The sequence below is a fragment of the Brassica napus genome, unplaced genomic scaffold, assembly GCF_020379485.1.
Source record: "Brassica napus cultivar Da-Ae unplaced genomic scaffold, Da-Ae ScsIHWf_363;HRSCAF=573, whole genome shotgun sequence".
NCBI classification, from domain to species: domain Eukaryota; kingdom Viridiplantae; phylum Streptophyta; class Magnoliopsida; order Brassicales; family Brassicaceae; genus Brassica; species Brassica napus.
The window spans coordinates 1-67,497 of record NW_026016444.1 but is presented as its reverse complement, the minus strand read 5'-3'; the positions used below and the strand labels follow the sequence as shown (position 1 = coordinate 67,497).

At 31.4% G+C, this 67,497-nt stretch overlaps 10 protein-coding genes and 2 non-coding genes across 13 annotated transcripts; 8 read left to right on the top strand and 4 right to left on the bottom strand.

The window, feature by feature from the left end:
- Positions 1-8,679: 8,679 nt before the first annotated feature.
- LOC125603624 (transcription repressor OFP15-like) lies at positions 8,680-9,779 on the bottom strand. The gene has a single exon (XM_048774516.1). The coding sequence runs from the start codon at positions 9,619-9,621 to the stop codon at positions 8,809-8,811; it is 813 nt and encodes a 270-aa protein (XP_048630473.1). The 5' UTR covers positions 9,622-9,779; the 3' UTR covers positions 8,680-8,808.
- A 16,891-nt stretch (positions 9,780-26,670) lies between these two features.
- Positions 26,671-29,819, bottom strand: LOC106454742 (B3 domain-containing protein At2g36080). The gene is made up of 3 exons (XM_048774526.1): positions 29,210-29,819; positions 27,984-28,171; positions 26,671-26,850 (listed from the first exon to the last, which is right to left on the bottom strand). Exons 1-3 carry the CDS (start codon positions 29,715-29,717, stop codon positions 26,800-26,802), a joined length of 747 nt encoding a protein of 248 aa, XP_048630483.1. The 5' UTR covers positions 29,718-29,819; the 3' UTR covers positions 26,671-26,799.
- A 5,709-nt stretch (positions 29,820-35,528) lies between these two features.
- Positions 35,529-37,973, top strand: LOC106453462. The gene has a single exon (XM_013895709.2). It carries the CDS (start codon positions 35,529-35,531, stop codon positions 37,971-37,973), a length of 2,445 nt encoding a protein of 814 aa, XP_013751163.2.
- An 11,137-nt stretch (positions 37,974-49,110) lies between these two features.
- Positions 49,111-50,222, top strand: LOC111215563 (probable F-box protein At2g36090). Its single transcript, XM_022719214.2, has one exon. It carries the CDS (start codon positions 49,223-49,225, stop codon positions 50,165-50,167), a length of 945 nt encoding a protein of 314 aa, XP_022574935.1. The 5' UTR covers positions 49,111-49,222; the 3' UTR covers positions 50,168-50,222.
- Positions 50,214-52,009, bottom strand: LOC106454709 (casparian strip membrane protein 1-like). Of its 2 annotated transcripts, XM_048774531.1 has the most exons (3): positions 50,944-52,009; positions 50,652-50,775; positions 50,214-50,564 (listed from the first exon to the last, which is right to left on the bottom strand). In XM_048774531.1, exons 1-3 carry the CDS (start codon positions 51,225-51,227, stop codon positions 50,349-50,351), a joined length of 624 nt encoding a protein of 207 aa, XP_048630488.1. In that variant the 5' UTR covers positions 51,228-52,009; the 3' UTR covers positions 50,214-50,348. The 2 variants fall into 2 exon arrangements, with proteins under 2 accessions (XP_048630488.1, XP_048630487.1); XM_048774530.1 differs by having other exon boundaries at positions 50,214-50,775.
- A 697-nt stretch (positions 52,010-52,706) lies between these two features.
- Positions 52,707-53,897, bottom strand: LOC106454708 (casparian strip membrane protein 1). Its single transcript, XM_048774514.1, has 3 exons — positions 53,509-53,897; positions 53,181-53,304; positions 52,707-53,089 (listed from the first exon to the last, which is right to left on the bottom strand). The coding sequence occupies exons 1-3, from the start codon at positions 53,790-53,792 to the stop codon at positions 52,874-52,876; spliced, it is 624 nt and encodes a 207-aa protein (XP_048630471.1). The 5' UTR covers positions 53,793-53,897; the 3' UTR covers positions 52,707-52,873.
- A 3,953-nt stretch (positions 53,898-57,850) lies between these two features.
- On the top strand, positions 57,851-58,998 carry LOC111205636 (glycine-rich protein DOT1-like). The gene has a single exon (XM_022701764.2). The coding sequence runs from the start codon at positions 57,890-57,892 to the stop codon at positions 58,763-58,765; it is 876 nt and encodes a 291-aa protein (XP_022557485.2). The 5' UTR covers positions 57,851-57,889; the 3' UTR covers positions 58,766-58,998.
- A 1,950-nt stretch (positions 58,999-60,948) lies between these two features.
- Positions 60,949-62,515, top strand: LOC106451137 (peptidyl-prolyl cis-trans isomerase CYP18-2). The gene is made up of 5 exons (XM_048774515.1): positions 60,949-61,168; positions 61,311-61,406; positions 61,500-61,561; positions 61,979-62,112; positions 62,210-62,515. Exons 1-5 carry the CDS (start codon positions 61,097-61,099, stop codon positions 62,338-62,340), a joined length of 495 nt encoding a protein of 164 aa, XP_048630472.1. The 5' UTR covers positions 60,949-61,096; the 3' UTR covers positions 62,341-62,515.
- A 220-nt stretch (positions 62,516-62,735) lies between these two features.
- TRNAN-GUU lies at positions 62,736-62,809 on the top strand. The gene has a single exon. It is a non-coding gene; the product is annotated as a tRNA-Asn (tRNA).
- Positions 62,810-63,077: 268 nt separating this feature from the next.
- TRNAL-UAG lies at positions 63,078-63,157 on the top strand. The gene has a single exon. It is a non-coding gene; the product is annotated as a tRNA-Leu (tRNA).
- A 100-nt stretch (positions 63,158-63,257) lies between these two features.
- On the top strand, positions 63,258-64,522 carry LOC106451136 (40S ribosomal protein S14-2). The gene is made up of 5 exons (XM_048774507.1): positions 63,258-63,412; positions 63,594-63,713; positions 63,810-63,855; positions 63,974-64,189; positions 64,275-64,522. The coding sequence occupies exons 1-5, from the start codon at positions 63,410-63,412 to the stop codon at positions 64,340-64,342; spliced, it is 453 nt and encodes a 150-aa protein (XP_048630464.1). The 5' UTR covers positions 63,258-63,409; the 3' UTR covers positions 64,343-64,522.
- A 1,030-nt stretch (positions 64,523-65,552) lies between these two features.
- Positions 65,553-66,694, top strand: LOC111215561 (ubiquitin-60S ribosomal protein L40). The gene is made up of 5 exons (XM_022719213.2): positions 65,553-65,729; positions 65,841-65,927; positions 66,008-66,110; positions 66,395-66,461; positions 66,558-66,694. Exons 1-5 carry the CDS (start codon positions 65,627-65,629, stop codon positions 66,582-66,584), a joined length of 387 nt encoding a protein of 128 aa, XP_022574934.1. The 5' UTR covers positions 65,553-65,626; the 3' UTR covers positions 66,585-66,694.
- The last annotated feature ends 803 nt before the right edge of the window (positions 66,695-67,497 follow it).

Here is a 67,497-nt window from a genome sequence, read left to right as displayed (position 1 = left end):
CTTATATTCCAAAATGTTTCCTTGCTGCCCCACAAGAGTATTTTTCAATACGTCCATGTATTTCTACAATGGATACACTATTCACAGAAAAGGAGAGAACATATTGGCCTTGGACGGTAAAAGAAATGCGAGCGCATTGGGATTTGATATTCGCAATAATTAGAAACAGAGTAATAAATGGTGAGGCAGAAACTTCAATGTACCATTTTACTACAGCATTTCACTTCTTCATCTGTATTACTTATTCATGATGACTTTCTTTTTTTTTCTTTTTCCTCTGTATATTCTTATTCATCATGATTCATGAATTTGTTTTTTCTATTGATACTGTGGGCAAACGCTTCTTACGCCTTCGGATAGGATCCATCCTTTTAAATATTTGTAATTATTAGTTCTATCTAGTGACCTACTCAGCTCTACAGACATGTCAAGAAAATTTCATTTTTTCTGTCTTGAGATTTGACATTGGTTCCCAAAGTAATTTAATTCTTCACTGTCCCACTAAATTTCTGGTTCGTTATACGCTTCAACTAAACAATGTTAAGAACTTTAACGGCCGGAAACATTTAACTAGCTGGGATACTCGGCCAAAGACAAGGCAATCAATATATGTAAAATCCAACCAGACACTTAAAGAATAAACTGTGCGAATCACGAATAAGTATTGTTTGACCAAAAAGGCCGAATTGATATAAAAAAAATTACAAATTAATGTTATAGTTAAAATATAAATATTCTAATTTTCTGATGTTTTTATCAAAATATAATATCTTTATATATATATTAAACATCATTTTGAGTTCTATATCTTAAATATAACTTACAAAGAAAAATCTCAAATATAATTTTTGTGAAATTTTATTTTTTTATCATGATATATAGTTTAACAAAATTGTTTTTTATCTTTTAAAAGTTAAAATTGTGTCGTTAGTAAGACAATTTTCAATGTATTTTGCTATTTTCATTTTTAAAATAGATGAACTCTATAATAAAAATAAAATATGTTTTAATATATATTTTAAAAATAATAATTTTTAAATATAGAGTAAAAAATAAAGGAATACAAGAAAAAATATAAATCTCTATTATAGAAGTAGATTAGAGTAATTTCACGTATAAATGTTATTATAAAGGTAAAAATGGTAATGGGTTAGAGATGCTCCAAACCACAGACGACTAAGCCAAAAGTAGACGAGACACTTGTTTATTATAATAGTTTAAGCACTCCCTCGAATACCATTTGTTGTAAGTTCATACAAAACTTCGAAAACGTTATTTAACTATTAAATTATTCATGTATGACACGAAGCTCTTTAAAAAAATTCAAACTTCGAAAATAAAAATCAAATTTTAACGATCAAACCGTCTTCCACCGCACCGCAGTTAACAGTAACAAAAATCTCTGCATATACCATATATCTATACATTTTTATAACTGTTAGAACCGCACCGCAGTCAAACCGCTTGTTCCGCACCGCTCAATCCGCTGTTACCATTCAGAACCTTAATTGGGTACACTCAACTGAAAAAAAGAAATGAGAAGTTTGAATAAAATTATTTTTATCTCATCATCCAAACGAAAGATTTGTAATTACAGTTGCAAAAAAAATTGTAACTAAATATATCACCTGTTCTTTTTTTTTTTCTATCAGAAGCCACTTTGTTCGTTTCAAACACCTGGTGGGTGGTACCAATTGGTGCTTGGTACTACTACAAAATCCAAAGTAATGATCATTCAAAAACAAAAGTTATGATCATTAGTCGGATGAGAAAGGGTTTTTGCTTAATCACATAACAATTCTGTTTTAGGCCACAGACATGCATGTTTGAGCATAATGAAGTCATATATACGTGTGTTTGTAAAATGGATTGGCCTATGTTTGCTGGTCATGGGTCATATATGTATATGATGGTTTGTGGAACCAAACCAACCCATATGCTCCTTAAAATATGAATTTGACCGATCTGACAAGGTGGTTCGATTCAGTTTGGTTTGATTAATTTAGAAACACTGATTCATCCACAAAAGTTCGCAACCAAAAATCCAATAACTAAAATATGCAACTCCATCTGCACACTACACTTGATCCAACTAGGCTTGTAAGCTGTAACTTGTAAGGCACACACAACATTCTACGAGTATTACTAACACGCTCTTTTTTTTGGACAACACTAACATGTTCATGTTTTAAGCTGAACAAAACAATCAATGGCCAATGGGTGATATAAATATATGACCCAACTACCAAAAGTAAATATTACTAATAATGAAGTACATTTCAGATTAGACTAACAAGCAACTAGTACTAATGATGACCTCAAAAATCTGTGAATATGAACACGAAAACAGTAAAAGAGCAATAACGCGAGATTCTCGTGCTCCTCCATTAATGCCTCTCAAAACTTCTGAAATCTTTATTGTATCTAAGTTAAAGGTTTTATTTATTACTGATGAATTAATACTATAGGTTAGGTCCGAGAAGGACTAAAGGCAATGTGCATAGTTTCTCACAATCTATATACTATAGCAATTTGGGTTTAGGTGTTTGGAGATAAATATGTTACTGATGGAAAGTTTGAACAAAAATAGAAGTTATTTTTATAGAAAAATATTTCTACATTCCTCGACACAAATTGTTTTTTTTTTTGGTTTATATCCACTATACTTTAATATATATTTTAAATAATTCAAAGTAATTCTGGTGTAAATTTTATATGTTTTCAATCATAAATTAATATGAAAACAGCCGAGACTACAAACTGGAATTGCTCACACTTGTTTTTTTTTATGCACCAAAGTCTTTATTACTATGATTAAACGATTACAAGAGTAGAAGCAACATCATACATAACATGATGTGTAAAACGATGGGCTAAATCTCATATACATAATTGAGCATAAAACAAAGATAGAAACACAAACTGATAAAAATTTGATAAGACGTTACGCAAGATATCGGAATCTATACTATTAAAGCAGAATACTTCTTATGAATATGCCCTTGAATTTTCCTATTAATTACAAAACATTCAATTTCCTTTTTCAATTGTTTTAAATATTTTTCGAAAATGAAAAGCCCAACCAATTTGCTACTTACATTTTCGTTTTTAAGCCCATTAAGTCGTTTTAAATCTCATTTCGTACTTAGAGATTTACGGAATCAAATCAAATAAAAAGAACATTCTCCAACTTGATGAACACACAAAAAAATATTTTAATTGTTTGACCTGGTAACTGAATTTTCCAAAAACTAATCTTAAAATATAGAAAGATTCGATTTTAAAGAGAAGATCCTCCAACTTTCTCCCCAAATTTCTCCTAAAACCTAACATCTTGCTTTGAATCCGATCAATATTATAAATAGGTAACACCGGTTTACTATTCAAACCCACACCTTCGAACAAACCAACATGATCTACGTAGGATAATATAGGACAAACATTTTAATTTTAATAATGATTAAAAAAATAAAGAAGACAATATTATAAAAATTGACTATAAACAAATAAAAAAATCTATTAAAATATTGATTAGACAAATATTTATTAATTTAAATGAAATTTTAAAAAGAAACGATACCGCGCTTTGAAAGCGCGGGTCAAAATCTAGTTGTCTCTTATGATCCAATCTATGAAAAATTTACACCGCGTTTCAAAATCTTCAAATAACAAACTATTAGTCACAATAGCATGTGACGTCGCAACACCATCCAAAACCTCCACCCTCATCTGAATGAGAGTCATTGCATTTACCGGCCCCAAACGAGCATTTACACAAGGTAGCAAACGGCTAAAAATTTTATAATTATTCTCAGTTTTACATACCGAGAGAAAATCACCTCTTACAAAGAGGGATGTTGGTGGAATGAGTCTCTCCTTCGAGAATGAAGAGGTGGAAGAATATCTCTCTCGGTCCTGTCGAGAGGAAAGTTGATTAAGCTTATCCACAAAGGGTATTCTTAACGAGCTGATTGTGACAAGCTTTAGTAATCTCAAATTTGTAGATGAAACTGAGCAATGCCTTGAGGTTGAAGTAGCTAACTTTGGTCCACATATAAATATTGAAAGATCAGGCCAAAAGCTGTTATCATATATGCTTCCACTGTCGTGTGAGGATTCTGAATTTCCCATAAAACATATACCAAAGATAGCCAACCATGTTTGAAGTGGGCGCTGCAATTTAACAACTTGCGCCTTCACCACCTGGAGAATTTGAGCAATATGTGCAGAGCAACTAGAGCATTCAAGTTTTGCAAAATCTGAAACGTAGTTTCTGGATATAATGTCGTTCTCACCCCATGGTAGAGCTGAAAGGGTCATCCCTTGAAATAAATCAGACATTAAAAGACTTGACTCCTCCACACCGGCGAACAATAAGATGCGCTTGATTCTAATTTCCGAAGGAACAAGCATTAATTCCAAGCATAACCTAAGGACTTCACCATTACCGTGATGAAACCATGGAGACTTGCCGGAACCAAAGCTGAGCCGTTGGTCGTTGTGGTCGTTAGGATGTACAGATGCGAATGGTGTTTGCGGTGAACAGAGAATGGTCAGTGGGTCGTCAAATGGGAGGCTTATCGTCAGAATAGTTTGGTAGTCGTGTTCAGAGCTTTTGACGCGCATAGATCTGACGAACAGTGGCCAAAAAAGACTAGAACATGAGTCATACTCACACCAGAAACATACATAGTCAATCTTTCCCGAAGGGAGAACGGTCATCGTCGAAGGAAATGAGGAAGGTCGTACACGTCGTAACATTTTCAGATCGGAAATCTGAGAAGACCCATCTAGAGAAGATGAAGTGCAAGTCATAAGAATCAGATATGTAACTACTGGACCCATAAGAGATGGGCAAGAGATACACAAGAGCCAGAGTATAAAGAGATTCCACGACACCATCTCTCACAATTATCAACAGTAAAAGAGCTTAAGAAACCCAGCCACACAAGAAACACATAGATAAAACAAGTGAAACAAAGAGAAAGAGAGACAACGAGATGAAAAAGGGAGAAGAGACAGCGACGCCGGTGAGATAAGGAGCTGCCGACGTCGGAATCCATGGATGAACGAGTTGTTTTGATAACTGTGCATGGGACAGGTTCTAAATTTACTATTTTCTCTTTGCCCACACTTGTTTATGGGTTTGAACAATATGAACTATTATTTAAGTCCACACTTGTTTATGGGTTTGAAATGTTGTAAAATTGTAACCCTGCTCTTCTTGTTCCCTTTATATCATTTGGTCAGTAAGTTCAAATTTCTGTTTCAGTAAAGAGATTAATGAGTTGAAACAGATTTTACTGACTATAAATAAAAAAAGTCAACAAAAACTGGACGGCGATGTGTAAATTAACCTGGACGAGTCCACGATTGCAAACGTGGGTCGACCTGTATTTGATTATTTAGAACTCGGACAAAGTAACAGACACACTGCAGGGTTTTACTAGTCCAAAAGTTTTAGAGAAACCCAATACATATTTTCTCACAAAGAACTGATTTGAGACTACAAACCCATTAATTGTATCTCCATTTTCCTAGAAATTTAACTTATGTTAATGAAGCCATTTACTTTCCAAATAATATCGAAAGTTTACTGGTTCAATAAATCGTTTACATATTGGTTCAATTCCTAACCCTTTTGTTAGTAAGGAACTTAAACGTTTAATTTTATACTATTGAATCTACATACTGCTATAATTATTTATTTGGAAATAGAGTTGTTTCCATGCATATATATATATTATTTTTTGAAAAAATCATGTGGGATAAAAAGCAGAACCATGATATAAAAATCATGAAAATATAAGATTTTCCGGCTAAAAAAGAAATAAAAATTATCCAGTAATTATAACCAAAACAAAAAATAAACCATTTAAAAGAGATCTGTCGTTGTATTTCTTTTTTTTTTCATAAAGACATCTCTAATGGTTGTAATTAAATTTTCTCTCAAAATAAATTTGAATTTCGTTCTAATTGTTGCTCTCATTTTGTTCCTCGAAATAAAATTTTCTAAGTATATTTTTTATTAATATTTACTATTAATTCTAATAAGATTATATTTTTAAAAACTTACAAATTTTACTCAATTCTAATTTTTATTTTAACTAAATCTTTAATTATACATAAATTTAGTTTCTAAAATAATGGACAATGATTTATGTGAACTTATAGTTGTATTAATGAAAATATTATTAATTTCAGCAAAGTAACTAATACAAATATTTAACATTTTAGATATAAAATAAAACTATATACTATTCATATCTTCATTTTTTCCTTTCAAAATGATGATCTATTGGAAAAAAAAATTCTTTCATTTTTTTATGTTTTCCCTCAAAATAATGCACTATTAGAAAAGCTTATTTGCCAAATAACAAAAAAAAAGAGTGATTAGATTTTTAGTAAGAGTGAAGAGACATAAGGAGAGAGAGAAGGTGTTTTTGGTTAGATAGTGAATTTGTGTTTTTTTATAGTTATAGAGGCAAATTTCTCCTATTAGAAATGGTCTAATAAGTTTGGCCTAAACTACATTGCATTACCAAAAGAGTGAAAATGAAGAAGAAACAACACCGAGGAGGCAAAGGGTGTTTGCTTGATAATATGAGCTAAGTTGAAATTTTTTTTTTTGAACACGAGCTAAGTTGAAATCTATTCGCTTGAGATTTGGTCTTTCCAATAAATGTCAACTTTGAATTTCGAGAGAGCAAAACACGGCCTGAAATTTTGGACCCCAACCATTTACTGTATTATGCTCATATATATTTTATTACTTCCATTATTCCTTTTTAATGATTTTTATACTATTCGCGGTGGTGATTGTGATGGTTACTTGTATTTTTTTTTGGTCATCTGAGATTTGTATTTTTGGTAATCTGAGATATGTATTTTTGGTAACTTGTATATATTCCCCTAAACTTCGAGGATAAGCTAAACACTTATTGCATCTAGAAAAATGAATTTGTTTTCTCTGTTAACAGATTCTAACAAAAATCCAAGGAAATTGAAATATTAAATGGAGAGGGTGATTAGAAATATTTTAAAAATTGCTTATACAAAAGTTCGAAGCTTCGCTGAGATTTTAATAATCGTTACTGCGAACACTAATCTCGAAGGCAGAGAGTTGACAATCATTTTATTTTCACATCACTTATACAGTTATACCCCATTGTCATCAACCGTTGTGCAACTAATTAACATATTTAGGTGTTTGTCACGTGATAAAACTATGTTCATGTGATCGCTCCGTAACACCTAACTTTTTGGATCAAGATTCATAATGAAATATGGTAAAACATCCCCTACACGTAACTATGGTGCATGTCTTCCATTTATGCAATACCAAAATGGAAAGTAATAAAGATATATTTTCTTGTTTCTAAATATTAACTTTATAAAAATATTTTTTTATCAACTGGTTAATAACATATAAATATATATTTTAAATTTTTTAAATTTTTTAAAATTTTTTTTAATTATTCAAATATTATTGATTGCTGGTAATTGAAGAGTATATAATAAATGTAAATAATTGATTGAACTATAAACATTTATTGTATTTTTATATTCATAAGAATTATTAATATCCATCTTTTAAGAACGGAGAATAATTATTTTTCTAATATATTAGTCATTAAAAGTATGTAATTTTGTTATTAGATGGAACTAAAAAAAAGCTGTAAACTATTTTAGGTGACTTTTAATTCATCACCACCTGACCGGTGATTTTTGTTTGGGTTCCTGATAGTTTCTGTTACTTTATAGAAGTTAGATTCTGGATCACAGTCAAATTAAATGTCTTAGATGGTTTTCTTTAACATTTGAAATATGTGCAGAAGATTTTAAATTAAAAAGAATCTGAGATGCAGGACCTGTATGCAGGTATATCTTACAGCATCTAGTATTTTGTATTATTCTACATTTCTGGGTGTTTTTTGCAGTCACCATTATTTTTGGATTTACTACGAACCAAATCACTTATCAAAACAAAAACTGCTCTGCCATATAAATAAACGACAGTAGAATTCAAATCCAAGGAATTTGATATTTGTTAAAGATTTGATAAAATTATCAAAAAGCCGATGCCATAGACTAAATAAATACATAAATTCATCCCCTCCCATGTTAATGAGCGATGGTATTATTATTATTGAACTAAATATTATAAATATTGTGTGTGTAAAATTAGATTACGTTGATAATCTCGTTCGTAGGAGGGGGTGTTAAAGACTCACAGTCCCACATGTCTCGTCTTAAAGCCCAGCATGCCGTTCAAGCGAAGATCTTCGCTGTTTTCCCGTTCTCGCTTATCCAAAACAAAGATAATTTTATATTTTTATAATAAACTTTGTCTCATCCCATTCAAAAAAATGCCAAAACTTTTACAGGAGAAAACGGTCTTAATAAATTAGTTCATCACAATATCCAGAATTACGTTATCACTGAAAACGTTATGTTATATGCAACTACTAGTTAGTCTCTGTAATTATGACATATGATTATTTGTTTTAAACAATTATAAACAAAAAAGTAGCAATGTCATAAACATGTTTTTATGTACGTTGTGTCAAAAAAATATATCAACTAACCGGTTGTTTTCATCAAATAAGATTTGGTCGATCGAACTACATTAATCATCCTACATAAAGGGCAAAAAAAAAAAGAAGAAATTCCGCATAATTGAGAAAATTAATAAGTAAACACAATAAATACCAATATAGCAAATATTCAGGGTAGCCAATGTTACGATTCTGCACAAATTTTCATTAAACTAAAATTACAAATTAAGAAGAAATAAAGAAAATCATTCTAAACCAAAATGTCTTTAGTTTTCTCATCCATCTCTAACAACGAAGACAACGGTAAGAATCGTACGGACGTGGATGAAGTCTCGTCGGAGGAAGAAGACGAAGAACACGACGTGTAGAACGACAGAGGAGATAACGGAGATTCTCCAAGACCTATACTGGTACAATAAGAAGTGCTTGCCTCTCCGGCGGCGGCGCATGATGCAGAAATGCCGTCCACGTCGTCGTTGGCAATGTTGTTTCTGATGGGTTCATTCGCGTTTGGTGGTAAGTTCAAGAGTAGATCGACAAAAGCGGCGAAGATGTATCGATGGCTGGTCTTGGCGTTGACTTTCAAGAACTGGACAAGAAGCTGCTCGAGGCTTCTCCAGTCGTGGTGAAGCGAGTGTGCCTCAACCATCTCCTCCATGGATCTCTTGAAGTCTGAGTAAGGGTCGTTTGATTCCAAGGACAAGAGCATGAAGCCTTCTTCCTCCTCCTCTGCTTCTTCTTCTATTTCTTCTTGTACTCGCTTAGTTGTAGCTTCTTCGAGTATAGAGTTGGATTCTCCTTTGATTTCGAAGATAAGTCTCTCTGAAGATCTAAGACCTTTTATCACACTCTCTATCGACTCTTTGATCTCAGGTGGGTCAACCTCATCGTCTTCTTGCTCGTGGATAGGGTTGGTGAAAGTGATGGTGGCTCTGAAAGATATAGTTTTAGGGTTTTGATGACAAGAAGGCCATGCCCATGAAGTGGAATTTGTTGATGATGAAACTGAATTTGAAGAACACGAAAACGAAGAGTGGTTCTTGTTTACAAATGGGATTTTCATATTTTTTTTCTCTTTTTATTTTGTTAAGAAATAGGACAATAAAATATTTTGTTTGTTTGCTTGGGGATTAGATTCAAAGTAAGAAACTGAGAGAGTTAATGGAGTCAGGGAGGGAGGGAGGGAAGATTTTAAGGGTTTGAAGAGGGGGAGAACAGGGAGGCTTAGTGGGGTCTATTTCTTTACTTATTTTAACGTCTATATATTTATTTACATCTATTTTTCTTTTATTTGGTTGTTGTATTAAATTAATGGCTTGATAATTTAATGTTGTTTGGTTGGGATTCATTCAATATAATTCAGTACTACCTTTTTCCTGTTACGCTGTTCTCGTATTTATTATAATAAATGATCTATTTTCCTCTTCTCGTCGCCTTTCCTCGTAGCTTTCTTCCAATATATTCTTAGGAGTATTTTAAACTTTTTTAAACGATGCTATAACTTACAAGGTTGGTTCATTTTATCATTTCAACAGTCTATCACAAATTATTGGGTTTAAATCCATCAGAGTTTTGATATTTGTTTAGAAACATCGTTTACCGTGATATGTACAGACGAATGGCAATGATATTTTATTACAACTATTTTGAAAGTTAGCTATGTGTCAATGATCGCAGTTTTTAAAAGTTAATTGAAACTTTCCGTACTAGGGGACTACACATATATATTGCACGTGGCATAAAAAGTAATTGTGATTCCTAAAGAAAGCAGAATATTAGGTCACATTAAATGTTAGTCCATATTGAATTCAAATTTTTTAATTAATGTCTCTAGAAGTGAGCATCTGTATGAAGCCAATCTCCCGATTGAATTTCACTAGACACCAAACTTGATTATGTTATACTCCCTCCGTTTTTTTATATAAGTCGTTTTAGAGAAATTTTTATGTTCCAAATTATATGACGTTTTCAGTTTTCTATGTAAAATTTATTAACACTTATTAATGTTATATGACCAATGATAATATACCTTCTATTTTGTTATTGGTTGATTTGTGGTTAGGTAAATAATTAATGATGTTTTTGTTTAGAAAATAGAAAAAAATTAATGATTTCTTAATCTATGTGCACAATTCTAAAACGACTTATATTAAAAAACGGAGGGAGTATAAGAGGTAAAGAGTTTGTGCTTGTTTTAATGTCTAAGACTTTGTTCTTTCGATGTTCGATGTTACCTACGATTCCAGAGTTTCTCACAAAAAGTTCTTGTAGATCAATATAACTTCATATTGATGTATCAACGTCTATCATTTGTTCTTTGGAATATTAGTTTTCGGATCCGAAGTGAAGCGCCTCTTTGAGTTCTTTCATCCCTTAAAAACATATATCTCTATTTTCGTTGTATTAGTTTTTTTGTATTCAACTTGCCATTGAATTTACTTTCAGTTGTACTTTTTCGAGTCATTTGAGCGTTCAGATTAATATAACAGTTTTCATAAAAAAAAAAAAAAGATAAAGAATTCAACCCTACCTTTTTCTTTTCTTTTAAAATTAAAATAATTTGAACTCGACATTCCTTTTATTTGTCATATTCTTAATTAACTCATATATGTTCTGAATAATAAAAGTTGGTTAAATGTATTTATATTTATTGCTAACTTTTAAAACATTATTTTGACATATATAATCTAGAATTAAAACATATATATATATATATATATATATATATTAATGATTTGTACGGATATGTGAAAGAAAAATTTATTATGCTGAAAGTACAAAATATCACTTACGTTGTAGTTGTAAATAATGCTATACTAACATCTAAGTTAGAAAACTAACTCGAGTTTGGTTCTCTAACTTTTATTTTCAGGTGGTTCTCTACCTTCATTTGTGTTATTTACTTTTCCTCAATAAACAGAAGTGGATGGAATAATCTTTATACTGTTCAAAAATATACTTGTATAGAAATTTAAATCAAACCAAAAGTTAAATATTTTTAAACTTATAAATTAAATAATAAAAATTTGAGTTACTATTTCTAATACCAAAAATTCGAAAACACGAAAGAGATATGAATAAATCCATAGCATTAAGTCATACTTTAGACTTAAACATTAGTCCATGGATTAAATGAAAAAGAAGAGCAATAAACTAAAAGAAGAAAAACTCAACAACCAGTTAAACCAACAAATCGACCAACTAACTGACCAACAAACAAAAGATATGACGTCAATTTTAAGAAATTTTGTAAAACCAGACAGTATCCAATTATTATGTATTTAAAACTAATTGTTATTACACGTCTCCTCCCCGAATCGGAAACATATTTGGTGTGTTCTCTTTCATGGAAACTGCTCGCACCTGAAACCTATTTACATATACTCTCTGTTTCACAATACATGAAATTTTAGGATTATGCACAACTATTAAAAAACTTATTTTTATCATAAAATATTATTAAAATATAAATTAAAAATTATTCAACTAATCATACAACATACTACAAAATATCACTAGTTACACAGTTTTTAATAAAGTTAAAAAATACATTAGTATATAAAAACATCATCTATTTTGAAACATCAAAAACTTTCTAAAACATCATCTATTTAAAAACAGAGAGAATATGCGTATAAAGTTTTGTATCATTATAATACGCATGCATGTATTTTATGTCCATCGTTATCTTAACCGACGGGTTAAGAAATATTAAGTACATCTACTCCCTCCGTTTCAAAATAGATGATGTTTTAATTAGTTTTTGATGTTTTAAAATAGATGATGTTTTCATATATCAATGCACTTTTTCACTTTATCAAAAACTGTGTAACCAATGATATTTTGTAGTATGTTTTGTGATTGGTTGAATAACTTTTAATTTATATTTTAATGATATTTTTAAAATAAATAACAATTTTCTTAATAGTTGTGTACAATCTTAAAACTTCATGTATTTTGAAACAGAGGGAGTATGATTTATTGTTCAGAAGCTCTGAATCTCGAATGTATTTTTTTTTCTGTAAAATGCAGTAGATCACATGAATAAAAGACATGATTAAAAAGAGTAATAATTATAGATCGTATCAGTGAATTTATTTTATAGAAGGCAAGGGCCATGTGAGTCTCTTCCAATTCCATTTCGCACGTACCTTTCACACACGTGCCTCTCACGCATCGCCAGTTAAGAGATTGCGACACGGGAGGAGAGATATATCTATCATGATCATATCTTAAACCATCTAAATAGACAATTAATATTGTAGAGGAAGAAGCTTCGAAATAATTATACAATTATAAGTGGAGATATCAGACAAATCATGTGGATTTATTAAAACGGAGATAATGATTGATAGCTGTATGTCTTATAAATTGTAATTATGCCAAGGCTTCATGGATGCTTCGCATGGCGTTTCGTTTGACTCATGACACTTTCTTTATACAACATTGCTCTTAGATAATTAATCATTGTAATATTTTAAACCATACAAAATAATATCTAACGGATCCTGTATTGAAAATATGTCAACATATATTTAGTTAGTTATTTATAATTATCAACCATGAGAGATATCAGAATCTTATTTTATGTTTTTATTTTCCTTTTCACAATGTATCTTTCTTTTCTATTTGAATAAATTGCATCTTACAGAAAAATAGGTAACTCTTATACACAAATAGATGAAACCATCATAAGCAGCAAACATATATAACATAATGATAATAAACAATCACACATCTTCCTGAATTGGTATTTGGTTGGCAATATTCACCTGAGCCTGGGGAGGGTTGAACATGTTCGAACCATAGGTAGAAAAAAGTTTGAGCTTCCTATTATTGTGATGAGCTTGCAGTGTTAGAATATTTTTGGATGTTTCTTTTTCTCCTTACGCTTTTATTCATAACTATCAAAGGTCAAAGTCGCGAAAATCGTAGTTGCAAGTTCATAAAGTAAAAAATGATAAAGCGATTCGCATTTCTATTTTTACCATCAAAGATTAAGTCGTGATATATCATATTCTAGGTTCATAAGGTTCAGGTAAACAAAACATGATGGAAATGCGAGATTCTCATAAAAAGATGTTAACAATATCTATTTTTTTTTACTAACTCATAACCCCTTCCAGTATATATTTTACCAAGACTAAACAATTAAAATGATTTTATGTAGAATATATTCGTTATGGAAGTTTGAGGGTGGTGGAAGAGCAAAAGAAGGGACCATTTCGTGGCATGCACCAGCTGAGACAATGTGGTCCACTTGCTACGAAATCTATCCTCCTCTCTTCATCGCTATATCAAAATATGATTCCTTTCTACTAATTTACAAACTCTGTATAGTAATATTATATAGTAATACTATTCTCAGCTTAGCTCATCAATTTGGATATATTTGAAAAATATTCCAAATGAAAAGTACTACATCGTTCCACCTTATAGTTTAAATTTATATCGAAGAATATGTAAAAGTCAACTAACTAGTTTTTTTGCTAAATATTAATTAATTAACTAGTTATCTTTTGCAAATAATTTGAACTTTTCTTTTGAACTATAAGATTATGATTAGGGCATCTCCAACAATGACACAAAAAAAAAAAAAAAAACAATGACACCAAATTTGGTGTTGAAATTACACCAAATTTGGTGTTTTGGTGTCAATTTTTTTTTGTCATCTCCAATAATAACACCAAATCTTACACCATAAGCAATATTATATATTATTTGATGTTTTCAGTTTTAAAACTTTTATATTTCTATTATTTGTAATTGATAAATAATAATTTTGTTATATCTAGATTATATCTATATTTTATTATTTGTAAGTGATAAATAATAATAGTTATTTACTAATTTATTTTGAATATAATAATAAAATAAAAATAGAACTAAATTTTTTAATTATATGAAAATAAATTAAAAATAAAAATAATATATTATAATTAATGTTTAATTACAAATTTAATAGTAATTGATCTATATTATTAAATAAAACATATTAAAATGTATTTTAGAAATGTTGCGTGATGAATATTATCACACCAAATGTGAAAATAAATTTAAAACAAAAATAATACAATATTTTATGTTTAATTACAAATTTGATAGTAATTAAAGTATATTTTTAAATGAAACATATTAAAATATGTATTTTTAAAATTTGGTGTGATGAATAAAATGTTACACTAAATTTGGTGTAACACTATTCACATTACACCAAATTTGGTGGGATGATGTCAAATTTGATGTTTTGTTGGAGATGAAATCACACCAAATTTGATGTTTTCGTGTCTTGTTGACGATGACTTACAAATATCAATGTCTATCAAGGGATTGATTCCATTAAAAAAAATAGAGTAAGCCTGATGGTTTATCCATCATAATATGCATATATAGACATTCTTACTGGAATTTGGAACGAGGTTTAAACATAAACTGTTATGCTGAAACAAATTCATGACACAGAAATACACATGTTGTAACAATAATTGAGATATCTTTAAGGCTTTATATATAATTTAATTGTTCTTGGGTCCATGAAATTGTAGCGACGTGACTAAAGTGGTGAGGGGACAGTGTGGTGGTGTCACGAATACGAAAGATTAATATTTGAAGCTCAGAACTTGGAGAATGTCATGTTACTGTTTTTGATCTTTGAATATAAAAGAATGATTAAAAATGTTAAGATTATAGCTTTCAAAGAATGTAGGCCCAATCTTATCTGTGTATCCTTATTTATTTGGGACCATTTGTTATCTTCTCTCTAGTGGCCCTAATGGACAAATATTTTACTCAGTACAGTGTTGCATCCATGGAAAATATCAAAATCTTGAATGTTTTTGGCAGTTAAAGATTAATATTTGAAACCAATCTCAAATGTTTTTGCCAAATTGAAGTTAGCTGATGATGATGCGTTAAGTTATAACCATTGTGTTATGGACCTTCTATTCGTAGTATCATAGAAACGTAATCAAATCACTCACGTTATGTTCTATATATACCGGAACTTGTATATATGATTTGGAGTGAAACCATTACAATTAGAAAATGAGCTAAGACTGTATGAGGAAGAGAATGTACAAACACGATCGATGTAACGAGTTCGTATATCAACTTAAGAATCCTGCGTCCTGGTAAAGCGTCTCCTAATAGTAGAAACCTAGTATCATCAATTGGGCCTTATAGTCATATATGCTGGATCCTTTTAAGATGCTTTTATAAAAACATTCATTAAGTTTTTTTAGGAGCTTATTTGTTAATAACCATATCTCAAAGACAAATTAAGCGAGTGACAACGATTTTGACATAATGCAATGTCAGACATTTAGACCACAAACTATCCAGTTTTGCTTCTCCAGAAAAGTCTTAGCTGGGTTGTTGGAGATGGTGAAAGTATCAGGGTCTGGAGTGATCCATGGTTGTCATGCTCCACTCCAGAAACCCCTATAGGTCTTGCAAACGAACAAGAATCCGACCTACGTGTGAGGAACCTTCTCGGCCCCCTCACTAAAAAGTGGGACGCAAGGAGGATTCACCTACACCTTTCTCAGTATGAGGATACCATTCGAAAGATCATCACCAGCTCAGCCTAAGTAAATGATGCTCTTTTCTGGCTGCCTGAAGTGTCGGGTTCTTACACAACAAAATCAGGATACGACATTGCTAGTGCTATGGAAACCAACCCAAACCATCAATGTCCAAATTTTGATTGGATAAAATGCATATGGAAGGTGAAGACTTCCCTAAAATTGAAAGATTTTCTTTGGAAGGTGATCAACAAAGCTATTCCAGTCAGCACAAATCTTGCTCGCCGTGGAATTCATACTTTCTGCTGCAAGCTGTGTGGCGGTGTGGAGGACGATCTTCCCACCTTTATCTCTTGTCCTCTTGCGGTGTCTGTTTGGGAGATTGCTCCGGTGGCGTGGACATCAGATACTTCTCTGCCATCTCTTGCTACCCTCCTTACGGTTGGGGATAGGATGGCGATTTTGCCCCCTGTGGGCCTCTATATACCACTGTGGCCATAGATCCTTTGGAATCTATGGAAATCTCGTAACAAACTTTTATTTGATGGCAAATCATTCACAGAGAAGGAAATCATTCTAAAGGCTATCAAAGATGCAAAAGAGTGAAAAAATGCCCAACTCGAAGCCCAAGTCTCTGGCACTCCAGTCCAACGACTCCCTCAACACAACAGAGCCAATCCCCCTCTCGATCCCCTCACCGGGGCTATCTGTCATGTCGACGCTGCCTGGTGTGCTGCGACGGGACGATGTGGAATAGGCGGGATCTTCAAAGGGACATGACTCTCTTCTCTGACTTTTATTTGCATCTCTCAATCAGGTATCTCCTCCGCTCTGATGGCTGAAGCCATTGCGCGGTCATGAAGGCTGCTGCGTCCAACATTCAATCACTTACGGTCATGTCTGATTCCCAAATTCTCATCTCTCTACTGAAGAACAAGGAGTCTAGACCAGCACTTTGGGATATGTTCGACATCTATCATTTTAGCAAGTTATTTGATACTATCTCCTTTCGCTATGTTCTTTGATTGCAAAACTTAGAGGCTGATGGTGTGGCAAAATAAGCACTCTCGTTACCTGTTGTGTCCCCCTTTCATGGGGAATGAAACCTTTTAAATTTGAATGAATCAGTAGTTTGACCCAAAAAAAAACATATCTAAAAGACAAATTAGGTGAGTGACAATGATTTTGACATAATGCAATGTGAGACATTTAGACCACAAACCATCCGGTTTTGTCCTTGTGCGTAAAAGGTTTCCAATTGCAAGTGAGATAGTAACTGACGTCATTCTTTTGGTAACGTATTAACAAGCACATATCGATACACATCATAATATGAAGCATTATTTTTTTTTTTGAATGAATGCTAAAGTTTATTCATTAAGAAACCTTTTTACATCTAGTGAACCTTTATATGAAAGAAAATCTACTCTTATCTCTTTTCCTATACACCATCTTCAAAAAAGGATCAAAACTTCTTGTTCAAGCAACCTCCTATTTACACTCTAGTACCAAACTAATACTGCAAAATGTTCTCAAATCCTTTGACCCCCTTCGTCTGAATTAGGCTGAGCTTGTTATAAACTAGAATAGTAATTACATATTGCTTAAACTTTGAAATGTATATGATTATAGGAAAAGAGGTAATGCTTACCCCAACGTCAACCCAAACCTTTCATAAACTCAATCCAAAACACTAATCACTAAAACCTAAAAAAAAATAAAAACACTAACTCAAATTTTAGAATATGCAAATAGTACATGATATGAAGCATTCTTAAAATATAAAACTTAAATATAAATAGAATAAAATAAAATTAATAAAATAAATAGACTAATACATATTAGTAAAATTATGAAATGACTTTAATCGCATGAAAGAATTTAATATTTACCCCAATTTCAATCCCCACCTTCCAAATATTAACCATAAACCTTAATAACTAAACTCTAAATCCAAATATAATAGAACAAAACAAATTGAATGATACATATTGATGAAACTATAAATTGTCTATGATTACATGTAAGGAGTTAATGCTAATCCTAAATTCAAATTTACTATAGCGAAAAAGATGAAAATTGACGGGATTAGGAAAAAAATGGAAGAGTCAACATCATATGAGATCATGGCCATCGTAGAAAATTAACAAGAGAAGTACAAAGGAGGCAGTTATGAATATTGAAGAGCCACATATTATTTTCGATAGATAAAACTTATTGTTTTTTTTCTCTATACGCAGGTTTCACCGGTTGTGTGAAAAGAATAATAATATTATTATATAAAAGTCACGCCTTTTATAAATGTACTAAAGGAAATGGGACATCTAGCTAATTTTACCGTGTCTTTCACCATTATACAGTACAATCTCTCCTTTTTTAATCTATGACTAGATTTTGATCCGCGCAACCGCGCGGATATTTGTTTTTACTTTTTTTATATATAAATTATTATTTTTAAATATTAGTGATATATTTTTTTAACAATAATCATATACTGAAATGTTTATATAACTATTTCAAATATAATAATTTGATAATTTACATGTTATAACTAATCATTTGGTTAAAACCGTATGTATTTTCACTTCTTATTATATATTTATCTTATTATATTTGCATTTAGTCATTAAGAAAATTAATATATTCATGAGAAAACATATTTGAAAATTATTTTGTATTTACTTTATGCTAAATTCTGACCCGTGTTTCAAAGCTCTATTTCTTTTCACTAATATTTTTTATGCTTATTCATTTTAGATAATATATTATTGTATATACAAAAGTCTAAGATATGTTATTTTTTAGACATGTATTATAAGGTTTGTTAATTTTAAGCCGTTCTATCATCATATTATATTTTTAAAATAAATAATTTATATTTATGAAAATAAAATTTATAAATTTTTCAATTGAATATATTTTTATCTTATTTATTTAAGTATAATAATTGTACTTTAGCATGATCATGACTATAAAGTGGATAAAATAGGATATAATTTATTTATTTTTCATTTTATAAACGATAACTTAAAATACATTAAATTATTGTTAAAATACTCTTACACAGATTTATTAGAATTTTTAAATATAATATATAAATATATATTATATTTGAAATCAAAATATATTATGATTAAAGTAGTTACAAAGATTTTATATTATAAGCTTTAAAGAAATACATGTTAATTTTTATACATGTATTATGTATTTTGCTTAACCCATCTTACCAACGTATTAAATTTTATTTTTGAACATAAATATTTTATACTTATAAAAATAAAATTTATAAAATTTATAAATTTAATACAATTTTATTATACTTAGCTCAATATAATATTTTTAATATGATTGATTATGATTATATAATATATAAAATATTACAGAATTTTTTATTTTATAAACGATTACTGAATTTATTAATGTATAATAATATTTCAAACTAATTTGGAAATTAGTGAAAAATATTTTAATATAATTTCGAAAATAAAGATCTTGTAAAAATCTTTTAAAACAGATTTGTTAGATTTTTAAAATAAATAAATTTATACTTAAAATAAAAAGATATCAAAAGATATTATGATTAAAATATTTTAAAGATTCTATGTATTATTAGTTTTAATAAAATATATTTAATAAGATTTTTAAGTGATGGTCCAATTTAGAAAAAATCATACATGAAAAAAGTCATGACTTCTCTTTTAATATATAAGATTTTATACAAAACAAAATTTGATATGAGCCTCGGCGTTGACACCTCTCTCTTGCTCACACGAGCTCAAAAACAACTCGATCTTCTTAGAGAATATGATGAAGCAAGATTGTACGAATTGTTTAACAACCTCGGTTTCTTTTTAAAGACAAAGCCAAAACTAAAACATCAGTAGGTATCTTTTAAAGAGAACGATTAAAATAAACTGAAAGTCGAAACTAATTAATGAGTACAAACCAGCTATAATTTCAACTGAATTACAGTTCCGTCCTGGTTTTGAACTCCAATCCATTATTTTGACTTTTTTTTTCTTTTACCCAAAATATCATTTTTAAATTCTAATGCGATTTACACTTAATTTAAATTTAATACTAATTATAAAATATACTAATTTTATAAATAATTTTATTTATTTTAAATTACATTAGTTGTATATGTGTAATTAATAAAAACATAAACCTAATTCAATTATTCTCTTAATGTGTGTGAAAAGTATTAAAATGATAAATTTTACAAAATAGAAGGAGTATATGTTATGTATAAACCCAAAGGTTGGCCATAATGCTCCCAAAAGTAGAACAAGATTGATCTTCATTACCAACTAATATTTTTAAATAACAACAAAAATATAACATACCAATTTATGGCATATGATGATACATATAAAAATAATTAATATAACTAGATCTTGACATGCACAACCGTGCGGGCTATTATTTTATTATAAATAAGTATAAAAACTTAAATATTTAAATTTGTATTTTATCATTTTTTTATTGTTAATAAAAAGATATGAAAAGATTTTATTCATATATAATTTCAAAGCAAATATAGGAATATCTATTTGATTTGTTTGATTTAGAATAGTTCAAATAATTTAAATATTAATACAAAAATTAATTGAAACAATTTTATAAGTGGTGGTCCAAATTAAAAAGAAAAATCATACACAAATTAAATTATGACTTTTGTTTTAATAGAATAGATGATTTAACTGATAATGCTATCAAATTACACTAATTGATGGTCTTCTTAAAAAAATTAAAATATTTCAAATAATTTAAATATTAATACAAAAATTAATTGAAACAATATTATAAGTGGTGGTCCAAATTAAAAAGAAAAATCATACACAAATTAAATTATGACTTTTTTTAATAGAATAGATGATTTAGCTGATAATGCTATCAAATTACACTAATTGATGGTCTCCTTAAAAAAACGTATTTTCGCTACCTAAATAAAACATATTGAAAAATAAAACATAGAAAATACAAGATGATTACATAGACAACAAATAAGTTTTTTGAATATCCCAAAAATTAAAGCAGACAATGGAGGGAGACGTTAAGAAACCTGTGAGTTACGTTGTTCGGTTAAAACCTTCGAGCTAATCTATAGTGGCATGGCATGCTAAGTCTTGCATGGAAAGACATATAACACTACATATCTTTGAGTTAACACAATTTGAGTTAGGCTGGATGATATTCTTATATTCAATAATTATTCCAAAAATGTTCCAAAAACTAAAAAGGCTACGGTAATTAGTAGTATATATTTAAGGTAGCCATTCGTAATTACTCCCTCTGCATATAAATGTTTGATGTTTTAGTTTTTCTACTTGTATATTAAAAATGATGTTTTAACTTTAATTAATGCATTTTATTTTAAAACTATAATATAAATTAAAACCTAAAAATATGAAGGGTAGAAATTTATTGGGAAGCAAATAAAAATAGCAAAAACTAATAAATTAAAATATAGATTTTTTTTAATTAATATATGTGCAAATCTTAAACATCAATCTTTTAAATCGAGAGAGAAGAAGGAGTACTAGTTAGTCTGTATTAACTAACCACACATATAGATGAACGCACCAGCATTTTCATTTTACATAAAAAATTTAAATATATACCAAAACAAGAATCAAAGTATCAAACGAAAATTCTTCCGTACGTTCCGTTGAATGATAAGCACATGGGTGCATGGCTTGTAGATGAACCCATCGGCGTTATGGATGTATGCATTCCTAACACTGTATCACACCTCTATTATAATTACTAGGGGACGAAGCCCTCTCGCAAGCGCGGAGTTATTGACTTTTATATTTTTTTTACCGGAGAAAGATCCACAAGTACCGTGTGGTAGTCTTGTTGCATCATCTTTCGAAGTGAATGCAAGCTCTTTACTCCAACTGCAACATTAACCACAAACATAATATGCCAAACACATTTAAACACTTTTACATTTTGAAATTTATTTATTTTGTTTGAATACCAAAATTTCTTAAATCATTCATGGACAATATAACTTGTTTATATGTCATAGTATAGCAATTGGACATTAACTGTTTTATTTTTTTTAATGTTGTTTGTTGTTAAGAGTTTTATTTAGTGTTAAGTACTAAGTTGAATGATGCTTTCATGTCTGGAGATTAGTTTGTTCATCCTTATGAAACTTTGTATGATGTTAATGGTATTGTCAAAAAAAAAAACTACTCTTTTAGTTGTCAATTCATATAACTTTTGTTGAACCAATCAATTTTATGTGTATATGCATTTTTTATTCTACATTTTATTTTAATTAATTTAAATTTAGAATATTTGTTGTTTGGATAATTTTTACTGAATATTTTTATTATTTTTGTACTTCATTTATTAGCATATATGAATATTCGCCTTTTTTTACTATGACATGGAATTTACGTAAATATAAAATAGGTTTTCATTATATAAAACTAAAATATATAAGGAAGGTAGTTTGTGCTTATTTTCCTTCGTTTCTGTTTGTAAGCTTAATAGCATGACTTGCATATATGGTTTGACTTATCTTATTTGAAAATGATCAAATTTTGATTAAAAAATAATGAATGCGAGAGAAAATTATGTAAATTTTTTTTTATTATTTAAATTATTATCCTAAGTTTATGTTGATATTTTGAAATCGATTGTTCATAACAGTCTTATGACTGAGACCATTTCCTTAATATGTATGATGTTCCACTATTAAACTTAATATAACAACTTTAGAATTTTATTACATAAAAATGAAATAGAAGTGTATAAATGTTTTATATAATAGTGTCCATATTTTAAACATATAAGATAAATTATTTCCTTATATTTTGGTTTTCTTTGTGTTTTTAGATATATGTTTTGTTTTAATATAATTTTGATGATAGTAGAATAAGTTTGTTTTATTTTTTAGGTGTTGGACTGAAGTACGACTTGGATCAAATAATAAGTCTTCAAAATTAAAGTACATATGAAGGTAAATAAAGCTTATCATAAGAAAAACGCACAGCACTTACGTTTTCGTGTAAATTACTAAAATCATTATTCTTTCTCTCGTATGCGAACTTCTATTTTTTCCTTGTTTAAATTGTGATTTTCAATGAGTTTCAAAAAAAAATAGTGGTATTTATTTACAAATTTTGGGTTGAATGTTTTCTTGGTAGTGTTATTTTATATATTAATGTGTGTTATAGATAATCTACGTGTATAAACATTCTTTGTTGAAATGAACTTGAGATTCGTTTAGCCATTGCATCGGTGGTGTACACTCTGAACACCATTAAGTTGGGTGGCAAGTTTGTTTATACGTGATGCCCAAAAAAAAGTTATTATTGGGTTCACCCCATAGGTTTACCAACCAATAGAATTTCAATATTTCAAATTCGATGTCTTTTAGAAAAAGAAACAAAATATTATCAAAATATAATTATGTTCTTAATTAAAATAAAAAGGTTTAAAAAATTAGAATTTTTTTATTAGCGTCAGTAAACACTAAACCCTAAATCCTAATCTCTAAACTCTAAATCATAAACCCTAAATCCTTGGGTAAACTCTAAATCCTTGGATAAATCCTAAACTCTAAATCAAAAACACTAAACACTAAAACCTTAAACCCTAAATTCTAAACCATAAATCCTTGAGTGTTTAGTGTTTTTGATTTGGAGTTTAGGATTTATCCAAGGGTATAGGGTTTACCCAAGGGTTTATGATTTAGGATTTAGGGTTTAGGAATTAGGATTTAGGGTTTAGTATTTTGCTGAGGACGTTAAAAATATATTTTTTAATTACTATATTTTTTAAATTTATTTCTTTTTATCTTTTTATTTTAAATATATAATATAACTTATAGCTTGAAAAAATATTTTGTTTCTTTTTTTAAAAGATTTCAAGTATGAAATAACACAATCTTATTGGTTGGTGAACCTAAAAGTCATCATAGAGAGTGAACCTAAGAATAAGTCCCGAAAAAAAAAAAGTTCTTTTATCTATACTTAGTGTAAATGATGTAATCATGTAACATGGTATAGAAAAAACATGGTTTAACCGACTTCTTAACGGTTAAGTTACATGGGTTTCTTATAAGAATATGATTTGAAGAGACTAAAAGAGGTCGGTAGGCTTGGGCATTTCTAGGCCCATAACGAAGTTGTTAACAGGAACTGTTGAAGAGGAAAGGTTTCCGAGCTTAATCTTCCTTTAATATATTACTATTCTGTTATACCACAGAACTTTGAGATAGACTCTTTGATATTATAGTGGATGTTGCGAGCTAGAAATTTGCTGAGATATACCCTTGGACGATAAAGGTACTCGTAAATCTGTATTGGATAATTATGCTATTACCAAAAAAAAATGGCAAGAGTTCAGTTATAAAAAAAAATCTGTATTGTGTGATCGTGTTTGATTCGATTAGTAACTTAGCTCAGGGTAGAATCAAAGATAATTGCTCTTTTAATGATTTTTTGTACAGATAAATTTCTCTTTCTGAAAATCATGAAAAACCCTACTTAGTTACGAAATTTTCTTTTAGTAATTGTTAAAGACAATTCATTAATTAATTTAAGATAAAGGTAGTTTTCAAAATTTAATATCTATTATATATTAAAAGAGAAGCATTATAATAAATACATCACACTATAATAGATACGTGTCAGCTTCACAATGATTTAATAATGAGTATACAAACGCGTTCGCACTATATTCATAAATGTGTTTACACTATGTACTTTGCATTTTTTTTAATATAAAACTCACATACATGGTTCTAATAAAACTCTAAATTTTTCAATTCGAATAAAAGTAGATAACGAATCAAAAGCCAAACTATATATATATTATTTTTAATGTTTACATATAAAGTTGAGCAAAATATTCATAAATTTTGATCGATTCGTTATCCGTTTTGATTTGAACCAAAAAATCTGGATATCCGTAACTATACAAAACAAATCAAATACTCAAATACCAATATTTGTAGGAACAGATATCTAATTCGATATGTTATATGCATATATATACATATATGTAAATATTTATATATATATATATTATACTTTATATCAGTTTTAAAATATTATTATGAATTAAATTTATTATATTAGGTACTTGAATTAAAAAAAATTAAATAATGTTTTATTTTTGTAATAAAATGTTATCATTAAAATTTTCAATTATTTTTAAAATTTTCTTTTATTTACGGATCAAATCGGATATTCTTTAAAATTCTAAAACATTTCGGATATCTAAATCACCCAATATCTAGGTGGCTAAAGATCGAATCGACACAAATGCTTCCAAATACCCAAATATTCGATCTGTGCGCACCCCTATTTACATATACAATTTTATTTTCTTTATATGAAAAAATGACTAATGTCAAGGCCTTTTTATTTTAAATTAATTTTAATTTTATCTTTCATGTATTATTTTGAACAAAAATATCATTTAATATTAATTAACAATATCTTTATATATTTTTCAACTATTTTATATATTTTTTACATACACATACATGTGCACCTTGATGTGAGCACCTTATAACTAAGTATTCACCACAACTGAAGTATCTAATTTTTTTGAAAGTTGAAATATTTTTTCTTAATGCTTCTTTCACTACAGACCAAATTGTAGTAAAATAATTTGTCTTAATAATTTTCTTTTCTTTTTCTTAAATTATTATCTGTTTAGAGACTATGATATGAAACTATTGGTTCGACACGACGATTATCTAAAATTCATATCATGAAAATAAAAAATAATATTAATTTTTGATTTTTACCGCAGTAAAAATAAAATTTTTTAACCGAATAAACTAAAAATAATATTAATTTAAAATAATAGTTATATTTTAGAAGATTAAAAAATAAAAAAAAATTAAAACCGAACCAATATCTAGATTAAACAGATTTAATAATAATCACATTCCTCGCAAAGCGCGGGTTATATTACCTAGTATATTGTATTTGAAACATCATTGATATAATGTATAAGCTAATTGGTCGATATTTTCCGCTATGCAATTGAAAATTTATATATGGAAAATAATTGTCAGTTATACTAAGTATATGTATATTATCACATGACCACATATTTATACAATACTAACATATCATAATAGTTAACATAAAATTATGTATCAATTAATAAAGGTTATATTATTGACACCAGAACCATATATTTGTGGTTGCAAAGATAGATTATAAATGTAGAATCATTTCGGTATTTCTTGTAAAAGGTTGATTTTTAATATTGATATGTCGGATTCTGACGTTTGGTCCACTTTTAATTACATCAATGAAAAGGTACGAATTATGGTATTAATGATCTGGTACGTATTTGTTGATAAGTGTGTCATATTAACTATAAAGGTCGTGTAGTTAGAAATACATTAATATTGTTTACAAGGGTTTTTTTTAGAAAGGACTTAATTTATTGTTTACAAGTTGTGACATATATCTGATTTAGGTGAATCATTTTTCCTTAATATGTATATAAATGTAATTCTAGAATAGAGAGAGCTTTGAACTCTATACAATTGTTAACTAATGTATAGAAAAGAATCAAATACATATATAGGAATAAAAAGAAGAGAGTGAAAACTGAGCAAGGTTAACGAAGAATCAATACGATTTTGCTTTAGATAATACAAAATGAACCTTGTAAAAGTAAGGGATCAACAACTAAAACATGACAGGGACCAGATCTGAACTATTTTTTTATCCTTGTGGGCTTCTCGTCTGGTGCACATCTCCTGTGAAACTTATGTCCTGCAAAACAAAAAATATATTATTTTATATACAAACTTACTTCCTTGCAAGAGTATCAAATAAATCTAGACTTTCTATTTTCTTGGACTATAGTCACTATACATGTGCTGAGTCAACATAAAGATATATTAGGTGTTAGATGCAAATAATCTCCCGAAATATGATAGTCTTTTATTATTTGGGCAGCATCTCATGATATGGGTCCAAACACCAAATAGTTTCGTTGTCAAAGAGTAGATATATTGTCACGGTGCTAAAAACCAATAAAAGATGTGTCTATATACATCAACTCAAACACGTAAAATAGACACATCATGTATAAAGATTAGGTATAGAAGAAAAGTTTGACGGAATTGTCAAAATTAATGTCTGTGAAGACTAAAAAGCATATGATATAAATGGAAAACGTGCATGCACAACTGTAACAAATACTAGTTAATATTACAATAATAGTAGCAATAATAATGGCTTCGAATATTTACAACCGTTCCGCACCGCAGTTAACAGTAACAAAAATTTTGGTTCCGAATGGTGACTGCGGTTTGAGCGGTGCGGGACAAACGGTTTGACTGCGGTGCGGTTCTGACAGTTATAAAAATATATAGATATATGGTATATGCAGAGATTTTTGTTACTGTTAACTGCGGTGCGGTACGGGATGGATGTTAACAATAATGGACCGCACTTTTTCTAGGATAAGATTACAAAGACTGGTCGGCGTGATAGGTTTACGGTACAGTACTTCATGATTTTCTTCTGTACTTCCTCCTCCCCCCCCCCCCCCCCCCCCCCCCCCCCCCCAAAAAAAGGCTATTTATTTAAGTTGTTCATTTTCTTACTTTCAGTATTAAGAAAAATAATCTACACCATTAATTCGAGAAAACTTTATGTGCACAGAATTAAAGGACACTGAGATAGAGTAACGTCATGGCAATTATAAATGGAGAAAAGGTCAAACCAACTCGAATAACGATCTGACATTCTGACTATGCAAACGCGTGAACGAGAAACATAAAATGTCGGTTTGAATGATACTGACATTTGCTTTGATGTTTAAGTTTAACTACTCTACTTAGACTTTAACAAAACGAAAATATTTATTACTTAAAATAATATACTATATTGAAACGTACCATGTAGTACGGAGGAGGATAGTCTTGTTGAGGGTAGAGATGAAACTGGTCGTGACTGGTCGGACATATGGTGGAACCGTCTGGTGTAGATGGATCGGGCAAGTCGGAGTCTAGCTGACACTCCATGTTCACTCCGAACAGTCTTAATGTCTTCGAATTCCCTCTCTGGCTCTCCACCGCTTGAACTCCTGGCGTAACAAAAAATTGAGGAATCTCTCTTTTTACAACAACAAACTTGAGGAATCTTTTATGGATAACAACATACACTTTGACATGAAATTTTCCAAAAGGAACTGGAAACACGGCTTTTTTGGGAAAGTTTTCCCCATTTTGGTACGCAGATGACAAGCTTTACCACAACGACACGTCACGTTTAGATATATGGGCATATTATATCCGAATTACATTTGTAGTGCAAAACGTTATGTCCTCATTCACATCACATGAAACAATTATATATACACTAGGTTATGTTGAATGATGGGTTTTGGACTCAACTGATTTTTTAGATCGAATTTTAGTAAATGCATACATCCGGAACATATAGCGAGTGAGTGCATGCCATTTTGGTTACGGTCCAGGATACCGATTAAATATGTTGCGCAGATACACGGATGTATAAGATATAAATATGTGTAGTGGAAATGAAAATGGATAAAGAGCAGCTGTAAGGATACGAAACAAATGTCACGCAATGTTGATAAATACGAATCCGATTCTGTTTCTATGGGCTTCCATCGGGTTCTTTATTTTTACTTCTTTAAAGATAGAGCGTCTATCCCTCTCACGCGCTCATTACAAACCCCAAACACTATAAAGCGTTTTTCAGTTGTTGTTCACGTAACTTCAAACATTACATGAAAATATATTTTCACTTTAAATTTTGCTTTGTTACTTTTAACTCAAAATGACTCGTTAAGTTTTAATTTGTTATATACCCAATATGCATGGAAAATGAATTTATTCGTTGACAAAAACTAGAAGCGACAAAATGGACTTTTCTTCCTAATTTAATAAATGTTACAAATATTACTATATGGTTTGAGTTTCACTGAGATTATAATTGTAGTTAGTATTGATATTTTTTATGTTAAATAATCCGATTTTCCCAGATTCTGGAGTAAGTTTGGATTTCAGGACTTCTGTCCGAAAAAATCTCCTTGTTATAATTATAAAGAACTAAAATATTAAATTTAATGTCAATAATTAATTGATTAAAAGGGTACCTGCATGAGGATAATATTGGAGCGAGGCATTGGACTGAAGATGGCGATAAGAGTCGGAAGAGGAGGAAGAGTTGCCGCGTCTTCTCCAGCCAATGAAGAATCTTCCTCCGTCAACACGGTGGCGGTGGAAGAGAATGACGTCACCGGCGTCGAGCTGCTTCTCCTTGACGTATCTGCTCCATCCTTTGGTCAAGACATAACTCTGGCTACTGTTCCAATACGAGTATCTGAATCTCCATGGCTTACCTTCCTCGTCCTCGAAGCAGAGAAGTAATCCCTTCTCCATCGCGTCTGCGGTGGCTGCTGCGAGAGGGAAGTATCTCTCGGCGTGCTGTTTTGGGATGACGAGGCGGTTGAGTTTTCCGACGTCACTTGGGGTTAAGGGTTTCTCGAAAAGAGCTTCTTTTTCCTCCGCGACGTCGTTTTGATGGTGGTGGTGGCGGTGGTGCTGTTGTTGCCACATGAGAGAGTGGTAGTTGAAATCGCTTGAGTATTGGTTTATTGACATTTGAATGAGAGAGAAACAGACGACGAATTGTGATGAGAGAGAGAGAGAGAGAGATGGCAAATATTTTTTGAGATACCAATGCTGAGGTTACATGTATCTGCCTCTATTTATATATGTATAAATATATGTTTCAAAGAAAGAGAAAATCATCTATAATTCTATGATCAAGTGTATGTAAGATATGCGTATGCGTTTCTAGAGTGATTATATGTAAAATATAAATTAGTGCATAAAGTTGGACATATAAATTTCATATATGACATCCATGAATATGGAATAATACTCCTGATCTAAATGTACAAAGTCCACCGTATTCAAGGACACAGAAAATATGCTAAGGTGGGTGTTTTTTGGCCATATAAATATCATATACAAACATTAGGGATCGTTATCTCCTGGTATTTTAGGGTGTCTAGATTTCACATTTTGGTTTTCTGTACATATTATATATGTAACATATCTATATATACATGTGAGACGTGTTTTGTCGGGATCAGGCACATGTTATCGCATTATCCTCCATTTTCTAGCTTACTACTAACTTCTCAAGCACGTGCATTCCATTCACCACCCAACAAATCATCCAACTATCTCATTCTTGATTATGTTAGATTTTGACATACCGACATTTGTATTACGAGTAAACATCATTACAATTTAGACATAGGTTTCTTCTATTTTATGGTTTTACATATAGTTTCCATACAATAGTATTCATTAATTTTCGTTATACCTTTCTACAATTTAATAGAGTAGAAAGAATTTTATGATTCCAGAAATAGTAAGGATAGAGATATATTGAAAACTAACAGGGAAAAGGAAAAGAAAGGCAGATACATGGACCAACGCCTAGAAAAGATATTTTGTCTCTTAACCAAGAAGACTTCTATGTACAGCCTTTCCTTATTTAGTTCTTTTTCATCACGTGCATGACACATCTCTTTAATGTTTACGTATTGTTCATAAATATTCGGAAATTGTGTGTCTCTGGCTATTTTATGTAAAATGATAAAACAATTGGTCAGGATAATAATAATTACTTAAATTGTCTGGTTAAGAACACATAGCTTTGTGTTTCCAAAGAGAAGAGTCGTGGGAGGGATCGAGATAAGATCTGTCTTCAATTGTCTGTTTCTTCTCACTTCAGTCGTGTTTCAATACTCTCCTCACATTCTCCTCCCACAAACAAACATAAAATAAAACAAGAATATATATTCGTAAATGTATAACGTATTACGTAAACCCAAAACAAACTTTTCTAATTTGTTACTTGCTTTTTGTTTTTATGTCATTCCGACTACTTTGTCCTCATTGTTTCCTTTTCTGACATATTTATCACAATCTGTCATGAGATTTTTATTATAATACTATTCTAAATTTGAATTTGAATAGTCACAAGTTATTAGGCTATATATATTTCCTAGTCAAATGCTAATTTCTAAACTCAAAAGGTTTTTTAAAAAATATTGTCCAAGTTAATGTTTTAATATACAGATTGAATGTTTTTGTTATGTCAATTAACACTGGGACTAAGTTCTGTTAGCCATAACATTTGATTACAAATTTCAAGATTATAGGTTGAATAATCTATATTAGAGGCTTGAATAAGAAGTATGTAAGGTGAGATAATCTCTAACCAAATCCCCTCATAATAAATTAATAATAACATTTGATGTTTAAATATGAATATAAATTAATATTACTATCTATTAACGATTATTTTAAAATTTGAGAAATTTTCAACGGAATATCATCTGCTTTTTTTGGATATAAAAGCATGATTAACTAGAAGTTACTAACACAGTTTGTAAAAATAAAAAAATAGAAAATAATGTAGGGTCAAGAAAGAGGAAAGATAAAGATTCTTGAATAACAAATTAATAATACTGCTTTCTGAACAACATACATATATGTCAGCTAATAATTGGTTATATTTTTCAAAAATAAATAATAAATAAATTATTAATAATATTTTTTTCTTAGAAACTTTTATGGGCTCTTTTTATATGTTTAAAACATTAACGCAATAATGTCTTTAAAACTTAGGTGAGAAATTACCAATACAAGGTCCTAAATCTTTTCAGAAAACTTATAACACTTAACTAGCAAGTAGAATATATATATATTTAAAAGGCAAATCTTCCAAATAGCTTTATTTTGTTTTCAAAATAGCACTCAAAAATTAAAGTGAAAAAATATATTTTATTAAAAGACAATTATATTATCATTTATAACTTTAATTAATTAATTATTAAATATATCACATAAATACATATTTTAAATTCAAAAAGAAATTTTATTTTTTTTTCAAACAAAAAATTAATTACTTTTTTGAAAACATTTTTTTTTCTTAAAAAGAATTAAGTAAGACATTGGTGAATGTGTAAATATATTCCTGATCAATGTGTAATTTTTTTCCCAAATTCAAGAATGTCTTCATAAATATGCAAATAGACTTGTTAAATATAATTTGTATGTATATTTAAGAAGTTCTTCCTAAATGTGTATGTCATATTCTTGAATTTGACTTATATGCATATTTATAAAAATGTTACTCCATGTATAACCTCTCAAAAATTTATGAAAATGCTTTTAAATATATATATTTAATATTTTTATAAAATTTAAATATCAAATTTATAAAAAAATCCAAAAACTTTAGGAAGATGTTATAAATATTTAAGAATATTTTATTTAATAAACATATAATTCAAATTCAGTAAGTTATTTATAGAGATATATAAATGAAGGTCTTCTCAAAATATACATTTAATAATCTAATTGCAAATACACATTTATGAAAAATTTCCTATTTTTAAAAATATATTATACATATTTATCAATATATTACTAATTTTTTACATATGTTATAGTTATTCACAGAAAATAATTTTAGTACTCAAATTTAGGAAGATATCATATATATATATATATATATATATATATATATATATATATATATATATATATTTGAAGGTATTCCTAAACTTTAAAAAAAATATTTAGAATATTTTTCTGAAATTAATTGATTTTTTAAAAAAATAATCATTTATTTAATATATCTGTAAAGTAAATGTATAATTATCATTTACTTTGTAAATAACTTATTTATTCTTTTGATATCTGTGTGCTATTTTGTGATAAATATTTTTAGAATACCTAATGTGTTTCTCTTTTAAGGAAAAAAAAACAATCATGTTACTTCGAAAATATATGTATTTGTATATGGTGATTTATCTGATGTTGCTAAACTCGATCAGTGAACTGTCCACCCAAAAAATTGTGTCTTCATTTTCCGGAGTTCTAGCACTGATGACGGGAGGCGATTATCAACATCGGTCTGAAGCTCTATAGATATAAAAGATTAATACTGAGTTAATTGTTCAATGATTTACTGTGTGGATCTATATAAAACTTTAATTTTAGCCTTTTTATTCCAACTACAACTGGACGACCAAAAAAAAAAATTTCAACTACAACTGCATTAAAACTGTAACCGCAATTAACATATTTTAGCTTTTTTTCAAAAATTTCTGTTGGTTACTTTGAGTTTCAGTTTATAATCTACATATATAGGCCATAAATATATAAAATTAAACTTCATAAAAATATTTTAATGGTTTCAACAAAAACAAAACATGAAATGCTCCAGTCTCATTAGTCATTACCAGTTTTTTGTTTTTGCCTTTGTTAGAGGTCCAATAATTTCATTACCAGATATAACCAAACACGGGTCGTTCCTGATATGAGATCAATTCTTCATTCGGTAGTACAACTTAGGTTGGTGATAAAGAAATGCAACTTAACAACTTGGACAAATAAGTGTAACGACCTATGTTCAACAAAATACGTCATATCTATTGTCGACAACTTGTTTTGGTACCTCATCCTCGATGGCCGCGAAACTTTCTCAATTTCCAAGTAGATTCGTTCTTTCAGGTAAACCCTTCTTCTCACTTCTACTTCTGACATTAATGTTTTCTCCACTAGTATGACACTTACCTTACGTAGTAAAATTGGTTTATAAGGGTTAGAAAGCTTAGCACAATAAATAGTGAGAAATTTCTTCGAACCCACGAACTGTTGGCTTTGGTAAATGAACATTTGATAGACATTCGGCTTCTTTGGTTTAATTTTTGTTATGAAAAATTATTAACAATGTTTGAGTTTTCGGTAATAAGATGAAATCACTTTTGCTATTTGTATTTAATTTTTAATGAGATAAACTATTTACATTGATTGGACTCTCTACAAAAAGGTAAAACCAAATTTTAAATTATCAAAAACAAAATTTTTTCTAAAACTAAAATCAAGAGAAACAGAATTTTAGTTATATTTGACATTTTAATGATCAGTTTATCAGAAAATTCTTATAAATTTCTGCCTGAATATTTAACTACACATTTAAATTTTGTTGAAGTCTTTATCGGAAAATAGTTAAAGTTTTCTTGAAGGTTTAGATTTATGTCAGTTGACTTAAAAAACTTATTTTTTCGATGAACCACAACAACTATTGACAAATGAATGTTATCTTAATATATACAAAACGAATGAATATAATATAATTTTTCTTTTTTAGAAAAATATATCTTCTGTAAAAAATATTTCAAAAAAATATTTTTTTTCTACGTTTTATATGCTTTTGTTTACATAATAAGATAATAAATCATAAATTGTAAAAACAATATTTTACTGATTAAATTTCTATTGATTTCAAATTGTAGAAAATAAATAGTCACAAAATAATATATTTCTAATCAAATTTAAATATTTTATATATATGTGTGGAATTTTAAAATGTATATTTTAAAACAGAGAAAATAGTTTTTTTTGCTCAAAGAGAAAAAAAAAACAGTAATAAGAATAGCAGAGAAGGAACATGGGTCCTTAGCGAAGAGACAAACAAATTCCAAGAAATTAAAAAATTTGAGGAGAAATCTTTAACTTCAGAAAACAAAAATATACGAACTTAATTGCTAGGGAAGAAAAGTGACACTAATGCACGAAGGTCATCATATATGCTCTACCTTTATGTGTATTTTGCTTTGCTGTACTCATTTTGATTCCCTTTTCGCAATTATTGGGTTCCCCTTTATGATCCCAATGTCATATTTTATTACTACAATACTAAATATCTATCTTTTGATATACAAAGGTTATATATATGATGCATATATACACGACGTATACGACTAAAATCTTTATTTTAAGCTATGACGTAAAGCTTTACTTTTCAAGCAATATACTTTAAAATAATACCTTATCATATAATAATATTAATTTGAATCGCAATTCGGTTAGAATAAGGCAACCATTATTGAATAGTGATGAGCAATCGGAAATGATCTGGGCCAGTTTAAAGCTGACGTCTCTTGGATCCGATTCCATGTATTAGTAAATGTAGCTATTTTCAACTATTCGATTTCCAATTTTGATTCAAAGATTGACCAAAACAACTACGAAAATCCATGTCTAATGCTCATAAAAAGTTTAAAATTATAGACGAAAATATCATTTCTACTAATGTTTAAGAAAAACTCTATGGTGTGTGTTCTGCAGTTTTTGTATCTAAACAAAATCGTCTTCTAATAGAGTTCCGAAGATCTAGCTAGTATCGGAAATAATTGTTATGTATTATGTTACTAGAGTTCCGAAGATCTAGCTAGTCCCATAAGCTTCACTAGAATAGATCAACTAAATTATGTTACTAGATAATAAAGCATTTTGGACAATCTTTAATTTGGACTCTTTTGACCCTCAGCTCAACGAACAAATATCTGCCTAATCCCAAAAACAGAGCGGCCAAGAGATATGTCTAATTTCCGGCCGATTAGCTTCTGCAATGTGTGCTATAAGATTATATCTAAAATTCTATGCCAGAGGCTACGAAGATATCTGCCGAGCATTATCTCTGAAACTCAATCTGCCTTTGTGGCAAGACGTACCATCACAGATAACATCCTTCTAGCCCAAGAAGCCTTTCACGCTCTGAGAACTAATAATAAATGTAAGAATGAGTTCATGGCCATTAAAACAGACATGAGCAAAGCTTACGATAGAGTGGAATGGAATTTTTTAGAAGCTATGATGAGGAAAATGGGATTCAGAGAGAAATGGATCCATTGGATAATGAGATGTGTCGGATCAGTCTCCTATAGTGTACTGATAAATGGAAATCCCACAGGCCAAATAACTCCCTCTAGAGGATTACGGCAGGAAGATCCACTCTCACCATACCTTTTCATTCTCTGCATAGAAGTTCTGATAGCAAATATAAGAACAGCTGAAAATTTAGGACAGATCACGGGACTCATAGTGGCCCAAGCAAGTCCTCCGATATCTCATCTCCTCTTTGCAGATGACAGCCTCTTCTTCTGTAAAGCAGTCCCAGAACAATGCAACAGCCTCCTCAACGCGCTAAACACGTATGGAAGTGGTTCTGGACAAAGAATTAATTTTGAGAAATCAGCTATCACTTTCGGTAAAAAAGTGCCTCACGAAAATATGGAAAACCTGCAGAATATCTTAGGCATTACAACTGAAAGCGGCAATGGAAAATATTTAGGCATCCCGGAGCTACTCCAAGGCTCTAAGACCCAAGCCTTTGCCTATGTCCAAAACAATCTACACAAGAAAGTTAATGGATGGACGGCAAAATACCTTTCCAGAGCCGGCAAAGAAGTTATGATCAAATCTGTAGCAGCAGCCATTCCGACATTCCCAATGTCGTGCTATCTCCTCCCTAAAGGACTATGTAAAAAGATATCTAGTACGACATCTAATTTTTGGTGGGGCTCTGGCCCTAACTCAAAAGGTATGCATTGGATATCATGGGACAAACTCTGTCTCTCCAAAAAAGAAGGAGGAATTGGGTTCCGATCGCTCGAAGAATTTAATATAGCTTTATTAGCTAAACAACTTTGGCGATTGGAACACAACCCAAATTCTTTACTTACAAGAGTCCTTAAAGGGAGGTATTTTAGAAATTCACATCCTTTCAAAACACCAAAAGCTTCAAGACCATCCTATGGCTGGAGAAGCATGATGGCTGCAAAAGATCTTGTCACTAAAGGTCTTAGACGAACAATAGGAACAGGGGAAGATACACTGGTTTGGCAAGACCTGTGGTTACCGGATGAAACCGCCAGGCCTCCTACGATAACACATGATTATGATCCGAACCTGAGAGTGTCTGACCTAATCGATCCTGTGGAAAAAGAATGGGACAATTCTAAACTCAGGAGTTTGCTCCACCCCAACGACATACCGTTGGTTCGAAGCTTAAATCTCAAGAGAAATCCCGGTCGGGATGGATATTGCTGGAACCTAACCACTTCTGGGAAATACTCGGTCAAGTCAGGCTATATGCTTGCAAGATCAAAACCAGACGAGGATACTGAAGTTAGGAACCAGCTACCTTCCCTCAACCCGCTCAAGGAAAAAATTTGGAAAGTCAAAACCGGGAAAAAAATCTGCTATCTTATGTGGCAGATTTTATCGGGGGCAATTTCAGTCAATGAAAGACTTTTCAAAAGACACATTGGGAACGATCCTAGCTGCCCAAGATGTGGCTGTGCTGAGGAAACGATTAACCATACGATTTTTACATACCCTCCCGCTATGCAATGCTGGGCCCTTTCAACGATTCCTTCGGTTCTGGGAGTCTTCCCATCAGAAAATCTCTATACCAACATGGATTACCTCCTCTCAAGATCCAATACAGGTGGAACTATGGAGGAATTAACTAGAGTCTTTCCTTGGATTATTTGGTATATATGGAAAGCCCGGAATGAAAAACTGTTTAATGGACGTGAATTCTCACCTATGGACACAATTGATCTGGCGATACGTGAATGTAATGCATGGTTTTTGGCCAATGAAGTGATCGATCCAGGTGAAAGCACCATGGAACCAAGAACCCCCATTGAGGTACCTACATTCATATGTAGGGTGGACGGATCATGGAAAAATGATGAAACCACTAGTGGAGTAGGATGGATCCTACAGCTACAAGACGGTTCAATAGATATCTTGGGGCTCCAAGGATGCCATAGACAAATCTCACCGCTTCATACTGAACTAAAAAGTTTGATATGGGCTCTGAAATGTTTACTTCGCTTTCAGCGTTACTGCAATTATTTTGTTACTGACTCTCAAGAGCTAGTCAAAATGATCGCTACACCTGAAGACTGGCCGGCCTTTGCAACTGAACTTGACGAGTTTAAAACTGTATGGGCGTCCTACCAAGATGGATAAGTGGTCTACAAGAGCAGATCCAGTAACACCAAAGCAGACTTCCTGGTAAGACAAGCTCGAACAAGGAAGCGTGTTTTCTCATATGTTAACACGTGTGTGCCACACTGTATCGATATTCGCAACTCGGCTTTTGCCGATTCGTACTAAGATTTATCTTTGTATCTCATCGTGAAAAGAAAAAAAAAAAAGACAATCCTCCAATAATTTCAGCTAGTTCTTAACTTTTGTTTGATTTTTCAACCAACTTTCTAAATGAAAGCAAAAATATTTGTTTTGTTTTCGAATTTGTAAGTAAGAAGTTCAAAATTTTATGCACAAGTACTGTTTTATATTGTCACTATTAAATACAACTCATAATATTGAGAAGAACATTTTCAATATACGTTCTAGCTTCGTTATATTAAATCCACCAAAAAGATGTAAAAAACTCTGGGATTCGCACGAGCATTACCGACTTTTGTGTGCACGAGCATAACCGACTTGACTGTACACATGAGGTAGAAGGTATGATGACTCAGAAAACCAAATACTTTATGTCAATGAAGAAAAGAAATTGACACCATAACCAAAATTATTTCCTAGCGTTAACTAATAAGTAATTCTTAGAGCCTCAGTATTCATATAAACAAAATTTCTCATGATAAAATATTAATAAAATATAATACTAATTTAAATAAATATGGACCAATAACAAGTAAACAAAATTTACATGAGTTTCTCAAATTTCTAGTTTGTAAAGTGAAAGATTTTCTCCAATTGTTTCATTTTTATATATTTTATTCTTATTTATTATTAATTTTAGTTTTGAGAAATTTTTCTAGAGCATGAGCACCGTTGAGGTACTCTAGAAAATATCTGAACTAATTTAATATTAATATCTGTATAATAGTTGAATTTTTAATTATAATTTAGAAATAAGAAGAAGATGAATCAATGACAGGGGACTCAGGGACAGTTGGAAATGCAGTCTCTCCACTAATTTGTTTCGTCTATTAAAATACACGCAATGGGAGTATGTAAACCGGTACCTAAAAGAAAATTAGGAGAGAGGTAGTGAAAAGAATAACAATCTCTTTATAAAGAAACTCTGACACTTTTCTACGGTATCAATTCTACACTTGTTTCACCTCTACTGATTTAGCTATAGATGTTAAAATTAATTATTATCAGCACATTAAATAAAATAATAGTATAAAATTCTGAAGGTACTTTTAAAGAGACTATACGGTCACGTTCTTTTTTCTTTTTTATTTATTTTTTCTTATTTTATTAATGATCACATATTGCTTAAGAGAGTATCTTTGTGAATGACCTTAAGAGCATCATTAGCAATAAGTCTCTCAAAACTAGGTCTCTCATATTATTTTAAAGATAAGTGGATGAATAATTAAATTTTAAGAACTGAACTAAATTTCAGTGAATGAGCGATTGACAAATGGCTTAGCAGTACCTTCCCGTTATCACGAAGTCTCTCTACGACAAAGCGTCCCTCTAGTTTTAATATGTCTCTTTTCTACTATTTTTTATTTTATAAATTTTTGTAGGTAGAAACTTGTATAAAAGAGTACCGATGTGCTTGCTCTTAAATACTATAGATAAAAACTTTTAAAGAGCATCATTATTGTTGAGTATTTTTTTTTTTGAACAACTTTAATTTTATATCTTAAAACGAAAAAAATGAGATATAAAAAACAAAAACAAAAACAAAAATAGGAGAAAATGCAAGCTCTCACACAGCCATTTAAATGTTGACTAGTTTTTATTGGTCCAGCTTTTTCTCCTTTACCATCTTGTATTTAGTTTCAATTTCTATTATTATTTGTATTACGAAAAACTGATTTTGAGAGTTTTTTCAATGTTTATGCTTTTATGTTGTAGTATGTTTGACCATTAAAAGGGCCTTTGTTATGCCGTTTATATCTGGAACCAGCCAAAAATAACGCCTTTGACTCAAATTTTTTTGTTTGGTCAACGCTTTTTACTGCAATTCACATTAAACTAATTAAGCATTTCCGTTAAAAGTACTTTACACAATGTTCAAGAAATTGTTAGGCAGTAACTAGGCGTTTTATAGAGAACTAGCGTCTAGATAGATTATTCGGGCCTAGGCGAAATTTAGACGTTAACGAATTATTAATTTATTTTATATTTATTTTACATTTATATGAGATATTTTACTTTTTAATTATAAAATTATTGTGATGAATTATTAAAATAGATATACGAAACAAAAGAAATTAGAAAGTTTTGTAGATTTATACTAATATTATTGTTTAATTTAACATGTTTAGACCAATTTAGATTGATTTTAACCAAAGTTTTGTGTGGGTACTGATCTTTCTTTATGATATCTTAATTGTTTCTTTTCGATGCTATGACCACAAAACTTCAAGTCATCCAAATTTGAAAATCATTATCTTACATAACTAGAAAACACAAACACATGGATCAGACTATTAAAAAAGCTGAGAATATATTCAAGTTCACAACAAATCAAACACAAACACATTCTTCACCACCATTTCTTTAGACTTAAGATCACCAAAACGCCAACCAGAATCGTACATCCAATGACAAAGCCAGCCATCATCTTTTTTTTCATCTTTGTTTACTCTCAATTTCAGACACGAAATCGTACATCCAATGACAAGAAACTCCAGACACAGTTTAAACCGAGAGGGTCACGTGTCAGGTCAAATCTAAGTAATGTTTAGTTCCGAATTGGTTTTCGGTTCACTTTTTTGAGTTTTCTGGTTTGGTCTCGCAAATAAACCAAAAAACGACTTGACCAATATCGAATTAAGTTTGATGGAGAAATAGGTTTCGAACTTTAAATTTAGAAACATCTGAAACGAGATCATAATTTGATGGAGATTTGGTGCTATATGATACTTCTCGTGGATAAATAACTTGTCTTCCCGACAAAAAGATATTTGTGGTAGAAGTAGCTAGACTAGGCACATGCCACTACGTACACCTACGTCTAAGTATTTGTACAGTGTGCATGTACCTTTGTGTACATATCCACGTACGGTATTTGTATACTTTTGATTGTGAAACTTATGTAATAATTAAAATTAGACAAAGAATCCAAGTTTGATTGGGTAGGTATCTGACACACCTGGATTTAATAGTAACAATATATTTGTAAGAAAAGAAATGAGATGTGTATGCAAGTTCATTGCACTTAGATGAAAGATTGCTTTTAAATACAGAGAATTATGGCAAGAATAATGGACGAATATACTGACACAAATCAGATGTCTTAAACAAATGCTGTGATTAAGTGTGTAATTAACTTGATAGTCAATAAACTTAATAAGTAATACACTCCACTCCATACGGACAGACGAATGTTATTATATATTATCTTTACAAATAAATTAGCGTTGCTGTGGACAAGAGTTAAGTACCCAACTTAACCAGCCGCATGAGATTTTTTTAGACCAAACCTTTTGTCCGATTAATAAATGGACCCTAACTTAGGCCTGTTAAATATAGTCTCCAAATTTGTGAAAACATCTAGAAAATAAAGTTTATATGTAGGAGTCCGATTAAAGTTTATATAATTCAAAACTATAGCTTGATTAGCATATCCGTGCGTTTAATTTTGAATTTTTAAAAAAAAGTTGATATGTGTTTTTTATAATTAGTATATCATATATTTTAGAAGTGTCACTATATAACTAAATGTTATTGGTTATTTGAATATTGTAGGTTCCTATACATCATACATCACTATATTCATTTTCAAAAATACAATTCAATGATTTTATTGATGCAATTTTCTATTTACGTATCTAAAAGTTAAATATTTAGGGATTTTATGGCCTATAATGAAGGCTCTTGATCACCCACATTTGATGGAGAAATTTTTTAGTATTTATAACTAAATCGTATATAGCTGAAAATTCTAACTAAAAGGAAATTTGAAATAATGGTGAATCAAACGAAGATAAATGGGAAGGATTAGTGATAATCGAAATTTTAAGAATTTGTTAGGAAAAATTTATATAGAAATTAGTGTTTATTATGAGTATTGAATATACGTGTTAGATTTGACTTATTACTGGTTAACTATATAACAACAATATAATGCTTAAATATCTACCTTTGGTCTGATTAGTTAATATTTTCTTATATTTAAAATTTTGTATAAATAAGAGAAAATATACCAAAAATAATTTATAAAAAAGGTTATACGGAAAAAAAAGCCCAGTGAATTACTTAAACGGTATACTTTAGACAATTAATCACTAAAACATGACAGGGTAAAATCCTTTAGTCAAAAAATAAAAATAAATCACGACCGGTTGTCTATTGCATCAAAGTACTTACAACCAAAATATAAAAATATGTGCATATGAATTAAGAGGTCGTGTATTGTATACACGTTTTGATAGTGTAAACATTGAAAAATATTCAGAATATAAAGCTTTGTAATAAATTTTAAAATTATATGATATTACATCGGCTCATATAATAGTTGATCATCATGCTGTTATTGGGCTTCAGCCCTGAAATTTTATTTTTTAGTTACGTGATAAAAAAAAGATAATTAAGATTGAGTGGCACAAGTTGATAAATATTTTGAAAAAAAATCAGGGCTATTTCAAATATGTACTTCAGTTTTAATAGTTTAGATGGTAATATGTGAATAGTTACTACAAAATCTAATGGAAAGATTGTGGAAGCACGGTAGCCTAGTGATTAAGGTTTAAAGGTTTCTACACCCAAGTCTGGTGTTCAAATCTCAGGGTATACAATTTCTTGCAGATTGTATATTATAGGAGGTCTAGATTTCAATTCCCGGAGAAATTGACTTATTAAACAATTATACAAACTATGAAAGAAAGGCTTACAAGGGATCTTCAACATGGTGCAAGTAAATCCGGTCAGACGTATATCTTCGTAAGACGACTCATGTGATGCAGTTAGGCGTAGATCCTCATAAGGCATGTAGTATTGTCGGTTGTCGGATCGTCTATGTAATCTTTCTCATAATTGTAATATCATAATAAATCAGCGTTAAAAAAAATCTAATGGAAAGACTAACCGATCGAATAGGAAAAATAAGATTTTATAACAGAAAAGAAGGTTTGTGCATATAGACCAAGGACCAAAAATTAAATCAGAGCCGAACCAGAAAAACTGAACAGATGTTTATATGTTATCGAGCTATTCCTATATTTCTAGGACCAACCTTTTTATTTTTCAATTTTAATATGAAAAAGTAACAAGAATGAAAATTGTTAAGCTTTTCATCATCCTGGTATCGAGCTATTTTTCGTATGACCTTTCCTACAATATCGTCACTGCAGTAAGTGGTATTCCTCTACGCCTAAGACACTAAAATTTTGAACCATAAACGAAGAAAGGCATGCGAAAAAACCCAAAACTAAACCGAACGAAAAATTGAATCTAAAATATTAATATATTTACTTTTAAAATTACTAAATATTGTAAAAATACTAATTATAAATCAATCTACTTGACAGCCTGAATTACCCAAATATACTTTATCCAAAATAGTTACAACTATCCAAATTATCCTATAACTTTCCATAAAATATTTCTATTTATCCAAATGATTCGATATTTAATTTAAAAACTGAAAATATCTATTTTTACATGATTATCCAGAAAATCAAAATCGAACCGGAACCAAAACTGAAATGGAACCAAAATTTATTAGATATTAGTTAGTTTTTAACATGGTTTTCTGAAATAGACAAAAAAAAACGAAATAACATAATCAAAACCGAATTGAGTTTCATTAATATTAGCTAAACCGTTCTATATTTTTAGAATTGAAAAACCAAAAACCTAAAAACCTGAATAAAATCGAATGTCCATGCCTACAAAATTAGGGAAAAAGGTCGATCAACACAATGTTAAACTGAATTAAATTACAATTCGGCCCACTCTTTAAATTTATGTAAAGGCTAAAAATGTACAAAATAAAACTATCGAATAAAATAGAGTAGTTACTTCCACCAGTGAGAAGACAGTTTACGTCCGAACAAGTAAAAAAAAACGATCATATATGTATGGACATATATATGAATGTATTCATCAACGTCAGTGCTCGACGATATATATAAGAATACAATTCTAAATGGGGTAACTGTATACTAGATTTTAACCCGTGCAACCGCACGGGTGTTTGTTTTCACTTTTTTTATACATAAATTATTGTTTTAGAACATAAATGGTATATATTTTTAATTTTAATCATATACTTAAATATTTATATAACTATTTCAAATACAATAATTTTATAATTTACATGTTATAATTAATTAATTGTTTAAACCTTATATATTTGCCACTTCTTATTATATATTTATCTTATTGTATTTGCATTTAGTTATTAAGCAAATTAATATATTCATGAGAAAATATATTTAAAAAATATTTTGTATTTAATTTAGGCTAAATTATTACCTGTATTTCAAAACTGGATTTCTTTTTACCAATATTTTTATGCTTATTCATTTTAGATAATTTATTATTGTATATATAAAAGTGTAAGATATGTTAATTTTTAGACATGTATTATATAGTTTGTTAATGTTAAGCCGTTCTATCATCATATTATATTTTAAATAAATAGTTTATATTTATGAAAATAACATTTATAAATTTATCAATTGAATATAATTTTATCATATTTATTTTAGTATAATAATCATATTTTAACATGATCATGACTATAAAAGTAGATAAAATATGATATAATTTATTTATTTTCATTTCTAAACGATAACTTAAAATACATTAAGTTATTGTTTAAATATTTTTACACAGATTTATTAGAATTTTTAAAATATAATATATATATATATATATATATATATTATTTTAAAATGAAAATATATTATGATTAAAGTATTTACAAAGATTTTATATTATTAACTTTAAAGAAATACATGTTAATTTTTATACATGTATTATATAGTTTGATAATGTTAACCCATCTTACCAACATTTAGATTTTATTTTTGAACATAAATATTTTATAATTACGAAAATAAAATATATAAATATATAAATTTAATACAATTTTATTATATTTAGCTCAATATAATAATTTTATTTAGCTCAATATAATAATTTTATTTTAATATGATTGATTATGATTATATAATAAAAAAAATATTATAGATTTTTTATTTTTCATTTTATATAACTGAATATATTAATGTATAATAATATTTTAAACTAATTTCGAAATTAGTGAAAATATTTAAATATAGTTTCGAAAATGAAGATCCGAAAATGAAGATCTTGTAAAAATCTTTTCAAACAGATTTGTTAGACTTTTAAAATAAATTTATTTATATTTAAAATGAAAAGATATCAAAAGATATTATGATTAAAATATTTTAAATTCTATTTATTATTAGTCTGAATTAAAATGTAGTATGAATTTTTATGAATAAGTCCATTAGGTCCATTTTTAAAAAAAATCACAAATGAATCAAAGTTGTGACTTCTGTTTTAATATATAAGATATGCAGTGATATAGTCCGTGAAAAGGGAAAATTAGGTTGAGAGTAGGAACCGGAAACAAAAAAACACATACAATAATGTTGTGGGTTTATTTTAATATATCGCAAATGAATTCTGATAACATTTTCTATGACTAAACTCCGATAAACATTTTTTATATATAAAAAGCTGATACGTTTGTTATTATAAACTTTGATGAAACATTATTGCTAGTGAATGATTTGAATTATAATCTTAAGTTTAAAATCCCAAAAGAATTTTTATTTAATACTTTTACGCCAAATAAAAACTCAAGATTAATATAAATGTGTTTCATACAACATTGTTAAAAAATTGTTAATGTTTTTTTACTGAAAATTTGAAATTTTTTTCTTAAAAATGTTTTAAATTTATAAATATATTACAGATGCTATTTATATCAACAATAATATACAAGGAATTTATTAAGACAATATATCATCATCTATTAAGATGAAATAGTGATATGCTTTAACTAAATTTAATGTCTTTAGTTTCCTAAAATAATATATATTTTAATGTTGCTCAAATTTTAAGATGGTTTTCCATAAACAATATCCAATTGCTATATAGTCCAAATTAATAAAATTTGAGTTTAGTTTATCCCTTATATATTAAAAGAGAAGCATTGTAATAAATGCATTCACACTATAACAGACACGTGGCAGCCTCACAACGATTTGATAATAAATATGCTAACGCGTTCACACTATATTCATAAATGTGTTCACACAATGTATTTTGCGTTTTTAATATAAAACTCACATACATGGTTCCAATAAAACTCTGGATTTTTCGGTTCGAATAAAAATAGATAACGAATCAAAAGCCAAACTATATATATATTACTTTTATTATTTACGGATAAAGTTGAGCAAAATATTCATAAATTTTGATTCTATTCATTATCCATTTTGATTTGAACCAAATAATTTGGATATCCGCAACTCTACGAAACAAATCAAATACTAAAATACAATGTCCAAACAAAAAGCAAATCATAAATACCAATAATTTTAGGAACATATATCTAATTTGATCTGCTATATGAATATATATATATATGTAAAGAATTATATATATATATATATATGTTATGAATTAAATTTAATATATTAGGTACTAAAATTTAGAAAGTTAAATAATATTTTATTTTTGTAATAAAATGTTATTATTAAAATTTTCAATTATTTTAAAATTTTATTTTATTTACGGATCAAATCGGATATTCTTTAAAATTCTAAAACATTTCGGATATCCGAGTCACCAAATATCAAGGTGGCTAAAGATCGAATCGACACGAATGCTTCCAAGTACTCATATATTCGATCTGGCCCCACCCCTATTTACGGATACAACTTTATTTTCTTTATATGAAAAATGACTAATGTCAAAGCCTTTTTTATTTCAAATTAATTTAAATTTTATCTTTCATGTATTATTTTGAACAAAAATGTCATTTCATATTAATTAACAATATCTTTATATATATTTGTCAACTATTTTTATATACTTTTTACATACTCATACAACAACTGAAATATCTATTTTTTTTTTAAGTTGAAATATTTTTTCTTATTGCTTCTTTCACTACCGACTAAATTGTAGTAAAATGATTTGTCTATAATAATTTTCTTTTCTTTTTCTTTAAATATTATATGTTTGAAACTATAATATTAACTATTGGTTCGACATGACAACTATCTAAAATTCATAACATGAAAATAAACAAATAATATTAATTTTTGGTTTTTACCGGAAAAAAAAACCAAAAAATCAAACATTTTAACCGAATAAACTAAAATGAATACTCCCTCCGTTTCTGAATAAGTGTCGTTGGAGAGAAATTTTTTCGTTACAAAATAAGTGTCATTTTCGATTTTCAGTTCAAAATTTATTAGTTTTATTGAGTAATTTATTTTTCTATTGGTTGAAATATGGTTAGATATAGTGGTAATTGTGTTTTTATATAGGAAATATACAAAATTAATTGTTTCCTTAATCCGTGTGCATAGACCCAAAACGACACTTAGTATGAAAAGGAGGGAGTATAAATTTAAAATAATAGTTATATTTTAGAAGATTAAAAATAAAAAAAAAACTTAAAACCGAACTAATATCCAGATTAAACAGATTTAGTGTCTATTTATTAAAAATAACGAAACTAATAATCACATCCCGCGCAAGGCGCGGGTTATTACCTAGTTACATTTTAATTAGCAGTTTACTAGCTAATTGCATGCATATTAGTATATTGTTTAATATATTGAATAAATGTGAAGACGACGTTTTTAAAAATTATTTTCAATAGTTTATTCATGCTGATGTAAATGATTGTTGGGCTTTCCTTTTCTCATTCAGCTTTTTCTTTTTGGTTATTACATAAAGCTGCATAAACCTAATCGACGGTGATATCTTAGACATAATTCAGTTTAAGGGAACCCTTAAACTCTTGTCATATATATCATGAGCGTTGTCCATTCCCTTTTGTTTCTGGAACTATACACATTATTTCTCTTTTATATGTATTTTTTGTTGTCTCGCATCTCATATCTATGGTCACGGACTCACGGGGAGTAATTACTACCTCTCAAAAATGTCCGTGCACTTACTTATTTTAGAATTGCCTATAACGGAATAAACATTGTTCTGCCTGCACAACACACATATATATAAATATATATATATATATATATTCATTTTTATCCTTTTCTTATATTTTTTTTGTTAAAGAACTTTTTCTTATATTTACTAGTAAAATTCCGCCAACCTTGATTGTTTAATTCAAGTTACGGATGATAGAAATGAGAAATGGTTTTTCATAGATGTAACATACGAATAGAATAATGTAATCGATAAGAGATGTACAAGAGGTCAACATGGGCCATCCCTTTCCCGCACTCTCACGTATCTGTCTGCCTCGTTTGTTTTGGCAGATTACATCGTCGCATATGCCTGCACGTATTTGATCAGTTGACCTTCATCACTCTATGTTTTTTTTTTATATCCACACTTTCTACAGTTTGATCACTATTTGCGACTGTACCTTTGTGTTTTTAATGTTGATGGCATGTGAGAGAGGATCAAAGTTTCTAATATTCAAATACATTAAGAATTGGACTAATTGTCTCTTCCCCTGCATCATATCGTCCATATATCAAAATTATGTTTATAGACAACCATTATAATTTTTCCTATATAAATGACTTAATTTTGGAGGATATTTCATGTGTTGGATTATATAACGTCAAGACACAACTAAAATATAAACAATTTAGAACCTAAATTGTATTAAACCATGTCGCCAGATTAGCATCTTAAGACTGTTTCTAAATGGCAATTGACAAACAATAACAAATCTTAAACAACTTATAATCATCAAGCCTATATTTTGAATAGAATGTACACACTTTTCCAGAGGATAATCAAGTTGTGCCGAAACTGGATGCATATGTGGTAGTGGATGCTTGAGCTAATTATTCTTTGCCAGGACTTTTCTGATATAAAAGTTCACATTCGTCCCAAAAATTCATTTACAATCATGTAGTTTTAATTTCTATTAATAATTAATATTGGGGGCAGTTAAAGAAATGACGTTAGATAAAGGTCAAGTTGCCATTATATAAATCTCTTATATAAACCCCTTCAGTAATCAATCAAATATCATAAACTAATAATCACTCACAATTAGTAAATAATCACTCAACACCGTGAAAATGGCGGACTCTTCCTCCTCCACCGTAACGGATTTAATCTCCACTGTCCATCAAGACATCATAGAGGCTCACATCCTCACGCGCCTCGACGGTCCAACCCTAGCCTCCCTCTCCTGCGCCTCCACACTCCTTCACAAGCTCGCGTCCAATGAACTCCTCTGGTCCAAAATCTGCCGGTCCACGTGGCCTTCCACCGCCACCATCTCCGATGAGCCCCGTTCTTTTTTCTCCGACGTGTATTCGGTTCTTGACACTGGTGGTTCAGTTTCTGATCTCGACCGTCCCTTTCCAGAGCTGATCTCCGCCGTGGATCTGCACTACAGAGGGAAGTTGATTCTCAGTAGAGTCGTGAAGACGGAGACGACTACGGCGTGGTTCCTTAGCTCGCCCTTGAGGATTGATCTTGTTGATGCGAAGGACACTGTGGAGACGCCGATCAAGCGAGGACGGTGGACGGAGGACACGTGTCGTGATCTAGAGCAGGATTTGACTTTGAGCTGGATCGTGATCGATCCGGTCGGAAAGCGTGCGGCGAATCTGTCGAGTCACCGACCGGTGTCCGTGCAGAGGAACTGGCTAAGCGGTGAAGTGGAGGCGAAATTCGCGACGGTGGTGGGATCGGTGGAGTGTGTGATCACGGTGGTCACGTGCGGAGAGGAGGAGATGCACGTGAAGGAGGTGAGCCTTAAGGTGGAGGAGATGGAGGGAACGAGTTTGAACGGGAAGGACAGTTTGGTCATTTTGAGGAGTGTAATGGAGGGTAAGAGGGGCAATGGAAGAAGGAGAGAAGCGGAATCGAAGTGGAGACACGAAGAGTTTATGGAGAAGAAGAGAGAGTTGAAAGAGAAGAAGATGAGGGTAGAATGGGTATTTGATATTTTAACTGTCGTTGTTGGGGTTCTAGGGTTTGGAACACTTGTTGGGTTTTGTCTTTGGTCTCGTTAACTTCTATTTTTAGGTTTTAGTATTATCAATCAATATTTAAGAGCCTCTAGATGAATCAAAAGCTTTGCATTAAAACATAAACAACTTCAATTACTTTACCCACATCATGATACTCACAAACAAGCACAAGAAAAAACATCTATAGGTCCGTTACGATCTTTACAAGAAAGAAAATGAGAAATTAATGCTTTTTTAGGGCAATGGCTGAGATGACTATGAGAATGATGAAGAAGACAACTGCGATAGAAGAGGCTACAACTGCGCTGCTCACGGCTTGGCAGAAGTCTCCAAACTGCTGACAAATGGGGAGCCAATTGGTGTTTGGGTTGCCGTTATGTGCAAGGTAGACAATTGCAGCTGCCGCAGCCGCCGCTGATGTGGCAAGCGTCACGACCACCTTCACCATAACATAAGAAGAGGATGAGTTTCTATGAAATCTATAATTTTGTAATAAAATTTGGAATAGTTTTGTTAGTGAAGCTACCGTATCGGAGATGAGGAGGATCAACCGGGGTGCGGCTGCAAGTGGACGGATAATAGTTACAATGGAGAAAGGAAGTGAAAGGACGAGATAGCTGGCGACCATGGCTATGGCTATCACAAAAAACCTTCAAAAACGATTTACATGTATATATCTCATTAAGTCACTAACCGGACAAGCTTACAAAGTAAAGACGTATGTTTCACTCTAGTTAGAGATATACTATACGCATTCATTGTGTAAAAACATGATGTAACTTAGTAATCATACGTTAAGATAGTTAAAATGGACTTACTGAAATGTGGCAAAGTCATCGTAGCCGGCTTGGAACTGTAAGAACTGAGTAAAGAAGGGAAGAGTCTCCTCAGCGGTGTACATGACGGAAGAAGCCGTGATCGTTGTTACTATGGCCGCCAAACGTAGGAGGAAATCGAATATGGCCAAACCTCTCTTGTAACCGCCTCCCGCGGTGGCTGCCACAAAGCCCTTCTTCTTCTTCTCGTCCACGACGACATGGCTTGTACTTTTGGTCACGGTGCTGGGCTCGCCGACCTCAATGGTGGTAGACTCCTTCGCCATTTTCTCTTGCAATTGAGGTTTAAATATTAAAGACAAAGTGTGTCTATGTTTGTGTGTTGAAATGCTTCGTACTACTGGTGGGAAACAAATGGGAGATGGACAAATGTTTATATAGTGATTGTATAAAGTAGTGATTGACTAGGAACAATTAATAATAAGCTAACTAATGACGAGGTTTTTAGTTGTTTAAGATTGAGGTTAGTTGATTTGTTAGGGATCTGGGAAGAGGAGTAGTTGCTTCTTACCATTACCCACTTAATTGGGTTTGAGCTAACAATTAAAGTCAAAAACAAATGTTATAATATCATGTGTAAAGTCTAATGAAGTGGGCATACCCATTCGCAGACAAGAGAGCTTGATTATGTTCATTATATCCCATGCCGATAGTACAACCAAACTTTGTTAATTGAATGACTAAGTACTTGCAAGTTGGTTATTTTCACGTGAACCACAATTTTTCCGTATGGTTATTAACTTAGTCATGCATAATTAATTAATCATTCAGTTGCAATATCGCTTGATCTCTTGGGCTTAGAAGAGAAGGATGAACCAGCTGATATATCCGCCGGCACCAATTACCACTGATCAATTATTTACCCTTTTGATTTAAGCCAAGTACAGAGCTTCAGGGCGATGTTCTTCGTTATAACATCTGGATATATTATCTATTTATATTATATGCAAATACACCAAATGTTAGTTCGTTTAATTAATGTGACATGTTAAAAAAGAATAGGTTCTTGTCACTCGGTGGTGATTAACTCGAGGGCAAAAGTATTATACGGTGAAGCCACATGGTTTAAATTTCAATCACTGAGAAATTAATATTTCGGTATCATCAGAACAGGAGACCAACATATGGCAACACATGACTAGTCTGAACTATTTCTATGGGGTCGGGATACCTCAGTATGATTAATAAAAAAGAAAGAATAGGTCTAAATTCAAATCAACGTGAGAGAATAATGCATATATACTTGTATGGTTAAAACGATTCTATGATTTTTGTAGAAATTATGCTTATGTGTCAAGTTGAGGACTTATGGGTATTTGTTAGAACTTTCTTTAACAAAATTGGAAATCTAGTATTACAATTTGCAACTGTTAGATTAATTTACAACGAATCTAGAATACTTTCGTTACTTATGTCTTATATAACTGGTTACAAGATTACAAAAAGGTAAGTATTATATATGGTTTTTTCGGTTCACGCATGTTTTTAGATTCTCATCTTGCATTTGCTCGTTGATATCGTTGGAGATTGATCGTTGGGAAATTAAAAGACTGCAATCCGTACAACATTCTAAGTTCACTCGAAACAATAGTGAGCTTAATCGATCAAGGGCAGTGGGTGGACCTGACTTGACCTCGATTATGAGCAGTTTGAGCACACTATGATGACTCTGAGATTAATCTCTTGTTGGGTTTTGCCTTTATTTCACATTTAATTTTTTAGGCTATACTATCAATTATCAAACGAGAACCAAGACAATTTTCCTTCAAACATATGAACTCTTGTTACACTTCCACACCATAATGATACCACATATACTTAACATCTCATGTTAACACAAAGCACACGCCACAAACATACACATGAATAACTTATAGATCCTTTTCGATCTTCACACGTGGCAAATATCAAATTAATGCCTTTTTAGGGCAATGGCTGAGATGACGATGAGAAGGACGAAGAAGACAACCGAGATAGAGGCGGCTACAACAGCAGTACTCGTGGCCTGGCAGAAGTCTCCAAACTGCTGACAAATGGGGAGCCAATTGGTGTTTGCGTTGCCGTTATGTGCAAGGTAGACAATTGCGGCAGCAGCGGCTGCTGCTGCTGTGGTAAGCGTCAGGACCACCTTGAAATATACATTAAAAAGAAAGAATAAGATGATGAATTTAAATAAAAATTGGAGAATAGAATTGTGTATATATGAAAGGGGGAATTACGGTGTCGGAGATGAGGAGGATGAGCCGGGGTACAACCGCAAGTGGACGGACAATAGATACGATGGAGAAGGGAAGTGAAAGGACGAGATAGCTGGCGACTATGGCGATGGATATCACAAAGAACCTTCAAAAACGATTTACATTTATAATTTTTTTTTTCATTGACCGGACAAGTTTAAAATAAATCATATGTTAAAAACATTTAAGTACATATGTTACAAAAAAAAAGATTTATGTTCATTTATGTTAAAAAATAAATCATATGTTCATATGTACAAAAAAAAAAGATTTAAGTAACCATATGTTAAAAACATGAAAAGCGACTTACTGGAATGTGGGAAAGTCATCGTAGCCGGCTTGGAATTGCAAGAACTGAGTAAAGAAGGGAAGAGTCTCTTCGGCGGTAAACATGACTGAGGAAGCACCGATGGTGATTCCTATGGCCGCCAAACGGAGGAGGAAATCGAATATGGCCAAACCTCTCTTGTAGCCACCTCCAGCGGCTGCTGCCACAAATCCCTTCTTCTTCTTCTGGTCCACTACGACATGGCTTGAACTTTTGGTTATGGTGCTAGGCTCGCCGACGTCAATGGTGGTGGACTCTTTCGCCATTCTCTCTTCCAATTGGGATTTAAAAAAAGAAGTTTGTTGTTTGTGTACTGAAATGCTTTGTACTTGTGATGGGAAACTAATGGGGGATAGTCAAGTGTTTATATAGTGCTCTGTATTGAGTAGGGATATGTATAAATAGTTAGTAGCTCTTTGATGATGAGCTTTCATCAAAGAAAAATAATAAATATTGAGTTAGTTGATTAGTTAGAAGCTCGGACGAGGAGTTGTTGTTTCTTACTTCCTCCACATAATTGGGTTTTGAGCGAATCATTCCAAACAAAAGAAAAGCTGCCTATATCATATGTAAACTAACGAAGTTGGTATCCGTACGCAGAAAAGAGCTTAATAACGTGTGATTGATTTATGTTCATTTTGTTACAAAAAAAAAAGATTTATGTTCATTTATTCCATGCCAATTGTACAACCGATCAAGCTTTGTTAATTAAGTGACTAAAATATCTACTTTCAGATTAGTTGTCTGATTTCAACGAAGCACAGATCTTCAATATGCTAATTTGCATGATATATATTGATCACTCCTGAATTATGTTAAAGATCAATATTGCCATTTTCTTAAAGATCAAGTATTGTGGGACTCTCACTTGGACCATAATTGGCATCAGCATCACTACCAATATATGCTTCTCCGTTAAGGCTAAAGCCTAAAGTACAGTCCAGTCCAGTCCAGTCCAGTCCCAAAATAGAATTTTTAACTGAATCAAAAAGATATGTTAGAATTGTATGATACCGTATTTCCGTTGGATTAGTCGGATCTGCGACGTAGATTAATGGAATTTTAAATTATATTGGTTTTAGAAGAAAACAAAAATTCTAGAAACCAAATCCACATGAACTATTGCTGATATTAATCTAGATTTAACTAAATATTTTGCAAAATTTAGAGAAAAGAAAATCATTGTCCCAAAAACGATGTTTCTTTTGTACCATTGGGTTTGGTCCTTTATTTTTGTTTGTTTGTAAACTTATAAGCTTTTGAATTTTATATGTGTGCGTTTCCATATCTTCCATGACAATCATAAGGCGAAACCCATTTGTCAAAAGTTTGGGATAATATTAAAAGAAGGCACTCGCGAAACAAAGTGAAATGGTTGGGTCCAGTTTCATATAAACAAAACTAAACACTTTTTTTATTGCGGCCAACCCTTTCACATTCGAATGGACATTTTGGTTTAATTCAGGTTAGGTTTGTTTGATTAATTCAGAGCTTTTACTTTGATTTGGTTCAGTTCAGTTCAGATATAGATTTGGTTCGGCATAGTTAATTTCGATTGCAATGCATGTTTCACATATTTTACATGTGCCAATTTAATATTAGTAAAAATGTGGAAGAAATATGATTGGTAAATTAATGTTTATTATTAAGTGGTACATTAAAATCTTCGGTTTTTAAAGTTCATAACCAATAAACCAAAGCTAGATTTACAATATTGATTGAAAATAGAGAGTACGGAGTCCACAGTAGGCAATAACTAAGCAAAACGCAAAACGCAAAACACTATTAGCTAGGAATTATTATTCTGTTGTTGCTAAGACTATTATTTAGGAATTTAAATGTTAATTTACTAAGGAGTACAATATATAATGATCAGGACTGTCTAATAGCATGAGCTACTGGAACGGTCGAACAAGATCCGAGTCTAAAAGTAAAAAAATACTAAGAAAATTTCTAAAATAAACACCTATATTTAGTTTAAATTTTAAAAAATTTAATATATTTTTAAATTTATAGTTTATGATTAGAAGAGAAACCTAATATATAGATATAACTATTAACGTTTAAAATGTTTCATTACATTGTTAAATATATAGTTAATATTTTTTGAAAAAGACTTTAATATAATTTGAGACGGTTCTCACAATGATATATGCGACTAATCTACTTTTTTAAGTTCAATCCGACTTGTACCGTATTATATTTATAAGCACCATTGAACAATAATTGAAATAATTTTGTTTGGCAACTAATTAACTATTCTAGTATCTTCTATCAAATACCGATATTTTGAGGATTAGATTTATTGACCTTAACTTTTTTTAAAAAAAAGAAAAATTATTGACCTCAACTACTGCATGTAGTGCAAAATATAGAAAAATTTAGGTAAGAAATCAAACAAATTAAAAATCAAAAGATTAATATCAACTAAACAGGAATAGTTTATTATATGATTGTGAATAAGGTTATTGTGATGAAACCTATAAATTTGTTTTTATTTTAAAAAACTTTCCTAACAGATAGAATTACATGTGATTGTAAAGTATTTTCACTAGCGTTGCTAATTTGCTGGATGCACACTTCATTGGCAATGCCAACCCACTAATGATGATTTCACATGGCCTTTTATTTCCAATAAAAAATTATTTTGTCAAGTTTCTGAATAATGAAAAAACGTATAGATATTCATTACAAATTCTTATATATGTATTTTATTTACTGAATTTTAGTTTCATTGTTAAAAAAGCTTACCAACTGTTATTATATAGTGGATACTAGATAGTATATGCAGTTGATATAATTAATGTTGATGAAGCTAAAAGATAAACAACTCACGTGGTTTATTGTTCAATTTAAGAACTCTAAAGAGCTGAATGTTTTTTAGTTCGTTGAGAGAGCGTCGATTGGCCTGCGGAAGATAAGCACCAAGGAAAGGATTTCTCTGGGTTTTATTAACTGATCAGACATGCTCTTACAAAGTCAGCAGAGAAATTAAATCACAAGGTAACACTAGAATTTTGAATCTTTGGTAGCTAGGGAAGAACTTTGACTCTTTATTAGAAATGAAATCACAAGGTATCAATAATCTTAACTAATTAGTTTAATGAACGTTTATATTTATCGTGTTAAACTATACAAGAGCTCGTATTTTTTTTATTACTGTATGAAAGGACGAATAGAAACGGAAAGAGTGAACACATATATACATGCTACATAACGTTGTGTTGGCTACCTCTATGCTAATAACAATATTAGTTAGTACTGAAGGCCAGCAACAAATGATTCATCCTAAAATGGTGAAGAGAGCAGAAGAATATAGTATAACTATATAACTCAACCATATATAACCTAACTTTGGTTAAAATACTCGGCTCTGATAGATCTCGTGAGCAACTAAGGTGTGATCACGTTCAAACATATTAATTACGTTTATGCAACGTTTTATTGCCTTGCCAGACATTAGAAGAACCACTAATAAACACAAGTTGCTAGGAATTGATTTTAAATTTTCAAAGTTAGTGTAGACATAGGAGTGAGTCAGATATCCATAAAGAACAATATGATAATATGTAGAAATTAGGTCTGATTCATTATACTGGATTATATATAAATGTCATTATGCAATGTGGGAGACACCAAAAATACACACAAGTAGCACTACGTGCTTAGTGATAAGTGAATCTGAAATTATTAGTGTTCAATATGTGATAAAGCCCTTAGGTAACGAAGGAATGTGGATAAGAGTAATATCAGTCTATCGAACATAAACCGAAGGTGTTAATAGTTATCATTTTCAAACTTTCTTGTGACTTCGATTCATTGATGATCGACAAAGATGTTATTATATATGGCTTATTATACTGATGCCCCATTCCACTAAAATACTCTAATCTCTAGATGTAGAATTTGAGTGCTTTCTAATTTGAAAGAATTTGTAAATGAACGATCAACCAAATAAATAATGATGAAAATGTATATTGTCACAATTGATAAACAATACTATTTTCTGTATGAAACGTCTTAAAACAAACATTTCACTTTTATGTTTTCCAGTTTAGATTTTACTCCGTCATTTATATCTTAAAATATTGGTGTTCTACCATATGATTAATTATATACTTCAAAGCCGGCATACATAGAAGATTTTTTTTATAATGACACTACAACATGCATCAAAGCAACAAAAATCATAGATACACTGGATGGAATTGATAGGTGAGGTTTGGGCCCCAACAACTGAGCATTAGGACATCTTATCCTATGTGCAACCAACGCGGTTGGGTCTGGTGAAATGCCTATAAATACGGACACATTCTCAAGCAAACTCATCACACAACAAAATCGTAAGAAGAAAGAGTGAAACATGGCTAATCACAAAAATCTTTTCTTCCTATGTTTCTTAATAGGTTTAGGGTTATGTTCTGCAAGACGAGCACTTCTTTCCTCCTATGAACCCGAGGATGAAGTCGCCGGATACGGCGAGAAAAGTAGTTTGCATGCTGGTTATGGTATTGGAGTTGATGCTGGTGTTGGTGTTGGTGGTGGCGGCGGAGAAGGAGGTGGTGCTGGTTACGGTGGAGCTGAAGGCATTGGTGGAGGAGGAGGCGGTGGACATGGTGGTGGTGCTGGTGGAGGTGGTGGTGGTGGTCCTGGAGGAGGATCTGGTTATGGAGGTGGAAGCGGTGAAGGTGGTGGAGCTGGATACGGAGGCGGAGGAGCTGGAGGACATGGTGGAGGTGGAGGAAGCGGAGGAGGTGGTGGTGGAGGAGCTGGCGGTGCGCATGGTGGTGGATACGGTGGTGGAGAAGGTGCTGGTGCTGGAGGAGGATATGGAGGTGGCGGTGCAGGTGGACATGGAGGTGGTGGAGGCGGTGGAAATGGAGGTGGTGGAGGAGGTGGAGGTGCACATGGTGGTGGGTACGGTGGTGGAGAAGGCGCTGGTGCTGGAGGAGGATATGGAGGTGGCGGTGCAGGTGGACATGGAGGTGGTGGAGGCGGGGGAAAAGGAGGCGGTGGAGGAGGAGGTTCTGGCGCCGGTGGAGCTCACGGTGGTGGTTATGGTGCCGGAGGTGGAGCTGGAGAGGGATACGGTGGTGGTGGTGGAGAAGGAGGACACGGTGGTGGAGGAGGCGGTGGTGGTGGAGCTGGAGGTGGCGGAGGAGGAGGTGGAGGTTATGCAGCTGCTGGATCTGGACACGGTGGCGGTGCTGGTAGGGGAGAAGGCGGTGGTGGCTATTAACACCGTGAAATTATCTATGTGGAGCGTAAGGGCCATTGAGTAAAGTGTCATATAACTCGTAAGAGACTATATTTACACCATATATGTGGTAATAAGTACGCAAGTCCTCTGTATAATAAGCCCTAAAAATGGCTATTGTTGAAGTTTCTAATTGTACCAATGCTGTATGCTGCTTCGTGTGTATCAAGTTTATATAAACGAAAATGAAGATATCATGAGTGTTCCTGTTTTCATTTTACTAATATATATCAAGATATCAAGGGGACGTGCATGGTGAGGGTTTACTATGAGTTGTATATTTGTCATGTTCCTGTTTCCATTATACCAATATATATGAAGATATTAATCAGATGTGCATGGTGAGGATTTACTATTGGGTTAATGTGTTTGTCCTGTGAGAAAGGTAAGGCCATTGACGGAAGAAATTGGTTTGTCAAGCATAAAATCTAATTTTTTTTACGGTAAACGGCTATTCTATTACTCAAACTTGAGGTGGTCTGGGGAGGCAGACCGGAATAAAACAACCAATAAAACATAAGGATCTATGAAAAGAACGTGCATTTCTAGCTAACGAATCCGCAATCTCATTCTGCGTCCTTGGAAAGTTGGTGATATTGAAGTCCGAAAAACACAACCGAAGAGTTTGGCTCCCCAGCCCACCTTAAGTTTGAGTAATAGAATATTCGTTTGCCGTAAAAAAATTATACGGCAAGGACGATATATGCAAACTGAACATAATGGAATGTTTGGGTTTGAGAATCTTAAAGGAGATTTATATGGCAAGCTGTTTAATGCTTATGGGAATTTTCTCTCCCAGTTCACCTATGTGAATGAGATATGGCTATATTAGATCCGTGAAGGAATTATTATCTGGTCGAGAAGGGAAACAAAGTAAACAAATTCATGGATGCAGATAAAGATGAGATCATTGACAAAATCTTTTCATAAAATTGACATTCAAAGCGGAAATAATACATCATTCTGACATGACTTGTGGTCTAATTTGAGGAGACTCTGATATAGTGATATGATGGGAGAAAATTTTCATATAGATATGAGAATTCCAGAGAATGCCATGGTAGAGGAATGAATTCAAAGACTTAGAAGACAAGATATTTTATAGATGAGCTGAATAGTTTGGAAGATGTCATGAACAACCATAAACTACAACTTGAGCGTTATATATGGAGAAGTAAGTCATGAAGAAACAAGAAAGAAGGAATCGGATTCCTCAAGTGCATGTTCATCTACCATGGACAAAGAGTATTTGGTTCCCAAATGCAATGACAAAAAAACTATTTTCTCATGTGGATCGTTTGCACAACTGATTTTTTTTTTTAATATATGTTATGGTTGATCCGGTTATCTCCGATAGAAACAAATTTATATATTGGTACAGTGTAGATATATCCCCGAATGGCCACCACACTGAACATGGGAACAAAAGAGTTGAAGATAATGTAGCATTTTGGATTAGCACCAAATCAAACAAATAGATCAATTCTCATTTTCTCTCAAATTCTAAACAGAAGCACTTTAACAGAAACATGTTCTTTTAGTATAATTCAACATTCTGTTAAAATAATAATAATGAATTAGATGGCTTATCACCCAGTAAGAATCACCCTATAATCCTATGGGACTCCTTTGGACTCCAATATGATGTTACCCTACCAACTACCCTGTTTTTACTTTCTTTTTTGCCAGGGCGTTGTGTTGTATAGATTAGTATCTTTTGTAAGAAACAATCTCTATCTTTATGATATATTAACATTCTTAGCAAAAAAAAAAAAAAAAAAAAGAATCACCCTATAAAAGTATAATTTAAATTTGATTTTTTTTTTCATTTTAGTGTTCCCAGTTATCTACTTTTGGGTAACTAAAGTAAGTTTTTGGATGGTTCTATTTCTATATAAATATTTTCGACGTTATTTACTAAAAGGTGTGAGTTATTTCAAACAAAACTTGTCATTTTTTTTTTTTAATATGCTAGAGATATCACAAGAAAATACCATCATTTGTATGAAAATAGTAGTATAAGATATTTTCATTTTCAAAACAAACCGAAACACAAATAAAAACTAGCTAAATTTGTAATTGCATAGATTTGATCCGTTTTCTCTCATGGCATCATTTATGATGTGGCCTTGTGAGATATACACACAATGGACTTGCACTAGGCCCAAGTGTTTTAAAAATCTCGGGTCGACCCATGACAGAGAAAGAATCAGATCCGACCCGATAACGACTTTAGAGTAAACGTCTCATCATGAGTCTCTCTCACTAGGTTCCTGACGAGTCGCTGCTCTCTCTCTCCGTCTCCGAAAAAAAATGACGGCGAGACCTGAAGGAAGCCCCCCGGAGGTTACACTGGAGACCTCCATGGGTCCGTTCACCGTCGAGGTTTCTCTCTCTCTCTCTCTCTCTCTCTCTCTTACTTGCATTTCTATTAGGTTTCTAACTGATAACGCTCGATCCTGAGATCTAGATTTAGGGTTTTAGAAAGGGGTTTACAGTGATTTGATGTTTGTAAGTTTGATCTCAGATGTATTACAAACACTCCCCGAGAACTTGCCGTAACTTCGTGGAGCTATCACGGAGAGGTTACTATGACAACGTTCTCTTTCACAGGATCATCAAGGTCCGTTCTTTATTTTCCTAATCTGAGTGTTTTGTTGTACTGAGATCACTTTGATGATGAAAGTTTGTTCCTTTGGTATTTTATTTGTTTCAGGATTTCATTGTGCAAGGTGGAGATCCTACTGGAACTGGAAGAGGTGGCCAATCCATTTATGGGTACATTCTCTCATTGTCTTTCTTTGATCAATGCTGGTTGATTCCATGGATATGTTAGTAAACGAATTTGGATCAGAACATGGCTAAGCTTTGATGAAGGTTTATAGTGAAGTTAGCTCTATTAAGGTTATATTCAGTGTGAACAGATTTAAATAAGTTTTTTTTTCGTCTTATACTCACTCAAGACTTGCATAGATTTTGAATTTGGGCAAAACGTTATTCATAACTTACTGAACATGTTATATATAGTCGACTAAGGTTCTAGATATCTCAACAATCCTCAGTTTACTCTATTGATTTGATTCTCCGCTTTACTTGTTTTGCGTCCGCTGATGTGTGTTTAGAGGCTTAGAAACATAGAGCTACTACTTTATTGGTTTAGAGATAATGGGTCTTTTGCCATTGTTCTTGTACTAGTTCCAAGTTTGAGGACGAGATAAAGCCTGAGTTGAAGCACACAGGAGCTGGGATTTTGTCAATGGCAAACGCTGGTCCCAACACCAACGGGAGTCAGTTCTTCATCACTTTAGCACCAGCACCCTCCTTGGATGGTAACACACATCCATCTCTCGAAAACACTGGTCTAATTTGCTATGATGTCACTTAATTGTGTTCGTCTGTTGACATCTCTCTGTGATCATCTTCCAGGAAAGCACACGATATTTGGCAGAGTCTGTCGTGGTATGGAGGTGATCAAGAGGCTCGGTAGTGTCCAAACCGATAACACCGACAGGCCAATCCATGAAGTGAAGATTCTGAGGACCAAAGTGGTTGATTAGAAGCAGCATAAGTAAACGATGACGACATGAAGAATTAACTCTGTACTGATCCTTGCTACTACTATGGAAAATGTTTTCTTCCTGACCAATAAAAAGTTACAAGGTTGATTTAATTCAGTTCACCATCTCTGTTTTTGTAATATGGATCGTTTCTATCAAAAATCATCTTATCCTAGTTTCTCTATACCGTATGGGATTGATTTCATCATACATTTGCACAAATAAATGAATATTGACTATACAACGTGCCCTTCAAATTGAAAGGCCATTTGTAGCAAATGTTTTGCCATAGGTGGAAGAAGATGGTGTTTCTCTGGGCACTGTGAGATAATTATTATATTGAGATTCGAAAATCTCCTTTTTAACACACAATGTTGAATTATAGAGCATTCAAAGCTGGAATAGCTCAGTTAGTTAGAGCGTGTGGCTGTTAACCACAAGGTCGGAGGTTCGACCCCTCCTTCTAGCGAAAGTTTACATATGATTGTTTTTATTTTGTAATCTTTTCGTTTGGCAACAGTGGGCGAATGTAACTCTTCCTCTCAAGGTAATTTGTGTTTCTGTTTTCGATTGATATGTATTTCAACAATTTTGGGCTAAAGAATTAGATCAGATGAATTGTTGATTATGAAAAGTTTAAAACAAATTATCAAAACGGATACCCTGTCAAATTCAAAACACATCAGTGTTTCGTACACTAAGCGCTAAATCCAATTTAAGTACCTGCATGAACAAAAGACAGTTTGGCCGAGTGGTCTAAGGCGCCAGATTTAGGCTCTGGTCCGCAAGGGCGTGGGTTCAAATCCCACAGCTGTCAGATATCTTTTTTGTTTCTTCAAATTAATGATACGACGTCGTTAATCAAGGCATCAACAAATGAATGTTAAAGTACATTCAGCCCAATACTAATGAAACACAGCCCAAAACGAATATCAAAACCCTAAACGAAAGGGCTCACTCAGAAACCCTAATTATAAAAATCAATTTCATTTTTATCCCTGCACTCTCTTCCTCTAAGCCAAGGCGGAAACTACAGAAGGAAGAAGTGACCTTGCTGTGATCTTTAACAATGGTAAGCTTCGTCTTTACAAAGCTTTCACATTTCTCAGTTTATCTCAGATTTTGATTATACATGTTAGGTCTTCGTTATCTGGGCGTTGAATTGTTTAAGCATTAGATTTGCGTTGATCTTAATTATGTTTAATTGATCGGATAAGAGTAATGAAAGTTGAAGTGTTATTTGTTATGTATAGTCGAGGAGAAAGACAAGAGAGCCGAAGGAAGAGACAGTGACACTTGGACCAGCTGTTCGTGATGGAGAGCAAGTCTTCGGTGTTGTTCACATCTTCGCTTCCTTCAACGACACTTTCATTGTATTGTTTCTTTTTTATTTGTCACCAATTTCTATTATATCTCTAGAAGTATATGTGAAGCTTACTTACATTGTTGTGTCTGATACGTTTTTGCAGCACGTTACTGATTTGTCTGGACGTGAAACCCTTGTCCGTATCACTGGTCAGCATCTATTCATTGAGAACACATATGTTATCGTCCGTGTGTTGTTTAGTATGTGTTAGATGTATTGAGTCTCACAACTAGGAAATTAAATGGCGAGTGTTTTTTAATTTATTAGGTGGAATGAAGGTGAAAGCTGACAGGGATGAGTCATCGCCTTACGCAGCTATGCTTGCTGCGCAAGACGTTGCTCAGCGATGCAAGGAGCTTGGAATCACCGCTATGCACGTGAAGCTCCGTGCTACGGGTGGAAACAAGACCAAGACACCTGGTCCCGGTGCTCAGTCCGCTCTTAGAGCTCTTGCCCGTTCCGGCATGAAAATTGGCCGCATTGGTAAGCCTCATTGCCATAAGCTAATCTCAACTAAGACTTGGTTTAGTGAGCATTTCTAACATTGTACTTGTTGTTGTTGTTTCAGAGGATGTTACTCCGATCCCAACGGACAGTACCCGCCGAAAGGGTGGTAGAAGAGGAAGGAGGCTCTGAGTTTTCTGTGGCTATTTAAGCCTCTCATGCGTTTCATTTTGTCAGAACAATTTGTTTTTTAAGTTTTGTGAACTAAGTGTCGAAGTTGAATGCTTTTTTTTATTTATTAAATTGAACAACATATATCCTACGATCATTAGCCTATGGCCTTGGTGAATGACTTCATTGGTGTTATCATTATCGTCAAAAGTCTCTTATACAAGTTTGCATCATGTTTATTTCGAGATCTGTAGTGGTGTGGTTATTTCAGTGTGATGAAGTAAATCGTTGCTCTTCTATCATATTTTTCCTTCGAACGATAAGCTAGAAAACTAGCATATAGATCCACTAATTTTTTCTTTTGGTAATAATCTTCAGTGAAATAATGAGTTTGATTGGTAAACTGTGATTTGATTTAGAATTATAGGAATGAAGTTTCAATTGCTATTGCTGTATAATATTAATAACTTTCAAAGCACTAAATATAAATTTCTGGAAAAATTGATTTCAGATCTAATATGTTTTCTATTTTAACTTATAAGCTGTAGGTGTAAATTATTATTTCTTAAAAACTTGATTCATAAATTAAAGTGGCTGTAGAAAGAAAATGGGGTGTGAAAATTACTCAAACCACATACCAATCACCCCCAATACATAAAGAACATCAACAGTTTTCTCTTTATCATATTCATAGGTGTAGTTACTTTCAATATCAAGTGGAATGAAGTTGATGTTTACAGTTTTCCTTTAGACGTTTATTATAGACAACTCTTCATTAAATGCTCCATTCATCTCGATATGTAGAGCTGGGCTTTTTTTTTTTTTTGGCTCAACAACAACATTTCATTTCACCAATTCTTAGTACAAAGCTTATGACCACACAAGATTTCTACCACATATACAATAAAGTAGTCTAGTTCCACCCTGATTCACTACTTGGAACCAACGCAACCTAACATCTTTCATTGTATTTTTCAACCACAGTAGAGCTGGGCTTTAGATTGATATGTAGAGCTGGGCTTTAGATTAATATCCAAAAAGCAAAAGATTTTGGCAAAAGTTAAGAAACATAATCAAATGTTATTGCGAGTTAAACGAGTCCGCTCAATCATGGTTTGACATTGTCACATTTCACATGTGCATGTGCATAAGTTAGTGGGCTTACCAATCAAGAGCCCATTCGAAAAGCCCACATCAAAAACCCTAGAAATATAGAACTGGAGGAGGGAGCTGACTTTAAATACTAATCTTTCTCTCCACTTTGTAACCTTTTCTGATACTTTTGCGGCGGAGAAGAAGAAGAAGATGCAGATATTCGTGAAGACGCTGACGGGCAAGACCATCACCCTCGAGGTGGAGAGCAGCGACACCATCGACAATGTCAAGGCCAAGATCCAGGACAAAGAAGGTAACAACACCCAGCTCTGTCTTGTTAAAAGCTGTGAACTTTTTTTTTTTTTTTTTGAAGAACTTTTAAAGCTGTGAACTTGTGATCTAATCTGTTTTTGCTCTGTTTCAGGGATCCCTCCGGATCAGCAGAGGTTGATCTTCGCCGGAAAACAGCTTGAAGATGGTCGTACCTTGGCTGACTACAACATCCAGAAAGGTTAAAACGATTCTTTTAATCTCTCTCTCTCGAAAATGAATTTTATTTTATTAAGTGCTCTGTTTTTTGGTTTGAAACAGAGTCGACTCTGCATCTTGTCCTGAGGCTTAGGGGAGGTATCATCGAGCCGTCTCTGATGGCTTTGGCTCGTAAGTATAATCAAGACAAGATGATCTGCCGCAAGTAAGCTTCCCTCACTCCAGTCTCTTTTCTTCTTTGTTTCCGAACTTGATTGGTGAATCTAGTTTAGTATTAGAGTAATGGTAGAGTTTCTATAGCATCTCATTGTCTATGTGTTACTTGTTCATTTTGTCTGTAATTTGAGAAGCATTAACACAAATTATAATTAATACTGTTATTATTTTTAATCATATACAATAATGTTCTTGTGGATGAAGTGTGTGTTTTGTTTTATGTGATACGAGTGTCTTTTATGTCTCATGTAGAGTAATGTAATTTGATTTTAGGTGTTACGCTCGTCTTCATCCAAGGGCTGTCAACTGCAGGAAGAAGAAGTGTGGCCACAGCAACCAGGTTTTGCTTCTCTCTCTTTTCTTTTTTGTTACTTTATAGAGTTTTTTTATTGTGTGATTAGTTAATTAATTTATGATTTCTGAATCTTTTTTGCAGTTGAGGCCCAAGAAGAAGATCAAGTGATCTGTTTTGTTTATTTATCTATGTGTTTTTTTTCCTTGAAAGACATCTCTAGTGTTTTGACACAAACTCGTTTCAGTGAATTTTAATCCTAAAAGATTTTCGTTAGTAAATCTGAATTGTCTTTGGCTTTTTTTTTTCTTTACAAATTCCAACTTTTTATCATCTTATTTAATTTGCTAATAGTTGATGTAGAACATATTCCATTATAGGAGAATTTGACATAACAATAATAAGAAATTAAATTTCCGGTATGATTCTAAATCATTGTTGTCATAAATCCGGTTTACCTTCAATTCAGAGACACTTCCACAACTATTTTTGCTAGTTATGATGATTCCAATTGCTATAGCTGTGAAAAGTACATCACCCACATAAGCTTTGTTTGCATCTTTGTCTATATGAGCCTGCAGTACTATCACCAAGTCTCGGCTTGCTTCTAGTTATGCTTTGTTGATGGTTCCACTTTCTAAATGAATGACCAAATCACTACCAGTATCATAAGATGTTTTATTTTAAGCTTTATAAGCAGCTTACGAACGAGATTGTAAGAAAACCCCAAGTGAATAATTGCTATTGATGTATAATATAAAACTAGATTCTGACACGGGTATATGTTTCATTTTTTATACAATGCTATTTGTTTTATATAATTAATAGTGAATAAATTATTTGTAGCATACAACAAATTGTAAATTTAGGTATTTCCAAACATAATAATAGTACTATTTGCATTTATAAATTTAATTGATTTGTTTAAATTGTCAATTGTATTTCTCATTTCTTACAAAGATGACATATAGCTCTAGAGTGAGAAACAAATAGTGTATTCTACAGTTTGATCTGTGTTCGCGTAACTATTTTCTCTTAATTATATAAACACTCTTAAATATATTCTTACAATTTAAGATAATTA

Excerpts from the sequence above, each read along its gene's own strand:
- LOC111215563 (XM_022719214.2), top strand. The coding sequence starts at position 49,223 with ATGGCGGACTCTTCCTCCTCCACCGTAACGGATTTAATCTCCACTGTC.
- LOC106454742 (XM_048774526.1), bottom strand. The coding sequence starts at position 29,717 with ATGTCAATAAACCAATACTCAAGCGATTTCAACTACCACTCTCTCATG. Across the intron at positions 28,172-29,209 it reads CCAATATTATCCTCATGCAG|GAGTTCAAGCGGTGGAGAGC; the intron begins GTACCCTTTTAA and ends TTGTTACGCCAG. Across the intron at positions 26,851-27,983 it reads ATCCTCCTCCGTACTACATG|GACATAAGTTTCACAGGAGA; the intron begins GTACGTTTCAAT and ends TTTGTTTTGCAG.
- LOC106454709 (XM_048774530.1), bottom strand. The coding sequence starts at position 51,227 with ATGGCGAAGGAGTCTACCACCATTGAGGTCGGCGAGCCCAGCACCGTG. Across the intron at positions 50,776-50,943 it reads GATGACTTTGCCACATTTCA|GTTTTTTGTGATAGCCATAG; the intron begins GTAAGTCCATTT and ends TCGTTTTTGAAG.
- LOC106454708 (XM_048774514.1), bottom strand. The coding sequence starts at position 53,792 with ATGGCGAAAGAGTCCACCACCATTGACGTCGGCGAGCCTAGCACCATA. Across the intron at positions 53,305-53,508 it reads GATGACTTTCCCACATTCCA|GTTCTTTGTGATATCCATCG; the intron begins GTAAGTCGCTTT and ends TCGTTTTTGAAG. Across the intron at positions 53,090-53,180 it reads TCCTCCTCATCTCCGACACC|GTGGTCCTGACGCTTACCAC; the intron begins GTAATTCCCCCT and ends GTATATTTCAAG.
- LOC125603624 (XM_048774516.1), bottom strand. The coding sequence starts at position 9,621 with ATGAAAATCCCATTTGTAAACAAGAACCACTCTTCGTTTTCGTGTTCT.
- LOC111215561 (XM_022719213.2), top strand. The coding sequence starts at position 65,627 with ATGCAGATATTCGTGAAGACGCTGACGGGCAAGACCATCACCCTCGAG. Across the intron at positions 65,730-65,840 it reads CAAGATCCAGGACAAAGAAG|GGATCCCTCCGGATCAGCAG; the intron begins GTAACAACACCC and ends GCTCTGTTTCAG. Across the intron at positions 66,111-66,394 it reads GACAAGATGATCTGCCGCAA|GTGTTACGCTCGTCTTCATC; the intron begins GTAAGCTTCCCT and ends ATTTGATTTTAG.
- LOC106451136 (XM_048774507.1), top strand. Across the intron at positions 63,714-63,809 it reads CCTTCAACGACACTTTCATT|CACGTTACTGATTTGTCTGG; the intron begins GTATTGTTTCTT and ends ACGTTTTTGCAG. Across the intron at positions 63,856-63,973 it reads AACCCTTGTCCGTATCACTG|GTGGAATGAAGGTGAAAGCT; the intron begins GTCAGCATCTAT and ends TTAATTTATTAG.
- LOC111205636 (XM_022701764.2), top strand. The coding sequence starts at position 57,890 with ATGGCTAATCACAAAAATCTTTTCTTCCTATGTTTCTTAATAGGTTTA.
- LOC106453462 (XM_013895709.2), top strand. The coding sequence starts at position 35,529 with ATGTCTAATTTCCGGCCGATTAGCTTCTGCAATGTGTGCTATAAGATT.
- LOC106451137 (XM_048774515.1), top strand. The coding sequence starts at position 61,097 with ATGACGGCGAGACCTGAAGGAAGCCCCCCGGAGGTTACACTGGAGACC. Across the intron at positions 61,562-61,978 it reads GGTGGCCAATCCATTTATGG|TTCCAAGTTTGAGGACGAGA; the intron begins GTACATTCTCTC and ends TTCTTGTACTAG. Across the intron at positions 62,113-62,209 it reads ACCAGCACCCTCCTTGGATG|GAAAGCACACGATATTTGGC; the intron begins GTAACACACATC and ends ATCATCTTCCAG.